The 71,186-nt window shown below is 40.6% G+C and overlaps 3 protein-coding genes across 7 annotated transcripts in view; 2 read left to right on the forward strand and 1 right to left on the reverse strand.

Moving 5' to 3' along the window:
- Window positions 1–11,751: 11,751 nt before the first annotated feature.
- SHISAL2A (shisa like 2A) lies at window positions 11,752–52,034 on the forward strand. 3 transcript variants are annotated; one of them, XR_005627707.1, is made up of 6 exons: window positions 11,752–12,188; window positions 19,859–19,998; window positions 26,156–26,233; window positions 30,445–30,538; window positions 37,559–37,664; window positions 51,905–52,034. XR_005627707.1 is itself a non-coding variant. In XM_039711763.1 (4 exons), the coding sequence occupies exons 1-3, from the start codon at window positions 12,007–12,009 to the stop codon at window positions 26,185–26,187; spliced, it is 354 nt and encodes a 117-aa protein (XP_039567697.1). In that variant the 5' UTR covers window positions 11,752–12,006; the 3' UTR covers window positions 26,188–26,233; window positions 30,445–30,939. The 3 variants fall into 3 exon arrangements, 1 of the variants encoding a protein (XP_039567697.1); XR_005627708.1 differs by lacking the exons at window positions 37,559–37,664; window positions 51,905–52,034 and adding an exon at window positions 31,158–31,814; XM_039711763.1 differs by lacking the exons at window positions 37,559–37,664; window positions 51,905–52,034 and having other exon boundaries at window positions 30,445–30,939.
- Window positions 52,035–59,066: 7,032 nt separating this feature from the next.
- On the reverse strand, window positions 59,067–60,876 carry LOC120503141 (cytochrome c oxidase assembly factor 7). The gene is made up of 3 exons (XM_039711318.1): window positions 60,672–60,876; window positions 60,459–60,599; window positions 59,067–59,657 (listed from the first exon to the last, which is right to left on the reverse strand). Exons 1-3 carry the CDS (start codon window positions 60,775–60,777, stop codon window positions 59,209–59,211), a joined length of 696 nt encoding a protein of 231 aa, XP_039567252.1. The 5' UTR covers window positions 60,778–60,876; the 3' UTR covers window positions 59,067–59,208.
- A 2,792-nt stretch (window positions 60,877–63,668) lies between these two features.
- LOC120503139 (protein zyg-11 homolog B) overlaps window positions 63,669–71,186 on the forward strand; it is a 19,962-nt gene continuing 12,444 nt past the window's right edge. For 2 of the 3 annotated variants that reach the window (XM_039711311.1, XM_039711312.1), the window contains exons 1-2: window positions 63,669–63,805; window positions 69,359–69,524. In XM_039711311.1, the coding sequence (XP_039567245.1) occupies window positions 63,803–63,805; window positions 69,359–69,524 (169 nt within the window). In that variant the 5' untranslated portion in view covers window positions 63,669–63,802. Of the gene's footprint in view, window positions 63,806–65,641; window positions 65,722–69,358; window positions 69,525–71,186 lie in introns of those variants that run through there. The other variant, XM_039711313.1, reaches the window with a different exon arrangement.

Consider the following 71,186-nt stretch of genomic DNA (forward strand, 5'->3'; position numbering starts at 1 on the left):
CTGGCAAGGAAAATATCCATAACCCACAGATTGTTTATCCATCCTTTGGAAAAGGGCATAATAGTCAAACTGTTCCTTGTAAGCAAAGAACTTGCTGAATTCCCTGTTCTAATTATAAATCAGCTTCTCTAACCCTTAGTTAGAGTCACATTACTCATTCTGATTTGTCATTACTTCTATATTCAAAATACTTCTTATTTTATTACTGATATTTTCCTGTCCTCTGGAGAGAAAACTAACCACTAGAGATAAGCAGGAAAATGTCTTTCTGGCATATAAGCATTTTAGATTTGAAATCTCTTTCAAATCTGGGCACAGTATTTTAAGTTTTCAAGCAAAAGTAACCCCTAAACTGTCAGTTTGCTTAAGCTGAAGCATTTAGCTGGATACAACTGATGAGAAACATTTCAAAGGTGATATTCATATTTTCAAACTTTATAAATAAAATATTAGCAATGAAAATAATTTCAAACCAAGAAATAGAATCTAAATGCAAATATAAAAAGCTTTTATAATTTTAAAACTTAAAAAATTTATTTTGTGAATGTTGTCAAAACATATTTTTCTACAAGTTTCAGCTTAGGGAACAGTTTGGTTTAAAAGAAATTGACAATTCTTGTTCTTTTGAAAATGTCTTGCTGTCTTCAGAGACTACCAATCTATTCTGCCTTTAGCTATACTGAAGTCAACAGGAATATATCATTGAGTAAAATTGCAATATCAAGTCTCTGTCTGATTATATGAATCACTTGGTTTTATTGAATACTGGGAATTGCAAGACACCATTTCTAGTTGTTTACTGCATGCTTAGTAAATGTGTTTGTCAAGCCATTAAGAAACTGGGAACAAAGAGTTCATCGAAACAGATGCAGAAAACCAAAACATTTCAAAGAACTGACTTAAAAATAATATCATGTGAATAATTCATGCAGTTAACATGTAATCAGCATAATTTTAATAATTTAAATTGAAAAAAGGATGTAAACCAGATTTCTTTTTCAGATTTTAAGAAGGTAAGAGAACACCAATAGACAGTCAGCTGATAAGGGATAAACTTTTCCCAAGTTTTAGGTGGGAAGCTATATGCAAGGAAAAGGTGTCATTGTATGTACAGATGGAAAGTTCAGGGTAAATTATTTCAATGCCAGAGGAAGATTTTAGAGCAGAGGCATACTTTTGTTATCAAGCTTTAGTAAAAACTGAATTACTGCAGCTATGACAAGTGGGAAATTTTTCTGCCCTGTGAATATTTAATCTGGTCTGATATAGTTCTCTGTCAATCTCACCTGTCAATTTAAAGTTCAATGCTTTCCTAGCCTTTTACCTCTGACCATTTCTTCTGGTTCTTTCCTTGATGTCTCCTTCTGACCCAATTACAGGTTGATAGCCCACTCCATAAAGTACCTATTGAAAAGTATTCTTAAAGCAGCTGTTAGTAGGTCAAAACACAATAGACAAAAGAAGGAAAAGGAGTCCACTGGAATGTGAAGCAATTTTATTTTGTCTCTCTGATCAGACATTATTTTCTCACTTTCTCACTCTCTCTATAATTATGGAGCAGGAATAGGATAAAGGATAAATAAACAACAAAGGACAAAGGAGACATTTAGGATGCTTATGCTGGCAGTGTGTTGAAAGGGGAGCCCAGGATGGAAGAGGATCATTCTAGTTTGGTACCAGGACTGGTAGTTTAGCTAATTAGATTTTAGAACAATGAACTCTGCTTACTTGGTGGAGTCATTCTGACTTGGGTCTCAAAGAAAGATCTGGCCATACTTTTGTGCTGCAAAACTCAATGTGAGCCTCAGCCTCCTGTGCTTCTGCTAGAAAAACTACTCCACTGCTCAGGATCAAGGCTGACTGAAACTCTGAAAATCTCACTGGAGAAAATCTCCCTGAAGAAAATTTCCCATGAGTCTGTCCCAAGATATGCTCTTCCTTACGCTCTGTACCAGGTACAGAAGCTCAGTAACTGCTACCAATGACAAGATCAATGAACAAAAATTACCTGAGCCTCCTGTGCCTCCCAATATTACAGCAAGTACTTGTCTATTTTATATCCTGCAAGAAATCATTTCTAAGCACTTCAATATTTATTGAAAATCCTCCTGAAGAATCCTCGTCCAAAATATTGTGCACTAGTCTGAAATGTGCCTGGTCCTTCCAAGTAAACAGTACTATGAACCTCTTGCTGGAGACATTTCTTTTTCAAGGACACACCTAATTATTTTCTTCCTTTCAAGAGCATTTTGTACACATTAAATCACTGCATGTAAAAAACCTGCTGCAGATTTCTGCATTGTGCAGTGTTCAGACTGGGTGCCCTCAGTGCTGGACTTGGTTTCTTCCATTGGAAATGTTTCCTTTCTGACATGAAGCATATGAATTAATCAGTCTGTCATCTTCTTTTCCTCTCATTTAGTAGAGTTGATAATACTAGGCAAAATATTTGTTAGTTAGTTAACAAGTGAATGAAATTACATCCTACATGGAGGCTGGTCTTAAAAGATGCAGTATAATATGAACACAAGTCCTAAATTAACAAACTAATAATGTTGTATACCTTCAAGAGCTACAGAGATGCGTTGGAAGGACCAAGTGCTTAGCATCTATAAATATTTGGCCTTTTTGTGTATTAAGTCTCTACCAGCCAGCTTATAAACTCACATTCTTGTGGCCCTCAGTTGGCTTGAAAGTCAGAAATGCAGGAAATCAGCTGTTCTCAGGAATCATCTTGAGTCACAGTAACTGGGGAATAATGAAGTTAAAAACACTTGAAAAAAGAATCACTTATGCTTCTAGCACATCACTATCAATGCTGCTTGGTTAGTGATCTTAGTTCATACACTTTGGTAGCTTCCAAAATAAGTTTAAAGCCCCCTCAATATATACAGCAACTCTGATAATTACAATTCCACTGGTCCCTTTCCTGTTTGCCATGATTACCTGTTGGGAAGAGCAGGATGACGTCTCTGGGACTCGATGGTGACTCACCAACGAGTGACCTCATGGCAGGGGACTGATTTTGTTACCACCATTCTAAATACATTTCAGCCCTCGATTTATGAGCTGAATGGATTATTTTCTAAAATAAATAGACAGTGAAGCATCTGTTATTTCCAGAGAAGTAATGCATGCCCAGCACCCTCCTGACTGTCAGGCCAGGTTTTCTTTTGTGTAGGCTTGCAGCAGTGAGCCAGCACACTTGTTATTTCCCTTCCTTGTGCATTCCTTTGTGGAGGATGACTTTTTTAAAAGTTATTACAATAATTGGAAAGTTATTATAATAATTGGTGCAAGACTTAAATCAGTGAGATGATGCTGCATTATTTCAAAAGAAAGCCCACAAAGTTTTTTACACTTAAAACCAAATATTTCCATATTGCTGATAGCACAGAACCATAGAATATCTCTGTTTGGAAGGGACCCATAAACTCATGGAGGCCAGCTCCTCACAGGATCACCTCATTCACATTCTGCTAAAAAACATGGGCAATTTCCAGATATAAGGGCTCTTTTTGTAGAACAGTTAGGATTTCAAAATTCCTACATCCAACAGATAATGTGGAAAGCTGTTATGTTAGGTGGATTCCTACTTATGTTTGGTCTTGTATAGGATGCTGACTTTATTTGTTTATATAATCACAATTATTGGTTGTTTTTTTTTAACAAGATTTGAGACTTTCTGAGAATAAATTGCAGTAATATAAAAACATTACAGATTTCCTATAGGCATTATTCTGAAACAGAAAAGATATTAGACTTTAGAGTGGGAGCTTCTAATGTAAAAATGTCTAGTGTAATAAAAAATCAGAATTTTAGGCCTATTACAAGATAAAAACCCCAAATTTCCATTGGAACAGGCAGTGCAGTGCTTGTGTCTCAGCCTGAACATTTTGAATGTAAAATTTAAAATACAATTTGACTACAAAATAGCAACCAGTGACGCAAAAAAACCCCAACCAACAAAACATTGAAATTCATCTTTTTTTCTTCTTATCTTTCTTTACACTGATACAAATGCTGATTTAAAGCCCAACAATAAAAAGAATCACGTGAAATCACAGTCATACCCGTGCACTCACAGCTAACAGTGACTGCACTGGCTCTGAAGCAAAAAGACTTCACACCATATTTATGTTTACACGGCTGTACATGTGCAAGATGGAAGCATTCCCCAATAACAGAACCAGCTGATTGGGAAAAACATCTGTGTGCTGCTTTGGAAAACTTCCTGGCATGAAGTGAATCAACACAGGCTGCTAGGAAACATCCATGACCAAAATTGATTTGGTGACTTCGGCCTTTCTTCAGCTCTTTTTCCACTGACTGTACAACTCAATTACCTACACACTGCTCTTCTCATTCCTCAAGCTCTTCAGGAATCCATCCAGAACATCCAAGACAAGCTCTTGCAGTTTTTTCTTCATCTGAGGATCCCTTGCTTTGTATAATTCAGATTATGTAATTATGGCTGAACACCAACCAGGCCTTGGCTGCCTTGCCTTCACAAATTTACACTATTTGGACAGTTATTCCATGAACAATTAAGACTTGGCTTTTCTCCACCAGGATGGAGTCTCAATTATACCAATGGAAAAGCAATTTTTCAGCAGATCTTTTGTTAACCTTTAAATTCAACTTTAGTTACAGAAAAAAAAACCATACCCCCCACACCAAAACCAACCTAAACAACTGTCATTTAAAAAATTGTAGAATACAGATTTTCCAATTTTTTTGAATAAATGTTAAATGCTTTATTCTAAATTTAATACATACTGAATGTAATGAGGTTCAAAACAAAATATGAATATTTTTAGCAAGATGAAAACCGAGAATGTTTGCTACTGATGGAAGAACTATAGTAATAATAAGGAATGGTAAAGTAGAAGATTTTTAGTCTAATATGGTAATAACTATATTCTGTTACTGAAATTTATAGTAACCTCAGAGCATTGTGAAAAAAAGGCTTGATATTGATCTTATGGATGAAGCCACCAAGCATGTGGGTAATATCATTTTCCCAAAAGCATGTAACAAGTGAAAGAAAAGTAAAGAATAGAACTTAATCTTCTGCTTCCAAGTTTGTACAGATGTCTCTACTACCTTTAGTAAATCCAACCAGAGAAAGCCAGCCATCATGTGAAAATTGATTATTTTGGCACCAGTAAAAGCGAGAAATAGACAGCAACAGACAAGTGAAGTAATTACATTTGTTTCCATAAGACAAACAACAATGCTACTCTAAATTAAGGTAGTTTAGCTTGATTCTGCTTTGACTTCTCTTCTTGAGATGTGCATCATGCCCACGACAATGAGCTGCACTGATGCATTCCACTTCAGTAGCAACAGAGAAACAGTTCCTGTCAAAATCCCTGGTGGAAATTCCAAGTATGGAAGAATGATGAGAAGATGGTTAGGGTGAACAGATACAATACATCTTATAGCTTCATCCAATTTCTAAGAGAACATCTGATTACTGAGACTAACACAGCTGAAGTGAATCCCTCATCTGAGATGTAGCTGGGGATCATTTCACCAAGGCAGGACTGAGGAGGTGAAGATCTGACCCATGGCTCACCTGGCCCAGCTTCAGAAGGTCTTGTCTGTCACCCAGAGCAATTCCATTAGCTACAGATTGTGTGGTAATCAGGTGCTCTGAGAATGAGGGATACGTAAAGATTACATAGGATTAAGAGATAACAGTTGCATTTTAATAATTATTGTGCAAATGCAGTTAAGTTGTAGCTGTCTCAAAGACATAAAAACCATTAAACCTCTAGTTATTATTAACAATCTGTATCCCTTTAATATTCAGAGCCATCTTACCAGATTATAAACTATGTTAGGTGTTCATAATAAGAATATATTTTTTATTTTTCCTTTGGATCATCTGTTTATTTTGGACAACTGCTGCTTGTATCCACTGCTGCAGTGAAAAGGAATTTGAAACTGAATAAGGCTTTCTAATTTCAGCCAAAGACAGAAGGGCTGTGGAAAATGGTTCTCTTTACAGCATCCCCAATCTAGTAGTGTTCAGAGATGGAAAACAAACTCACCTTCAGCACCAGAAATGAGAAACAAAACTGAGCTTTTGAAGCTAGAAAATAAAATTGAATATCTGTCAAGAAAACAATTGCTAAGAAAGGCTTGTGAGCAATGTAGCAATATTAGGAGTGAAACACCCTCACATCACAGAACACTGGGAAAATGAATCACTATCTGTGAGATGATCATAACTATTACCAAAAAACCATGGCTGAAGTAGTTCTGTAATCCCACTAGGTATGGTTAACATTCAAAAACAACTTTTTGACCATGCTCTAGAAAAGGGCAAGAAAATAAAGTAATTAAAGACTCGTGAAATGAGTTGAAATCTCACCAAAAGTTGTGTGGTTATTAGCTCTAAGTCTGGCATTTCTAAATTCTGAGTAACCCAATAATCCTTGAATGTAATTTTGTTCATGTAATTTCTTCTGTTTGAAAACAAATAGAGAAAACAAGAGCAGAATTTTATGTTGGCAACAACATGAGTCATCTGAAATATTTCAAACCACCATACAGAGTTTTGCCACGTGAATTAATGAAATAAGAAAGTCACTGTTTGTCATCATATGTGTGAAAGAGAACTAAATGAAGCAGACATTTTTCCAGAGGATTTAAACATATTTGCTGATGAAAAAAGAAACAAGCAGACAATTTATGTTCTGTTCCAAGCTTCATAGGTAGGGCACAGAGTTCCTGTGACTCCAAAGACTGGTCATCTTTGCCTTGTCCTTTCAGTTTTCCTCTTTCCTACTCCTGTTTCTTCACCTTATCCCTGTTCCCTTTAACTGCCAAACCCCAGCCTTCAATTCCTACATCTGTCATGCCACTTCCAGTTTCTTAACCCAAAATGGGTCAGAGCCCAACTCTTTGGCCTTAACACCTTCTTTCACACAGGACAGAAAACTTCAGTCCCAACAATAAAGCTTTTTTTAAATAAGAAGCAATTGTAAATAGGCTCCTGTAGGAAGTTTCTCTCCTGCTGCAGAATTTTAACAATAGATGATGTTACCCCCTACACATAAAGACATTTGTGTGGGAGGGTTAAAGAAGAAGAATTTTTGCTGCTATTGGTATCTGCATCTCTTTGAATTATAAATTAGAACAAAAGATCTCTGTGATGGCTAAGTGACAGAAAGGATTCTGAGCCAAGGCACACAAAAATATGCAAAAAAATGTATATAATTTTATAACAAAACAACTTCTGGTATTTGAAAAATATGCTTAATAGGACTAAATCTAAATTATTGGCCTAAGAATTTGAGGAAAATGAAGACAATGAAAATCTTCAGTTTGAGTTTACCATGAAAATGGTGGAAAGATATTTTATTGTATTATTTATTCACGGATATGTAGAAGTCAGCACTTCAAACCTGTTTACTTAGGTATTGCTCTTTAAGCTTCAATTTTAGACAAAGTAAATTCAAAGCATGATAGAAAGTGACAATTCATATAAGAATCTATAATTTTCTGGTTTGTCGCTTAGTGCAGAATAAATGCTGAAAAGATCAAGAAACTTACATGTTTTACAAGTGCTACCTCTGATGGAGATCTTGCTTAAATAGTCTGAAATAACAGGCCCATCATTTCTAACTGTCTTGTGATTGAGGAACTGCTTCAGAATTATCCCCATAATCATCCCCTACATACAGAAGCTACATCTTTCTAGAACCTTTTAAAGTTTGCATCCTTCTATTCAAGTAGAAAATGCATTACGACATATATTTGTGCCTCTAAAATTATAAATAATGACATTTTACAAGCAAGATAAATTAAAGCAAAGTTAAATGCTTGAGGCAGTGTCAGATTGACTTTTTTTTGTAAGTAACATGCCAGTTTTGTGCTTTCTACTCAGATAAGTAAAAACTATTTTTCTTTCTGAAAAGAAAAAAGAAATGAAAACCACTCCACAAAGACAAACTGCAGTGAAGATTATTTAGTTAGGTTCATTTTTGAAAACTATTTTATGCGTCTGACTGTTCTACTTCTAGATAAAAAGGTGAGATTTGCTTCACTGAGTCATTATTCTGAAATATTTACCAATAACAGCACACAAACACTGTAGAGAGTGAGGCCATTACACAAACACAAATTACTTATCAGAGCTCCATCCTCACTGCAGAATTACCAGTATCAACACTTCCTACTTCTCTGTTTCACTGATTTTCCCTCTTAAAATTTTGATTTAAACCTCCTTGGAGCGTCAACTTCCTGAGGCTCAATATTGCTTTCTGCTTCTTCATTATTTAGTTCTGTGAAGCAGAGACAGTTGAAAGTCAAAATCTATACCCTATATTGACTGGGGGAATCAATTAGAGGATAATGTGTGTGAAGTACAGTTAAAATGACTGGGAAGATTGGTAAGCTCCAGAGTGACATGAAAAACTCATATAATGATGCTTTATACATGTGTTCACTTGCACAGAGAGGATCTCAAACTGCAAACACTTTTGCATACAAGTGTCAGACAACTCCATCACTATCACAAATCTGCAGAGTTACAACTGGGAAAGCAACTTGCTCACAGGTGGCTGAATTGAGAGCAGAACCCAAGATGTATCACGTCCTCTTGATAGATTTCAGTCCCTCCCTAATACACACACGTTCTTTTTTAGTCCTCTGAGTGACAGCATCTCACTGTGCTGCAAGTACACACCACTTAAAACTTCTGTGCCCCTTTCTGTTTTGAGCCTTATGCTGTCATCTGCCTTCCTGAAGCACCTGCTGCTCATGTAACATGATAAAATATGTTATCTACATTAACTCTGATGTCAATTTAACTTTTTACTCCTAATCACAGCTTGTTACACCACCCTGGCATGACAGTTTTGTTTAATTGCGCAATTTGCCACCAGATTACTTTTGAAAGTAATTTATGCAGCTCTTTGCCAATTAATAATTAGGTTGTGCTCTTAAGGAAAACCTTGCATGGAAGTTTGAGGATTGATGCTGATCTAGACACCTATATCATAGTTCATCTTTAACTTTCTGTGGAAGTTTGGCTGGTAGAAATGTGTCCCACAGCAGTTAATATGAATGCTTGTTTTTAGCTTTTAAGTAGTGGTCAGTGCAGAAGCACAGTTCACTTTGAGTTGTCTCTAAATGGAATATCTAAATCAAGAAGTTTTAGCTTCTCTCTCAAGCCTCCTTTGCTCTAAACTGTATCAGCCAGAAAAACTCCTGTAATTTGCTGGAAAATTAAACCAGCCCAGTTCTGCTGGCCAATATCTTGTGGAGTCAGGATAAGTAAATAAGAGGCTTTTTACTTTTCACAGTAATTTTAGCTTAGGTGAAGATCACAAAAATGCTGTTCTAATTATTGCATAGACAATGTACATATGTTTACATTCATGAATTCATCTGCAAGGCTTGAAAGCAGTTATAAGAAAGAGAAAGCTGCAGTTTCATGGCCCCAAGTATTTTGAAGACAGGCTTTAAGTACAGCCATAGCAGTCTCTTGGAAACCAATGTGAGTAACAGCAAATCAGTTAAAGATTTGCAGAAGAGTCTGGGTTGCAAGCACCCAAGAAAGTTTGCATATTTTACCAAAATTAGAGCTAGAGCTTCACTGCACAAGGGACTCATATTCACAAGGATGACAATTCAGCACTCAGAGAACAGAAGTATCCTGCTTTGGATACAATTCTGAAAGCTGCTCCTGAATACCTGGATATATTGTCTCTTACTTCCAAGTGTCCTACAATGGTCTTGGATCCGTGTTTCTCTGAAGGATGGATGACCTCATTCTTAGGTTGAAACACACTCCTCACTCAGCAGAGAGAACTTGTCATCTGTGTAGTAACTTAAATTGATTTTGATAATAGTGAAGAGAGAAGAAAACATATTTTATGAAGTCTAAACAACTAACTCTTACTGGAAGAGGTCTGTGTTTTGTAACTGGAATGATAAAAATATATGATGTTTTCTTCTGATGGATGATGCACATGTTCCACTGGTCAATGAAGAGCCTCCCACTCCCACTTCAAATCCTGTTTCTGAGTGTCTCATCAAAAGAGAATGGTTTTATATTTCAATCCTCCAGCAATTACGTAGTTAATTCAGTCCCTGAGGTAGATAACTCAAACATAATTTCAAATGTTTCACATAAATCTTTCCAAATAATTGCAACAAGAAAGCACACTAATTATTGTCACCCAGTAATCACAGCAAATACAAATTGATTGCATGGTATAAATGAGTATACTGATTGATGAAACAAACAAACAAAAAAAGATGCTGTCACCCCAGAACATTTCATCTTTCTTTGAAACAAAATTTCTTTAAGTTTGGGCAAAGGATCCACCTTTACTCCAACTCTGACACAGGTCTACCTTATACTCTTTAAGTATGAGTCCAAGTTTTTGTAAGACTGAGCATAAAACTGGGATGGGTAATTTTATTTGTTCCACATTCACTGCAGTAATAGTTCTGAGAAGAACATAGTTATCTGAGTTCTGACTAATGAGAGAAAAATCTCCAAAAGTAAAACAACAGTGTGAAATACAAAATTAACCAAGAATGTTCTCTATTCCTGAAAGTCTCTTGACCACTGGATTTGGGAATGCTCACTTGAAAACATGAACTGAATGACTCCAGGGTTCACGACTCTCTGCCCTGGTTATTGAATTTGGGTATGAACAGAACCTCAGTGAAAACAGACCAAGGAATTATAAGACAAAGAAAAAACCAATCCCAGACAGATAAAGAGAATCAGAGAGAAACACAAGGCTAGCAATTCACATTTTGGAATAAAACAGTTATTAGCAACTGAACAAGGTACTTAAAGACATTTCAAGAGATTAATACTAATAAGACTGGTACTGGACATTTCTCCATCCTGGGAAGTTTTAAGACTTACTTAGGTCTCTGTTGTGAACATTGGATTGGCAGCTTCACAAAGTCTTGACAGAAGACTTTGTGAAGCTGCCAATCCATGTGAAGCTGTCATCCAAATCCATGACATTTACCCCTGCACTTAGTTTCAACCACACCACATATTGTTTAGCTGACTGATTGTACACATGATCTGGGCAACCAACTGATGGCTTTTGACTGAGATTCAGCTATCCTTCCCTCATTAGAGACCTTCCTCAAGCACAGAAAAACACCCCCCATGTCTTTGTGACTCAAATGACCAGGAGATTGGTCTCTTAATCTCAAATAACACAAGACACGCAATTAATTCCTAACATGTACTGACACTATTGACACAACTGAGGTGAAAAGGCTGACTTGTGGTCTTTGGTAGATAATTTTCCTGTATACATTTCAAATAAATCAATCCTCAATTTTATAATTAAAATAATTGATCTGATTCTATCTGATTTCATCAGAACAACTCAAGTGATGAAGTTACAACTCTGACAAAATCTCATTGTCATCTACCCTTTTTCTTTGTTGATATTCAACACTCGAAACCTCCTGATCTCCCCTTTTCCGGAGTCTTTGCACCAGCCACATCACTGTCATTCATCCTCTCACTTTGTGCAGTGCATCTTTAAGTGTTGAGCCTGGTTTTAAGCCGGAGCTTTCCCCCCTCATCAAGCCAAGGGGGCCAGACTTACAGAAGTGTGATCCCTCCCCATGCTCTCCCTGTTTTTCCTGTCCTGAGACCACACCCAGCCTATGAGTAAAGACATACTCTAAAAGCTCTGCTCCACATGGGACCCAGCGCTGAGGGGCAGCCGTACCGCAGCCTCTGAACGCAGCCGGGCCGGGCCGGCCCCTCAGGGCGCTCCCGCCCGGCCCTGCCTGCCCTGAGGGCGCGGGCGCCTCCCGCCGCCGCCCGCCCTGTGGCGGCCCCGGGGCCAGTGGGCGCGGCGGTCCCCGCCGCCAGCGCAGCCCCCTGCCCGCCCGGCTCCGCCCGCCACAGCCACCTCACCTCCCCTCGCTTCTCTTCGCCTCCCGCCCGGGTGCCACCGAGCCGAGGCGCCGGGCGGGCAGCGGGCGGGCGGCCGCGCCATGAGCGCCGAGTGCAGCAGTTACCTCAACGCCGACAAGGTGCTGGTGAGCGGGTTCAGCTGCCCGCGGGCGGGCGGCGACGCCCGCGCCGTCTTCTGCTGCGGCTTCCAGGACGTCAAGTACTGCTGCGATGACCCCCACAGCTTCTTCCCCTACGAGCACAGCTACATGTGGTGGCTCAGGTAGGGCAGCGGCGGTGCCCGCCGGGGTAGGGGCGCCGGGCGGGAGACCCGTGGTCGCCCGAGCTCGGCTCGGGTGTGTGTTTGTGAGGTACTTGTAGCCGGGCACTTTCAGGCTGCCTTTGTCCCGCCGAGAGTAGCGGTAGAGCTGCATCTTCAGCCCAGAGAGACTCTTGCTCGTGCCAGGGTAGTTTCGGAAGGAAATAACTCGTGGTCCTGGTAAGGAAGCGCTGGGAAACGCTCGGTGCCTCTGGCCGAGCATCCGGAGCGTCTCCCGTCCTTCGGGCGTGAGGGGAGCGGCTGTCTCGGGGCCTGAGCGCGTAAGATGCTGCCTGCCATAAAGTTCCCAGTGACTTGAGCGACTTTTCCATGTAAGATAAAGCACTACGTAACTTTCCACTTGGAAGGGGCAGATAGCGATCCTGGTGCTCTCCCGGGATAGTGCAGGGATCCGCCTGGCGCTGGCTGGATCCCCAGCAGCGGCAGGGAGGGCTGCGCTCAGCCAGCCCGGCTGCTTTCTGTGCCCGATTCCCCCCGGGCTCCACAGCAGCCAGGCTGGCCGTGTCAGGATGTTAGTACACCTCTGCATGGGGCTTCCACTCTGTTTCTTATGGACTTGTTATTATCCTTGATTTTGTCAAATCCCCTTCTGGGCTTGCTTATAACCGTCTGCTTCTGCAACCCTGGTGGCAGCAGTCACTACCTGCTGTTTGAATAGAGATCCTTTTATCTGTTTTATACTGCTCCCTACTACTTTTCCTGAGTGCCCTCTAGTATTCGGATTGTGAGATTTGGTGAACAGCAATTGCAAGTTCAGTTTATGCACAGTGTTTAAAATATTGTGAGCATTTGGGGCATCTGTTCTGAGCTTTCACCTTTCCAAAGTGAACAGCTTTTGCATTATCCTTGAGGCAGATGCTGTGGCACACTGATTGTTTTGGTTCCATCTCATCCATACTGTTTTTCACTCCACAGGGCTGATCTTGGAGGTGCATAATCTGGAGCTGCATGCCCAAGGTGTGGGTGTGGCAAGGTTCTGCAGAGTGGCCAAATGTTGCCTCCAGTCTCGCTCTCAATTCCATTCTGTTGGTGGCCAATGTGTTGATGACTTTGTGTACCAGTTCACATTGCCTCCATTATTTCAATGAGCTCTCACTGAAGACTGTCAAACTTTTCTGGAATTCAGAACTGCCTGTTCTGAGTTGATTGCTATCAAGGCTTGGTTTTGTTCTTTATACATTACATTATGTACACTGAAACTCATGTACATCAATTTTGTCTGCTCACTCAGTTATCTGTAAGTCTTGTAGCATTCCTTGCCCTCAGCATTTGATTGCTTGTAGGGGCTTAGGATCATCAGAAACTCAGATGGCTTTATTCACCAGGTCATAGATGAAGATGTGAATAAAAATAAGTCTCAGTGACATTTCTCTACACTGAAAAGAGACCACTAAAGCCTTGCACTTTGCTCCTTATGCTTTTTAGCACCCGTAAATTTGTAGCAAAACCTTTCCCTAATGCTATATAAGTTCAGTCTTTTTAACCCCACTTTCAGTGCAGGACTTTGTCCAAAGGCTTTTTGAGACATGGAACTCTGCTGGGTTCCTCTATCCATGTGCCTATTGACACTTCATAGACTCCAGCACGTTAACAAGAAGTGTTTTCCCCTCATCCTAATGCTGATCCTTTCCTTAAAGATCTTATGTCAGGAAGCTGAAAATGCCATCAGGTCCCTGGGGTCATGAGATGATTGGGGATAGAGGATTTACCATCAAAGGACCTGTCCCTCATTTTTGGGGAGGTGAACTCGGGTATCATAGCCATGCTCAGATTCAGCACTGACACCCTCAGCACCTTGGCCAGCAGCTCTGCAGTTCCACATGTGAACTCCCTCAGGGCTCCTGAGTTAATGCTGTCCAGTACTGTGGACTTACTATTTTAATTTATCTGGTCTAATATTTAATATATTATTGTTTAAAATCTACTTTGTCTGGTGCAAAGAGTGGGTTAATTATGGGGATCTCTCAGCCATCCACCTCTGTGACAGACACACAATTACTTGGCTTCTCTGATGTGAGAAGACATCTCCAAGACATCTCCATGTCCTTTTTTACACTTCTGCTATCAAATACTCTGCTTTAATGCTATATTTTTGCATAGTCTTTGTTTCAATCATAGTAAACCTTCTCAAGATGGCAGAAAAACTGAAGGAATAAGGAATAAGTTAATATTGCATCACAACATCTCATCTGGACATTGTAGTGAAGACTCTTAAAGCTTGATCTTTTCAAAAAGTACCTGCAGGAACTGAATCCCAGGAGGGGCTTTAATGAAATACCTCTCTGAAAGCTCTTCCTTAAAAGATTTTGTAGTGTCTGAGAAGTGACTTCATCCTTCATCCAAGTCAGAAATTTGGGCCCAAACTTTGAAAATTAAGGATTTTTTTTTCATTCTTTCTACAGTAGCCCTAAGCTGGTAAAAGGATTCATGGAAATCACCATTAGTGGAGTTTTAATTGTGCTTAACTTCTGCCATAAATCACTATATTCCTTGTAGGAAAAAGGTGAATAAGTACAATTTACCTCTCTAAGCAAAGTTACTGAGTGGTTAGATTTGAACCACTACCTATAAGTGTTTTCAGTAACAAATAGAATAATTTTTAGTTATTAACACACTGGAAACATTATAGTATTACAACATTTTGAAAAGTGTATACATTTTCACATGACAGTTCAATTAGTAGTTTAAAGAAAACATAAAAATAACATTTTCTGTCCTCTCAGAATGTTTTGGTGATCACCAGACTTACTGATATTGATTGGTAACAGCCATGTGATAAAATAATCATTAAAATGCTTCTTTCAGCCTTTGAGGACACACTTTTAAGACTTGAAACCCTTAAGATTTAAAACTAAACAAGAGTTAGGCAAACCAGTCTAGGTAAGTCTGGACATGGAAGGGAAAGAATTAGGAGGCCCTGATGGGGGAACTCTTTTAGGTTTTGCTGTACTCCAGAACTTGGGGGTTCTTTTCCTAAATCTTCATTTCCTTGACTCCTCCCAGACATTTGAAAGCAGTGACTGACTGCAGCACAAGTGGTTGGTGGTGTCTCAGGGATTACTTCAGTTTGGTGGCACACCAGGTAGAGTTTCAGGAGACTCTTGCACGTTTCACTTGTGTTTTTCCTGCTGTGGGAGGGACATGGCCAGACCCCTTGGCATCCAGCTGATGGAAGCAGTTCATGGAGAAGCAGCAGCCTTGGTAACCCAAAGCAATCGTTTCTTGCTGGCCCATGGTCTTCTCTTTCCTTCCCAAGTCTCTACTGCCTGTGCTATGTTTAGAACTAGACACGGCCCTATCCCTTAGCAACATGGAACCCTCTTTTCCCCTCCCACTTCTGCAAAAACTGCAATATTTGACAGCATCCTAACACCTGCTGTACTGGGAGCTGCTGGACTATCGTAGGTAATAGACTGTTGAGCAACTTTGACACATTTCACATTTTCTGCAGAATTCATTATATATAATTAATAATATTATTAATTTCTGTAAGTAATTAATAATATTATTAATTTCTGACTTATACTTTATTTTTGCTAAATAAAATAATATTAAAAAAAAATAGATCTTTAAAGACTTCATTCCTCAAAGAAGAGGGAAGGATGCATTTTACTGTCTCTTACAGTTGTCAGCAGCCCATGGAACAGGGAAGGCAACATTAGGAAAAGGCAGAATTCATCAGAAGGTTATTCAGCTTTTGAATCCACAAAACACAGATGCTATAAAACACCAGTCAGGCAAACACTGAACAGCTCAGCCTCCAGAGCAGTGTGCTGTGCATGCTCGTGCAGTTATCACATCTGCTTTACCTCCCAAGCTGAGTGGAAGGGGAGAAATGCTGAACTTGTGGTATTTGTATTGAATTGCAGCAGTTGTGTTCAGTCAGCCTTTTTGTTTCTCTTTGTTCTAAAATATTTTGTGCTTATTTTTGCCACTCTTCTATGAAGTGTTATTTTTATAATGGCCGCTTTCAGTATCAAATAGAATTCTAATATCCATTCCAAAGCTGTATCTTTTAAGTTGCATGTAATAATACATATTTGATCAGAATTCTGTCAAGCCACATATAGATTTTACTCAAAATGCCTTCTTAATTAATACCTATAGAGCCATGGTGGCCTAATACTGAGGCCAAGCTTTGCTTGGCTGTACCAACCTCCAGGCATCTGTTTTGGCTTTCCAAAATAGCAAGTGTTTTGTTTCTCTGTGCCCATTCTTCCAGTCTCTTGAGAATATTTGTCTGTGTGCTTTGCAAATACTATGAACGACACGTCACTGCAACGATGGCATTGGGAACATTTGATTTACTCGGATCCGGGTGACTCATGAGCTTCCTTTTAGTCTATCAGTGGGCAATACTGCCAATATTTAAATTTTCCCTGGCTTTTGATGGTGTGGATGGACTAATTTTATGAACTAAAAATAACTGTAGGTGTGTGATGCTGAGCATCCACTGGCAGACAAGTCGATGGACCCACTCAGCATCTCTCTGGACACAGCCTGGGGATCCCTGGGGAGGCTGCTGGCAGAGTGGAGCCTCTCTGCTGAGTGGAGCCTTTGCCTGTGCTGCAGGCCTGGATGTGGCACTCAGTGTAACAGCAGTGAAATGTGTGGTGTGGCTCTATCTTTATGTGGAAAATAACTTGAGAGGGTTCTGTCTGGATCTCCTACCAAACGTAACGTTGCTTGTGTCAGGGCTACCCCATGGTCTTTACTGCCATCTTTGTGCCACATCTTTGCTTTGGGGTTGAGTGGGTTATTAATGCAGGAGGTTTTGCTCACTAATGAGTCCATGGCTGTGGCCAAGAGGGACTTTTTAGTTTGCTTGCTTAGTGTCTCTGCTGTCAGAAGAATGATCTCAAAAACACACCCTGAGACCTATAGACTGTTACCATGTGACTGCTGGGTGGCCTTCAGACTGTGCTTAAGGTAGAGAATGGAAGGTGGCAAAATGCTTTTAGCAAGGACTTTTTAAAGCAGATATGCAGCACCATAGTAATTGCTGTAGAATTTAGAGGACATGCTGTAAGGTTGTCTTCATTTTCAGAGGAGTGTAATTATTAAAGTGGTCAGTGATCATAGTTATTTGGTATTTTGTTTCTAATAACAGCTTTAACATGTAAATAATGAAAGAAAATATTGTATTCTCATTAAGAAACGTCAGTATTCAGAGCTGTGGAAGACATATTAAATTTCTCTGAATTAGATAAATTAAGAAACAACCCTCCATTCCCCAAACTTTAACCAAAATTAATCTTACAGAACTTAATTATACCTTCTCTGTGGGTTGATGGCTTCAGCTGTTTGAGAACAATCTGGTACCAAAACATTGTGTGTTTAAAAAGAGTAAGTACACATTGTCCTGATTGCTGATTCATTCAGGAAGTGGAATCAGAGTATCTGTTTGGTTTTGTGATGCTGGTGAGATCTTCTCCTGTTGCTGCTGGAGCATGATAAACATTTCTTGTAGCACATAACCTGTGATGAGTCTTTGACCTGGAAAGTTCCTCAGGTCTTTCTTGCCTTTTCCTTTTGTAACTCCCAAAGCATCTTACACAAGTTGTGTAGTGATACTGAAGATGCATTGTGCTCTGCAATGCACAACTGTATTGTCCATGTCATCTTCTACAACTGCATGGAGGAGAGCTACAACCAAGAAGTAACAGATGTCTGAATAGAAAAATGTATAATCATTAATATGTATTTGATCTATTTGGCTTTAGGGCAGCTGACTCGGCTTAATGTTTGGATAATGGTGAGCAACCTCCTTAGTTCTGCACTGCAGGCTGGAATTTAAATGGAATCTTACAATAAAGCTTGTACTGTCATGACAAAAAAGCACAAATAACTATTTCTGAAGAGCCTTGGTTGTATCATATGGTTCTATGGCTCTTCAACCTTCTGTAATGTGCCTTTCTTCTATTTTGTCTATTTGGGTCAAGGTGCTCCAAGTGAAAATGCAAAATAAGGCCAGAACCCAGGTGAGGTCTGAGTGTAGGTCACATTCAGATTCCATACTAAGCAGAATATTGCTTGCCTGCAAGTTTTGTTTGAGTCAAAAAACAATAAGGAAAAATTTGCTTATATATGTACATATATGCACAAACATCTAAGGATATCCTATTTAATGCAGATGATAAATACCATGAAAAATCTTCAGAAGGGTAGAGCTGTTCTTTCCAGAACCAGTTTGCTGATAACAAATTGTTTCAGTTGTGCATGGAGCTAAATGTTGCCCAACCCTCATTACTGAATCTGACCAGTAACTAATGAAAGCCTCATGTGAAAGTCATAGCAATACCTGCTGCTCTCATCCTGCTGATTTTAAGAATTTCTCCTGTGGATATATCTGTGTGCTGATGCTGTGGGAGCTTGTAGAGAAACTTTGCAGTATCTTGAATGTAAAATTCATAAAAACATCCCAAGGCACAGTTCTTCTCATCTTCCTGCAAGGCCACAGTAGAGTTGACTTCTCCCTGATAGCAGTGATATATAAAGGCATTTTTATGACTAGAGGATGGAGTTTGTAAAATTCAATAAATTCATCTCTCTGCTGTCCTTTGGATGTCTGTCAAAACTGTAAATATACCAGAGCAGTAATATAAGGATTCTCAGTCCTCAGAATCCTCATCTGTGACCAAAAGGCTGCTGTTTAATTTCACCAGAAGTCAGGATCTTTGTCATGGACTGTAGAATAGAGGACTGGAGCATGGAAGGCATCAAATGGCCCAGGAAACTGTAGGAAATGATAGCTAGACTGTATTATATTGGGTTCTTTATTTCATCATGAGAATTTTATGTTAGGAAAAAATTTGAAAATAAGGGTTGGGAATCAGGAGAGATTTCTGTATATACATATACTGTCTCACTGTATGCCTATGGGAGATGTATAAAGTAGCTTTTATCCTGCAGGATAGCACCTTGATAAAATCTATGTATGGTACTGTATGTTTGGCCACCAGAGTAATTAATTCCTGTTTCTTTGATGCCTTTGATATTGTGAATAAACTAATTCAGCTTTAGTTTCCCTTTTACCGTGACAAAGATCATGGGAGAATTTCTCCAGTCTTGATTGGAGATTTATTTCATTAATGCAAAGGCACAACAGCGATCACAGTACTCCACCCTGCTCTGCAGAGCTGCTAACAGAACTGAATAACAAAGATTGCATGGTTTTTTATACTATACAAATGGCATTTCAGACTGAAAATACAGCTTTAATAGTCATGTTGTTTGAGCTGCCTGGAACCCTAGAATCCCTCTCAGTGTGGGCACTGAAGAACTTTTTAATCTCACTGGTATCAGTTACTGCATTAATTTATTTTTGATTTTCATAAATACACTTTAAGTCAGACTCAGGATTAATATGCATGAAATGTCACTGAGGGCCAGATGTTCAACTGCTGTGTAATGACATTGGCCCTTCTGAGGGCAGTGAGATAACTGCAGTTTATGCACTTGAAGTATTGAGCTCTAAACTTTGGTTTACAGTAAAATACAGTTACTCCCATACCTGAGTACAAGTAAACTCCAGTTATCATCTTGAACATTGTTTTAATGGGTCCTCCAGGCTGTTTGTACACTTAATTTTTTTTTTTGTTTTTCTCTCTTAGTGTTGGAGCACTCGTGGGCCTGTCAATAGCAGCAGTGGTCCTCTTTGCTTTTATCATCACTGTGTGTGTTCTCTGTTATTTGTTTATCAGCACCAAGCCACGCAGCAAACTTGATACTGGTTTGAGCTTACAGACAGCAGGTAAGACCAGTTGTTATTGATTTGCATTATCACCTGCAGAGGAAAAGCCTTATTCTGTCTTTAAATGGATGTGGGGGAATCCAACAGTGTGTGTTTTCTTTCTGATGGGAATGTCAAGATGTAATCAAGCTGTCCTGCTGCATGCCTGATCTGTGAAATCTGCACCAAACTCAAAACATTTAGCACGAGCTTAGTATATTTATTTAGTAGTAGGAAGAATGTAGAAGTTTGCAATACTGATTGGGGATAAATTAGCCCCTTTATCAGGAAGAGGCTTATTGATTTAGTTGCTCTGGATTTCCTGTCAAGAGTACATAAACATATAGTAGTGATTCATTCTAGGAATAAGAATCTCAGAAGAGATTTTAAGTGTATTTTCTTGTGACAGAGAGAGGTCATTCTTTTTTTTTTTTTTTCTCTGTTTGTTCCTGACATAGGATCCAGATTTTGAAGTCTAAAATTCTTTATTTCAGTAGCAGTAGTCCATGCCTTTGTGCCCAGACTGTGTTGGCAGATGCCTGCAGGAACAGTGCATGTAGTCAGCATTAACCCACTCACATGGGAAAATTGCTGCTGCTTCTGCTCCAGTTCACTACATTTGTAAAATCTCCTTGTCAAGATGGGGTGTGATAAGTTTCACCCTTTGTCTTGGACTTCCTAAATATTTAAATGAACTGCTTCAAAAGTTCAGCCAGTAAAGTTGTAGAAAATAAAATGAATATTGTACTTATGTAGGCATGGGAAATTCAACAAGTTGAAAAATGGGAATAATTCTAGGAAAAAAGTCCCCTCAGCTCAAGTTTTCTCTTTACTTGTTATTTAAAATGCTTCTATACCTGCATGGCAGTAAATGGCCAATGAGTTACTGTAATTACAGCTTATTATAGAGCAGTAAGCCCCCTCCTGAGTGTCTAGTTACCACAGTCCACTTCATATCAAGCTTCCTATTTTCTTCTCCAGAGAATGCAGGCTTTGGTTTAAAAGTGGTTCATTGGTTCATAGAGCTGTCAGATCTGCAAAGCCTCCCTTTGTAGCTGTGTGAGGTGAGCAAGCTGCCAAAGTCACACATTCAGCAAACTGCTACTAATCTGCAAATTGAAAACTTCACACTTGTCCTGGAGAGAGAGTGGAATTAAGACCTGCTAGCTAGAACAGGCTAAATAAACTCTTGGGTGGGATGAACAAAATGCTCTCGTGCTCTTCCACAAGATGGTTGTGTCTTAATTATAAACTGGCATTATGTTTTTGAATGTGTTGCTGTTTAATTTCTTCCCTCAGGTTTTCCTGCTATGGCACCAGCTCTTAATCCACTGCCAGGACAGGAGTTCTGTATTTCTCATGCCTTTTATTTTTGTGCCAGACCTGTTTGGCATGTGAGGAGCTGGGAAGGAGGCAGGTGCTACTGCACCACTGCTGCCAAGCAATTCCATCTTTCTGTACGGACTTGAACCCTGCTGCAAACCCACATCCTGCTTGGGTGGCAAAGGCTGTTCCTCTCTTTCTGAAATGAGGTGAACAGCATCCCACTGATGACCCAGCATTCATGTAGGCATTCCAAGCCACAATTCCAAACCTTACGAGGCTGGGAAGCCGAGGGATCTTTGCTTTTTCCCAGCTATCTTCTGTGTGGTTCAGAACTTTGTTAGGACAAATTCCTTTGAATTTAAATACATTTTTGACTGCTCTCATATTGTGTTTTCTGCTTTTGTTATTCTGCTTCTTTGGCTGCTTCAAATGAAAATGATTTCACATCCAAATTCTCACAGCTTTGGCTGTTGGTGAGGTGGGTTGCTGGAAATTGAAAGCCAGTTGCTTTGCCAAGGTTGAGAGATCTTTGGAAATGTTTTAGGATTTCACTGACAAGCCTGAGTGCTTGTCTTCATCATACTTGGGTTTCTTTTGCATGGAAGTCATGCAAGGGCTGAGTGTCTAACAAGATGGCTGGTTAGCTGCTTGCAGCCCTGGAGAAAATAAAAACAGCCTCTCTCCTCATCTTTCAGTTCTTGTGAGAGTCCAGGATAAGCAATAAAAACAAATTAAAAAATTAAAATAGTTTTTAGATGCTTCAGAAAGCTGCAGGCCTGAGGGCCCTGAGTTTTAGGTATGAACTCAGTTCAACACAGCTTTTTCTGAACTAGCATAATTTTGGCTTTAGATGAAGGCTGTGTCACACTTTAGTTGTTGTGTAGCATCTGGATCCCTGGAGCACTCAGAGAGCACTCATTTTTGAAAGCAGTATTTTTTATTATATTCAATTTCACCCATAATACATCAGCTCAGTTGGAGCTTCATATCTCATTAAACATACAATTGGTTATTTTATGCCTTTCCCTATCTCACATAATAGCAAAAGTTGGTCATTGTTCTTGGGCTCATCCAGGATCTCGTAAATACAGAAGTGGAGTGGTTGAATTTTTACAGAAATAATTTTCAGATCAATGATAAATCTAAAAATAAACTGAATATGAAGCTCTTTATTAAAGTTTCTGATTCTACAAAAGGCATATTAACTGGAATTTGCCTCTGTTTAGCCTTAAACAAATGGTCTTCCATTGCATCTGCACAGATCTTCCATTGCATCAGCACAGACCTTCCATAGCATCAGCACTGAGTATTAGAGATTGGGTTCTTAAGTTAAATAAGGATGTTTTAGCCCTAGCAAAAATTTACATTTTAATCTGAGCATTGAATTTCAGGAAAAATGAGCTCAGCCACTGGTATAGACAAGGAAGAATTACTTAGATGTTACTGGAGTTAGACATTTCTATTTGTAGAGTGCAGAGTTGATCCATAATATGCAAGACAGTATGTGCAGGCACACATATAAATGAAGATCCTGCATTTCAGTTGCTGGTTAAACTCTTTGCAAGAGAAAGTATTTTTCATTGAACTCATTGTAGATGTTTTTGTTTCTCCCATTTGAAAGCTGGGGACTTGTAACAGTGGTAAAAGAAGGCCTCAAAGAAATCCAAGCCCTGAATATGCAAACATTACATATTTATTCAAGGTGTGAGGGAATTTGGTCATGTGCTTTGTTCTTCTTTTAACAAAAACTTCTCTTTTTGCAAAGGATTTATCCCCTTCAAAATGTGAAAAGCTAGGAAATCACAGGATTTTAAGTGTTTTATAAGGCTGAATGAATAATGCTGGAACATCCCCACAATGCAAGATAAGGAGGACTGAGTAAATATTGCATAATTGTCAGGATGGGAGTGGTAAACAGGCAGAAAAGGGGAAATCCAGAGGCACACCTTGACTCTGGGAAAGGTGCACACACACTTGCCTTGACCAGGCAGCTGATGGGAGAGGGGTGATCATCTCTGCTGGCCCTCTCTCCAGCTTGGTGACCCAAACAGTTTTTGACCCAAACATTTTCTGAGTTGCCCTGGTATTTCTGCCAGGTCTGGAAAGACCTTTGAGATGAAGTGTTCCATGCCACTGCAAAGCATGAATAGCAAATTACATTTTATGATGATAACTAATACTTTTCCCTTAAAATTTAGCACAGGAAGACCTCTATAAATGTGTTCAGAGTCAGACAGGGACCTTTGGGTTGGAGTGTGAAAGACTTGTGGCCTTGTAAATTAATCATAAGTGCTAGAGAAGATGTGCTTTAATAAAAGTTATTAATTCCTTGCTCTTGCAAGGCAGTGACGTCATAATATGCAAAAGTTCATGGTTTCATTTCATAACAAGGAAAAACACAGCTTGAAAAATAGCCAGGTGACTTTTCTGTCCCTATTTCTCTCCTTAATTAAAGATTCCTCATGGGGAGTTATTCACATATAGTAAATATTCAGGTATTTTGATGAAAAAGCACGAAACCCTCATACTTTGTTTTTCTTAGCTGAGTACAATTATTTGACTATTGGTTGTGAAAGCAGATAGCTGCTGTCTGAACTCAGATGCACTGCTTGGCTTTTGAAGTGTACTCCCATAGTTTTGCCTTCTAGGTTTAGGAATAATTTCAACTGTATGGCGTCCTCGTAGCTGGCTTTAAATTTCCCCAGTCAGGCTACTTTTATCTGTGCCAGTCATCTACCTCAGATTTCTGTATGGGGAAACATCAGCCAAATGGGTTCAACTGTTTAAAAGCAAACACCTATTTTTTTTTTTTTCATTTTAAAGCTGAGAATTCAAATTTAATGGAAAGGTGCATCACTAGAAAAGACTGAATTTTGAAATGTCTTTATCAGACTCCTTAGCTTTTAAATTTCCCAGACTTTCTTGTAGCAGTGAGATTTTTGCAACTCATTAGGAATCAGGTTTTTTACTACAAATATACCCATAGCTGCTGTAGGCTTCAAAAATAAAGTGCCTTTGTCTGTAACTGATAAGAATTCTTTTTTCTTCTTTTTGGGTTTGTTTTTTTCCCAGTTGAAGTAACTCACTCAGTTATTTTCAACTAAGATCTTAGCTTAAATACTATTGTGCAGATTTTTTAAAATGCTAAACTATCAAATCCCATTTTTACATGTTTTAAACCAAATTGCAGTTTTTTCAATTCAGACAAAATAAAATAAAATGCAGCTTTCAAAACACCTCAATAACAAATAATTCCCCTTTCCCAATCTGGTTTGCTTCAGTTTGTTATTAAATGAAAATATTAGCATTCTCAATTTTTTATCCCTTTTTGGATATAGGGAATCTGTTTTTCAATCCCTTCCCCACACACTGGCTTGGAGAAAAGTACCTGCCCAGTTAAATTTATCTTTTCTGTCTCTTTGTGTTGGCCCACATTTGGGAAAATGGAAAATGAGGTCAAAGACAGCGTTGAACTAAAGGGTAATGGGAAATACAGGGAGGCCTGGGAGGAAGATTGATGAGCTCCACAAGGAGAATTAGATGACAGGATAAAGCAGAGAGAGGCTTTGGAGCTGGCAGATAAAGGAGAAAACTTCAAGGAGCTGAATGCTCCTGGGAGCTTTTGGAAGAGGGATGGGCCTGATGGAGCTGGGAGCAGCAGAGCAGGGAGGCAGCTGGAGGGGATGGAGAAGGTCCTGGGGGCCAGGAAGGGGTGGGCTGAGCAGCAGAAGCCTGGTGCTTGGGGAGAGAGCTGGAGAGGGAGCCTGGCAGAGGGGGAATCATGTACAGGGCTGAGATCTAGGGCAGAGAAAAGGGAGGAGAGACTCCAAATATGACTTTTTATTCATGGATATAGGGACTATCGTGGGAAGGATAGTAGCAGAAAATAAGGACTGGAAACAGAATGAGGAAAGTGAGAAGGGAATGAAAGAACCAGTATCAGGTAAGAAAGAAAATAAGTTGAAAGTGCATGTAGGAAAGTCTTTTCTTCTAGAGCTTTGTTTTCTCAGCTGGCAGCAGGGATCAGTGGAAAGTGGCAGAGTATCTCTCTCCTCCCTCCCTGCAGTGATCCACCGCAGGCTGCCTTTGCTTTAGTTACTCTGGTCAGATGGCAAACTCGAGTTATCTGCGCTGAATCAAAAGATTCCTGCCCTTCTGCTCCAAGCAAGTGTCTGTATCAGCTGGTGGAATTTTAACTATTGCTTACGTTGACCTATGAAGCTGTGCTCTGAAAAACAATGTTCAAATGCTACTAAGCTTCAAAACCAAACACTCAAAAGATGGGAGGTGCCAGAACTAAAGATTTTGTAGGAAATTGGTAAAGTGCTTAACTAAAAATAGTTTTATCTGCTCCTGTCATCATGTAAATCTTTCTATAAAACTTGGGTAACTCTTGGAAAGAAATATTGTGAGCCTCCCTCCACACACTCGGAGCTTTGGGGTCACTGGATGAAGGTGCATGGAAAGCAACAGTGACTGATTATGTTTGGAGAGGGATGAAAGTTTGAGATTTCTGGTTTGTTTTCGTGGATATGGGAAATTTGTAATGCAATTTTTTTCAGAAGACTTTTGATTTCCTGCTACAAGCTCAGCTTGTACCACTGTGCTGCTTCTTTAAACTGCTCTTCACTTTGATGTTTATTCCTTTTTAACACAAATAAGTTAATAATTGCAGCCTCCCCGAGGCCCAGGAATGCAAAGTGGAATGGATTCGATCTGTCTCATCTAAAAATTGTAGAAGATTCCAGGAACTGTGGTTTTTCTAGTGCAGTGGGCATATCTATGTATTACTACTTGCAACTGATGGAAGAATAATGCTCTTAATTCTTCTAAAAATGTCTTTGTTTTACAGACAGTGAGGCCAGAGGGAGTTCGATATGTTAAAGACAGAGGCACTGAATGGATTCTGCCAATGTTATGAAGAAAAGAGGTACCATTAGAACATTTCTTTTTATCTGATTCTGTTGTATTTGTATACTCTCTACTCTGTTTTACATGGATTTTATAAAATTATTCTTTATGTGGGTTTTTAACTTTTTGAAAAGCACTAGCAAACTGTCTCTGGCTGATTTATTTATACACTGCCCTGATGCTGTCCTTGCACAGGGATGTATCTGCAGAGACTTGGACAGAGTCCTTCCCCAGACAAATCTCTTCCAGATTTACTGGCACTGAATACTCCATCATGGTTATGTGCCAGACAAGATTATATTCCCTTATGCTGTTATTGTCCTTTCCCTGAGCTGTCCTGGGTGCACCAGAGCTGACTAAGGAGGCAGACACTGTAACTTATTCAAAAGAATTTCTTTAGTGATGAATTGTCAGAAAGGCTCCTGTGTGACAAAGGGTGAAAGCTGTGAAGTTTCTGGTGGGCAGTTTAGTCTTCCATTTCTTCCTGGGGATGCAGGAATCAGTGCCAGGTAAATTCTGCTACAGAACTGGAAAGAGTTATCTTGCAAGAAAGTTGATTTTTATGCTGAAATCATGTGTAAAGGTCAAACTGCCTGTGGCACAGACCATGCAGAATAGTGTTTAAAATGTACCCCATTACAGATGAGTTGTACTTCAGACTTAAGAGGGCTTTATGAATAATGCAAAGGACTTCAGATGGCATGAAACATGCATTTTACTTTCTGCAGGGGGTAAAAGCTCATGGCTTAACAGCCACAGAATGTGGGAATAGCTGCAGATCAGCAATGTCTATCACAAGAAAAATAAGTGGTCCTGTTTGCTCAGCAGTTGTTTTCAGATGAGCAGGAAAGTACATGAGTCAAGACTTCCTTCTTTCACTTTTTCACTTAAAAAACCACACTGTGCATCCCAAGTGCAAATGCATCTTTCTCAGAGCTCTTTATCAGAATAACACGTTGATTTTGGCTCCTTGTCCTTATAAAAATACTGAAGTGTAACAAAACTAATTTCAAAACTCCTAACCACCTCCACACATTTTTTTTTCTGCTGTTGCAAATGAAATGGCTTGTGGGAGAAAAATGCCATGGAAAGACTAAAATGGATCCTGCAGTCAGAAAGCCGTCTGTAGTGAGAAAATCCAAAAATATCTGAGGCAGGCACCAAGTACTGAGATGAGCTGAGCTCTGTGAATGTGGCATTGCTTTTTGAAGGCCAGGAGCCTCTCATTTCCTCATGCTTCTCTTTGCCTGCTTTTCTGTCGTGGTAGAGAGGCTGATGTTTATAGGTGCCTGCTAACCCACTGTTGCTTACAGGGAGAGAATTGAGAGAGATCTGGAAAGGACTTGGATAGGGGTTGAATGCATGCATTATATAAAGACCAAAAAATCTGGAAGCTTTTTTTGTGGATGAATTACCCTTTTTTTTTTTTTTTGCCAAAATGAGGCTGGCATTGTGAGGACTGAAAATACTTGAGACCTCATTTGGAGCTAAATCCAGAAAAACTATGTCTTTAGCCTGTGAGCCTTTTTGCTTCCTGATTCAGAATGGAAAAGGAGGCAAGGATCTTTTCTGAACTTCAACACATAATATGGCTAAGTATTGGTAGAAATTCCAGTCTCTTATTCTTTTTTGTCTCCTGCTTTTCACATGTGCTTGCTGCAGATTTCATACCCACACCTGTCATGGGGAGCCACTTCACAGTGCAGCATTAAGCCAGAGAGTCCATCAGTGGCTACAAATTCCTACTGCTGGGAGAAAGCTACAGGTTCCAATTAGATTTCCTTTAGCAGGCATATTTCTTCTGCCAAATTCACTGAGTTTTAATTAGGAACAGGACCCCTTGTGCCTGGTGTAGTTCAGCACACAATTCAAGCTTGTTTGCTTGCTCTTTTCCAGCAAAAGGGCAAACACAGCTCTTAGCTTTACAAAGGGAAAGGAGAGGAGCTAGGCAGATTAAGGCATTGCTTCTAACTTAGAGTGATAATACATTGAATTATTAAGTAGTTGAGCTATGCACAGGAAAAATCTGACACAGATTTTGTGAAGACAGATCATGACAAATCAATCTAATTTCTCTCTTTATCAAGATAATTTTCCCTATCAGGTAAGTGGGAACAAGTGGCTGTGATTACAGATAGTTATGAAAATGCAGTCAAAGGGAAATTTTCAGTGACTCATTCTCAAGCACATTTTTGGAGGGAAGAAGGATGTCTTGGGAAGTGTCTGGCACATTATCCCAGATAAGTAGTAAGAGCTTGGAGAAGAACTAAAGAGCACATGAATAAAATTTTTGAATTACACCACCCTGAGAAGGGTTGCAAGACTCTGGGGCTAAAAATACCTTTCAGAATTATCTCTGTGCCCTCAAAAAATGTTCTGAAATTTTAAAAAAAGTGAAATAGAATAAAAATCAAGGTACTGTAGTTAAAAAGGAGAAACCAATTCCTCAATTATAATTAAAGAAGCTGACTAAATAGTGAAGAAATGCTTCCTAATGTCCAGTCTAAAGTTCCCCTGGTGCAGCTTTGAACCATTCCCATGCATCCTTTCACTGGATACTGGGGAGAAGAGCTCAGAGAATCACAGCATGGTTTGGGCTGGAAGGGACCTTCAGGATCATCTGTTCCAATCCTGCTCTCATGGACAGGGACACCTTCCAGTAGACCAGAGCTCAGATCTCCATCCCACCTGGCCTTGAACACTTCCAGGAATGGGGCATCCACAGCTTCTCTGGGCAGCCTGGGCCAGGGCCACCATTCTCTCCACATTCCCCTTCTCAGGAATCTGGGCAGAGCAGTGAGGTCACCCCTCAGCCTCCTTGTCCCTGAACGAGACAAGCCCAGCAGGGACACCTTCCAGTTGACCAGGCTGCTCAGATCTCCATCCCACCTGGCCTTGAACACTTCCAGGAATGGGGCATCCACAGCTTCTCTGGGCAGCCTGGGCCAGGGCCACCATTCTCTCCACATTCTGCTCCTCAGGAATCTGGGCAGAGCAGTGAGGTCACCCCTCAGCCTCCTTGTCCCTGAACGAGACAAGCCCGAAGTCCTTAGGCACTGCTCATGGGACATTCCTTCCACCTGTCCTTCCAGCCCTTTCTCCAGCTTTGTTGATCTCTTCTGGATGCTTTCGAGTACCTTAACATTCCTTAGATTGTGGAACCCAGAACCACACTCTGTGTTCACAGTGAGACTGCAGCAAGGCTCAAGACAGCAGGAGAACCCCCTCTTCTGAGCAGCTGGGTATTTATGGGTGTCTGACACACCCCAGGGTGGGGTTTGCCTCCTCTGCTGTCAGCCAGATGGCAGTGCTGGGGAAGGGTACACATCTAACTTTACGTGTATGTCTCAGGTTTTCATTTAAGTTCATCAGGAATGTGTAACCATCCTCAGAGTCTTCATCAGAAAATAATCTAGAATCTACAAAAAGTATCACTGCTAATTCAGATGAGCATCAGTCCTCTCAGTGAACTAGTACTGATGTTCTTTGCTGGTGAGGATGCTCTTGCTGCTAGTTGCCATCTGCCTCGAGTCCAAGATTTCATGCTTCAGAACTTCTGTCAGAAGCTAAGTTAGCTGAAATTGTCCAGCCAGACTTCAGTGTATGTCCATTTTTTTGCATATTTAGAAGCATTTGCTTCTAAACCCATCTGTACCAACAGCTGTTGTGTTTTACCTCAGAATCAATCCTGCTTTAATGAGCAGTAGAGCAATTTATTTGTATAGTAATTCCTCAAGTGTAGTTTGGAATATGTTCTGGTGTCTTTTGGGGTTCAAGGCACACATTGCAAGTATGTCTATCATTAAAAAGAAATTAAATGCATGGTTTGATGTAGATATTAGTGGTGCATTTTCCAAGAGGCACTGCATAGAAATGTTAGGTGAATGACTGTCTTTATATACAAAACCTTTTCATTTTGTTTCAGCACAATTGTGTGGGCCTTTATCACATGCAAGGGGAAGTTCTCACTTGCCCAGCAGAGGAGCAGCAGCAGAGTTACCCATCCACAAACATCCCCAGAGGAGGCACTTAGTGTTTCATAGCTTTAGTAATGCCCTTTAGGGGTGCTGTTCTTCACCTGATAAAGGTTAGGAATATAATGAGATACTTGGAAAGAAGTATCTGTGCCAGTGAAATGGATTGAGTCGTGTGGTTTGTTCTGGATTTTTTTTGTAGGAAAAAATTTCTTCCCCTGTTCAGTCTAATTTGTAACTTACTGGTATTTTGCAGATACAGAGCTGCATCCTTAACAAAGCCCCCACCAAAACAAACAGAGCCAAGTGACTTCAAGACACTTCCTGAGCCACAAGGATGGACTGTGACTGTAAGCCACAAGAACCTGACTCATTCTTCCAGAGGTGTTTCCTGGCTCTCATGACCACTGTCGATAACCTGAGGCCAATCTGAAGCTGTGCCAGGCTGTGTTTGTGTGTGGTTGTTAGCTATACTGAGCAGTTGTGGTTTTTGATTTGCACATGTCAGCTACTGCTGTTCAGTCATTTTCATGCAGGTTGTCTCTACCCTCTGCAATTCCAGTGAGATAACACAGTTGTCAAGCAGAGCAGAATTTGGCACACCATGTTGACCAAGCTTTATTTTAAGCTTTCCCCATGTGCCATCTCAGTGTAGTGTCTTCATGTCATGAACATGGTTGTCTTTAGCCAAATGTGACTGTTCAGTGCACAAACCAATGTGAATGTAGTACCTCAATAAAATCTGGCATTTGTGTTGTATTTTTCTTAATTTATCATTTCCCTCCACCTTTTTTTCCTCAGAATATTTTTGTGAATCTTGAAAGTACTTTGATGGGAAAATTTTCTAACAAAAGGTGAAGTTTATAAAGAATGAATTTTTGTAGGGAAGTTAAGACTTTAACAGCTATTTTCACTGGCATTGGTATACACTGAAATGAATTGAAATCAACATCCATGATTGTTTTGCAGATTCTTCATCAAAACATGTTGGAATATTTCTTGGGAAGCAAACTAAAATTTTCCAGTAGTATTTCAGTTTGGAGCACTAATTTGTGAAATGTTGAACTTCCTTCAGGTAATCAAAGAGCTCTAATTGCCCATTTTATTTCCCCAGAAGTCTTAGGAACAACCAAGACAATCTTAACTGTCATATTTGAGTTGTCAGTTCTTTCAAGTTTCAGTCTTGAAATCATGAACATTAGTGATAATGATTTCTTTTCATCTTGTGAGGGTTCTTAAAGGTGAGTGATCAAAAGAATTTCAAAACTGTTTAACCATGCTGTTGATATTAAGGCAGTAGACATAACTTCCATTTGAAGATGAGGCCTAAAATATTTACCTACCATGACAATTTTGTCTGTAGTTATACTTCAACTTGTAAAGACAAAATCCTTGTCTACTTCTTGGGAGTGACTTCTTTTCGTGTTCTAGTGCTTGAAATTTAAACTCTGTAGCTGTCTGGTACTGTGCATCAAAACCCCAAAGTGCTTCTGATCTCATCTGCTCTTGTGTGAAATAATGAAATAATACACCAGTGCCTCCCACTGAAGCAGAGAATGTGGTGTATGTTCTTCCAATAGCTGTCTGTATATGATATCTCATTAAACTGCTCTTTGCCACTATGGACTGGGAGAAAATTGAAACTACATCGGATGCATAAAGAAAATGTTTTCTAACAACAGGATATAAACCTGATCTTCTGGCCTCATAACTTTCTTGATTGGGACTGTCAAAGAGCAGAAGGGAAAGGATTTATGAGTTTTGCCATCTGGTTTCCTTGGAGGATGCCAGCCACGAGACAAATGTTCTGGAAGCATATGCTTCCTTTTGAACCACCAATAAAGGATTTATGGAAGATGAAAAAAAAATATTTAAGTTATTTTAACTTCATAAAAATTTGAGTCAGCACTTCTTTAATTTTTAAATACTAAGGTTGCTTAAAAGAAACAAGATGTACTCGATATTTTGAATGTTGCAAGATCAAAATATCTTTGATTTCTGTCTCTTGGGCGATTTCAAAATCTTTGATTCCTCAAAAAACAAGGTTATTTCCCCCTCAGATACTGGACTATTTATTCATTTCGAGTCTCTTAAGACACCAAAGTAACAGAATTAAAAGTAAAAAACAGAATGCAAAAAGAATGATTCCAGTTCTTTGGTTATGTCCAATGTCAGTTTTTGTTTTCTGTCACTGTGCTTAGGAAAACCCATTCCTTTGCCCTTTTAGCTAGTTGTTTTGAAATTGAGGGTTTCTAAATGTCACCAAAAAGTGCCTCCCACACAGGTTTGATTAGGGAATCAGCACACTGCCCAGAACAGCTTTCAAATGTAATGTGCAGTCACAACAAGGGTGACTCCCTGTGCTTAATAGGCATAATAAGCCTTAATGTACTTGTTAGACATAGCCCTAATTTTTGCCCTGGGAACATTTTAAGCTTAAATGGCCTAAATTACCCCATAAAGCAAATTCAGGGCTGTTGTGCCATCAACCATACAGAAGATACTAAATCTCACAGGAGTTGCTGTGAGCATTTTTTATTGTTTTTTAAAGTTGAGGAGTTTTTCTAATCATAGAGCCAAAATAAAAGTTGTGTGAAATAGGCCTCTCAGTCTGTGGGATGGAGAAGGAGTGTTTGTGTCTGTGCACACACAGCAGAGCAGCACGAGCAGCAGCTCCTGATGGATTTCAGTGGGACCAGGATGGCTGATCCCCACTGGCACTTCTGGGCCTGGCTGCTGCTCCTTTGGAGTCACGCTGGCAGAAGTGGCAGCTCACTGCAGAGTGATCTACTTTTGTCATCCCTACCATTCTCTAGATATTACAATATTTGTAACTGCATGTTCACTTAATTCAGTGTTACTGAATCTGACTTTGGGTCTAAGTAGAAAATACCTAATCAATGCTGCCACACAATCAGTCAAATATATAATGATTTTAATAATTTATAACTTTTAAGTTTAATTTCTGAAGGCTTTATCCTTCACAAGTTTTAAATTAAGGAAGAAAGACCAAAGAAAAGTTACAGTTTTACTGAATTAAAATAATGCCTGTTTATATTTTTTCCTAACATGACAAATGTTAGAGATCCTCACAACTGTTAACAGCCTTCAAGTTTTGGAAAAATTGAGGCAGGAAAAGCATAAAGATTCAGATACTTCCTGGGAATAAAAATGAGAAGATTTAAAGTTCTATTCTGTTAGCCTGAAGCTCACAGGAATCCTGTCTTTTAAGGTGAAGTGAGTAATTTAAAAATTTGTCTAGATGGATTTTTTGATAGATTTTGAAGTGGTCTTGTTCTTTTCACAGTCATTTGTTTGGAATGGTAGGAATTTAAGAAAAAACTTACATATTTTAACAGATACTGTATAGTGGGGTGGAGATCCACTAAAACTGTATTAAAAGCAGAGGATGAGAGGATTCTACAATGCACTGGCTTTTGGAAAATCGGCTCTGAGCTATGTGAAGGATGTCTGGTTCAAAAAAAAAGAGATCTGTGCTGCAGAGAGAAATTGAAAAAGTTGAAAACCTCATCTGAACAACCACCATCAGGATTTCTCCAAGTTCTCAACACCATTTGTTTCTGGGTCTTTGGAGCAGGGGCTGGTTTCTAGTGCTCAGCAGGATTATTGCACTTAGCATCTCTTGCCTGTCATTCTGTAGTTCCTGAGTGTGGTACACAGGTAGAGATAAGTGATTCAGGTATGTGTGCAGAGTGTGTATAAGATACCTTTGTATGGGAAGAACCTACCCAGGCACCTCTGAAATCCCTGAGTCTGTGACCAATATACTGAAATTTAGATCTCACATGTATTATAAACCAGCTACTTCAAAACAACTTTTTAGTCCTGTCCATTACTCCTATGCATTTGCCAACCTCCATCCTTTAGAAAAACTGTTGAAGAGCCTTGCTTTATATACTGAGAGTACATTTTGATGGCAGCAGCAAAACAGAGTGCTGAAATTGATTAGTGGGAACAGTGTAAGTTCAAAAGAGGTGCATATAAGCAGCTTTTTGCATCTGATATTTTAGGATATTAAGGCTGAAGCTTATGAAACCACAGCTTCCCTTTCCCCCAGTTTAAAAAGAAGCTGGTGGCAAGAGGGTATTGAGGGCCATGATGATTTTCTTTCCTCCATCAGCAGTGCTGAATATTTTGCCAGCTGAGTCACACAGTGTGACCTAAAGGTTTTGAGGGAAAATGGGTTGTTCAGGCTTTGGTTGGCTGTGGATGAACTTCTGCAGAGGGGCATGGACTTGGTGGGGCAGCATCTTACACCTCCTGAGCCCTTGTCCAGGCAAAATCTGGATCTGTTCCAAAAGGGTGGGCAGGCTTTGTCCCCAGAATTAGAGGAGAGTGAGCAGCTGGCTTATGAACATTTTGTGCTGTCAATTCTCATGTTTACTATGATAATCTGGATTTCATGGATAGCACCTTGCATTGGCCTGGTCCTTTGCCTTTATTGCTGCGTCTCTTCTCCGACTTCTCTCACACAGCTTAGAGCAGGTGGAAACCTTTTAGGTGTTGATGCAGGGTCAAGAGAGTACTGAAGTGGCTCTGCAATGGCCTTTATGTGACTGTACTCCAAGACAGAAAAGCCTTGTGTAAACCAAGCCTCAGGTTGGATCCATGCCTGCCCAAAGTTGTGACCTACTCCAGGGAGAGTGAGATGTTCTTCTTGTTCCTGATGAATGGCTACTTACTTCTGCAAACAAATGTAAGGTTAAGTATGTTTCCCTTAATGAATGTGCTGAGAAATTGAATCAGTGTTTTTGAATCAACCACAGAAATTTCAGTAAATTGGATCTGCTTCTTTTACAGTGCTGAATCAAAATGTCAGACCAGCACAACTCAATTATAGGAGAGGAAATAAAACAACATGCTGAATATCAGCAAGTTATTTCAAATTGCCAGTGCCATAACTACCTGTGGGAAATGAGAACGAACAAGGCAAAGATTCAGCTGTGGGAAAATTGGCTCAGAGCAACTTGTTTGCAAAGTTTCAAAGTGCATTTTTTCACCCCATCTGAGCTTTATAGACTGGCTGCACCCTTCAGTTACTGGTTTTGCTAGAGATGTTTTAGGTGCAAAGAAGTGAGGCAAAGTAACAGGAGAATCAGTATTTGTGCATTTTGTTTTTTAAAAGGTAAAGGAAGTTATTGTCCTTTCAGTCCAATGTTGGTTCTCATTTTGTCCTTTTTAAAAAAGATCCCAAAATCCTTTATCCAGAGGAGAAAATAATGCAGCTGGGAAATTTTTCTTTGCATTTTTAAGCAGAGATGATTCCTTATTTTAATGAACTTGGGAGACATGGTGAAGTGACTTTTATATCACGTGACATTGTGTCTGAGTGTTTCCTACAGCATGAAAAGCCAGAAATTGCAAGTGAAATATATGGATTTATTCATGATGAAGACAACAAATTCAGAATCTCTCCACAATTAACAGTTAACCCAAGAAATAGATTACCTATCATGCAATACATGTGTTTTTAAAAAATAATAAGGAGAGTTTGAGTTGCAATTGGGAAAGCAAGTGCTGAAGTTGTTGGCTGTAATGACTAAATATACAGATCAGGTCTGAGTAATATGTTTCTTCTAAGGTACAAGTTATTAGATCCTGTAATTTGTGAATATTTTTTTTTTTTTTTCGCCATTACCATGGGAAGGCAGAAACTGGCAAAGCAAAGATCACAAAGACTGGTTAAATCTGTACTTTTTATTTTCTCCATTACCATGGGAAGGCAGAAGCTGGGAAAGCAAAGATCACAAAGACTGGTTAAATCTCTTGGATAAAAAGACTGTGAAGTGGTGACTTCACAACAGGTAACTTGTCCTGCAGGTCCTCACCTTTGCCCTGAGGATGAACGCTCTGAACCTGAGCATCAGCTGCTGGTACAGCTGGTAAACACAACACCACTGTGGTAAAACTGTGGTTTCCTTCAAGCTTTGGTGAGCTTTTGTGTTTGTGGTTTTGGCTCTGTCTCTTCCCCTCGGTGCTGATTAGCATGTTAATGGCTGGCAGTTGGCGTCAAGATCCCTCTAATACGTCACAACTGGAGAGCTCGTTCCACTTGAGGCAAATAATATTCCTTGCAGGTTATCAACAGGCAGTGTTTCATATTTATCAGCTTGACAACAGCAGGTAGTGTGAGGAGCCTGAAGAGTCCTCAGTGGTAGCATGTAATAAAGTCAAATAAAGTACTTTTCTAAGTTATTCAGAATATCGTAATATCTTAAATAATAATAATAAAAAAGAAGTTGTAAAGCACTGCACAGTCAGTCTGTAGTGTTAGACAAGGGATGTGGAATAATACTTTAACTCACCAGCTAACAGTTTATTATGAGCCAGCCAAAAATAAAACCATGACAAAACATGATGTCCTATGCAGCTGCTTTTGGGAATAGCATAAGGAAGCATAAGATATCCCAGGACAGAGAAAAATGAAAGTGCAGAATTCTGTTTCAGTGATATAACGGGACTAAATTAAATCTGTAAGTTAGTCCTGTGGAATTCAAACACCCACAGAAGGAATTCACTGGCAGATCACTGGGCTGTATCTAAGCAGTACTCAGCATGCATTGCTTATCCCACATGGTAACATTCAGGGAAAAGGAAATAGACAGGAGCAACAAGCATGAACAGTAGAAAAAGTTTACCCCAAAAGATGGACTTAGAAAGGACTCTGAGAACAGAAAGCCTGTAGAAGTCATTGTTCTGTCTGGTCATTTACACCACAGACAAAATGTTTGAAACTGTGTGGCGATGTCCTGTCAAGGACACTGGCCAACAGATAGCCATGTCTAGTTTAATCATAACCTGCAAAAAATTCTGTGTCTCAGACTTGTCTGGGCAAAACTGTGAGATGCAATGCCAGGGATAGACCATCTGTTTCCTTGAGCTGGTTGAAAAACACACAAAGAGAGAGGAAATTCTCCACCCAGGGCTTATTGCTCCGGAGGAATGCAGGTGTGCTGCTGTAGCAGAGAATGCAGTGAGGTTGTTTCATGTTTCCTTCTGCAGCTGCCAGGTCTCAGGCTGCCCTGCTCAGCAGCCACCCTGTGATTCTCTGGAGTGGCAGGTCACCCAGGAGCATGGCACTGTCAGCTGCTCACATCCAGGCCTTCACACACTCCTGAAGTTTTTCTAATGTCTAACATGGCAGCAGAGATGTGAGAGAAGGGTTTTTGGGAAAGTTATTTTTCAGCCTTCCAGATTTTAATTTCTTCCTGCCTCAGGAGGAAATGGTGTTTGTGTAGGTTTCAAGTCTCATGGAATAAGATGATTCAGGGAAAAATATTTGAAGTTTTGGATTCTGGGTCATACCACCCCTAACATTTACACTTTTCCAATTTGTTCTTCTCTTTCAGGTACACCATGTTCAGTTCAGTATCTAAAACTCTGGGGTTTGGCTGGAAAATATTAAACTAATTCCTGGTAACTTTCAGAATCTAAGATCATCTGGGTATTTATAAGGTATGTCTTGAAACATGTTTGGAATATGAATATTTTAGCAAATGTTTGTATAGCACATGGGCATTCCAGTCTAATGACTAGGAAGAGTAGGACCCCCCAGTATTAAAGGCACAAAACAGCCTTTTAAAGAGTAAATCTTTAGGAGGCAGGAATGGTGCACATGCTTAAGAAAGGAATGGAAGGAAACACCAAGAAGCCCACATTTCTCTGGAAGTTAAGGAGCAGACTTCACATGTCATTAAGCATAAACTAACCCTGGCAATTATATCTGTGGTTACCCATTATTTTGTGTTAATGAGAAGTGTAAGTTAAAAAAAAATAGTATTTCTTAAAGCAAAAATATCATCACAATTTTGTTGCTTCTTTTAGCATAAGGAAATACAGTAGTTTCATGGTGCACTTACATTATTAGAGACTATTTAAATGTCATTTTATTTCTCTATAGAACATAATTAACACTTATCTGATATACCAAGATTGTTGTTGGATCTTGTACTAATTCAGGTGAATGTAGACTTTTGTGACTTTTGTGACTTTAATATCACAAGTGCTGCTTTGGGGGTGGCAGTTGCTCTTCATCTGCCAAGGCCCCATAGCTGCAGGTTCCATTTTCCCCCTCCCTTTCTGCTGCATCCCTGCAGATGATGTCTGTAAAGCTGGATGTCCCAGCAATGATCAATAAGCAGATCACCAGTGCCAGAGATTAGGCAGGGTGGTGTGACAAGAGAGAGCTGCTCTTCCCTACACAGCAGCACCAATCTCCAGCCAGTCAAAGATTTGCTGTCAAGTGTGACAAGCAGAGAACTAAACCCTCAATAAATTTGTTCAGACATTTTTATTTTCTGTGTACTGGGGCTGAACAAAATACTTAAGGACTTCCAGGCAAGCATTGCATGCCCCAGCCAAAGTAATTTCCTCCATTTTCCATAGCATTTCAGCAGCAAAAAGTAATGAGAAATACTTGGCTACTGTGATTTTCAACTGCATCTATTCAGTCTTCCAGAACTGAATGGTTTAGCTGGATGCTGGAATATCAGAGTAAAATTCTCTTCATCCATCAGTATTTTGAGACCAGCCACACTGGGCTTCTGCTTCCATCAGGAGCTCCTGTAATATCCATCAAACATTTTTCAAGATTGTGTTTAAACTCCTAAAAGAGTACACACTTGTGTCACTCCTGGACAATGCTGTGTGAGTCAAGAGTGCTTTCATCAGGTCAGAGCTGAAAGCAGATTGTGCCTGTTGCTGCCATCATATGCACTGCTTAAATTGAGTCTTTGGGAGCCCATGGTGTGAATGGGTCCAACCAATAACAGAATTAGGCCTTGAATCTTAACTAGATATTGGGATCCTTCTAAAACAGAGTTATTTGGAGTATTTTTATAAAAAGGAATGATATTTTTGTCACCAATTGATTTGTCTAGAGCTGTTGAAGACCCAAGGTCCCATAATTTACAAGGAACGTAGAATTACAGTAATTTTTCATGATTTCATTGTGTCATTTTCATTCAAAACTTCCTATTCATCCAGGGACATTCTGAGTACCTACTTGAAACTCAAAAGCACCTAAGTGATCCAAGTGAACACACAGAAGGAGAGGTCTGCTGTGATATCCACTGTACAAAGGTGTTTCACTGCAGTTGACTTGGGTGGCATTAGCACTGAGATACCTTCAGACAGCCTTAGGTGCTCACTTGTGTCCTTCCTGTCTCAAGGACTTCTTCAAAAACTCTTCTCTCTAGGTGATGGAATGGTGGGAAATCAGGGGAGGACAAAGTTCCTCCAAGTAGCCTGAAAAATGGAATGCAAACCGTTCTTTAGAAAGGTGCTCTGGTTGTTTTTCTGTGCCCAGACTCCCTTATTTCAAACAGGAGTGGCTGTAGATGTGCTGCAGTGGTAACGTTTAGTAGTCAAGTACTGTCTGTTGCAAATTGCTTTGCTCCTGAACCCAGTTATGGTTGCTAAGTGACAAAAACCTAATTGTCTCTCATGACTTTGACTAAGCCAAGCATTTAAAAGCAAGAAAGTGAAGTGATAAGGATGATGCAGCTCTCCTGCTGTCCATATAACAAGGCAGGTTTGGTACTAATCTGTTTTCCAGAGCAGACAAAGGTGTTTGTTTGCTGTTCTCCACTAACTTTATTATTCCCAGTGGTATTATAGAGAATTACATTAATTGCTATGGTAATAGTAACAAGAAGCAATTACTTTCAGCAAACAGCAATTACTTCACCTTCCCAAATTTGTTTGTAGCCACATCTGCCCTTAATAACAAACATTTTTTTCCTAGAAATTAAAAAAGGTGGGGAGAGTGTACAAATCTGCATGTTAGGGATCTTACCCATGACCAAACCCCAAGGACAAAACTGAATATTTAAAATTCTCATTACTTTTGTAAGCATCTCATGTAAGCAGGGGTGGCATCTCATCTTGTCAGGGGTGGCTTAGGACTGCTTTTAGTTGTGATTGGTAAATGGTATAGGCACGAATAAAAAATACGTGGGAAAAAGAAGTAAAGTAAAAGCTGGGACCAGCTTGGTTTCACTTAAAATAATCCATAATGTTGTTCTTATTTCCTATCTAAGGACTTTAAAGAAGGCACCTATGTGAATATAGATTTAGAAGGTATTAGAATAAAAAACATTACAGGGCATGTGTTTTCTGTGTTGACATATGATTGTTACTGGGCAAACTGATGAAATACTGTGGCATTAACAGTACTAAAGTGGTATTGAGTGCCTCATAAAGGCATTAAATTAAATCTAAAGATCATATTCTATAAGTTGATAATGTGTATAATAGCTTTCCCTTTTGTTTCTTTTGTTTTTTAAGCAATGTCTCTTACCCGGCAGTACTTCACAAACGGTTTTGGCTTTTTTTAATCCTCTGTGTCTGTCTTAGATTGAAAACTTTTGTTGATAAACAGCTCCAATGGTGTTTGCTATTCAAAAGCAGCATTCTTTAACATCACTAAAATGCATTAAACCCTTCAGAATAAGAACACCCCAAACTACTAATTATCAGGGTAATGAGCTGTGCTGCTCATATGAGTAAACTGAGAAACATTTAGTCCTTGTTTTCACTTGGAAAGATGGCATTTTCTGCTCTGTGCTCTCCAGTGCAAGGCCAGGCCTGGAAAATACCCAGGGGCACATTAGCAGAGGATTTTGTCTAGCCAGGATGAAGGTGGTGATCAATAAGAATCAATGCTCTGTTTCCCACCTATCTGCCACATTTAGAAGTGTTCTCCAGACTCCAGAGCAGTACAATCCATAGCTGGGGCCTGGAATCAGCACATCAGGCTAAGGAAAATGAAAGGAAGCTGGCACTAAGTTGGCTCACTAAATTCTCTGTATACACATGGTCCCCCAGGTTTGGTTTGCCATGGCAAAAGTACACCCCAAATCCATAAGTTGTATTTCATCCTTGTTGCAACTCTTTGTTTCTCTGGAGAAAGAGCTCTACAGTGTTGAATAATGGTGATGTTTTCCAGTGTTTTTTATTTCTAGTGTAATGATTTATGGTCCTGGGTCTGATAGGCAGAATAAGTGGAATCCCTGGGGGGATTCTGGATGGGAACATTTGCCAAGCCCTGAGCAGCACAACTCATAACAGTGCATTAAGACCATATTTGCTTTTAATCTCTGCTTCACTCTCTATGCCAGCAGTTTTGAGGAATAATTGACATTACCTTGAATTCAGTGATGTGCCTACACTTTTTTTATGAGCAGACATGATCTCACTCTGCTTGCTAGGAAAATACCATCTCCAAACAATGGGTTAGCAAAGCCCTGAGTCTGGCCTGATACCTGCATTTGCTCAGCTTCAGGACTGTGCTGAATGGCTCATAGCCAGCCTGAAACACAGGCTGGGAGAGCTCAGGAGAGAGCAGGAAAAGAGAAAAGAAAGGTGGACTTGTCTTAAGGAAGTTGAAGTGAGGTTTATAAAACTGACTGTAGCCTGCTTTTCCATCAGACCATGTGAATTAAGCACTTTGCTGCATTTCCAGATACCTGAATATAATTAAAAAGCTTGCTTAGTATGAATTAATGTGATTAGAGTCAGAATTCTTCTTGCTAGATGCTTCCTTTAAATGAAATATAATCTAGTTATGTGTACCAGTTATCAAGGAAACTGTATCATAACTCCCTCAGCACAATTCCAGAATATAATCCCAATGTTTTAGTGTTTGGGATAGTGCAATGCTGCAAGTTTGAACACCATGTGATTTTTAAACAATGAGAAAAGTATGTGAACTGTACACACCTTGTACACATCTTGTCTTCCAATTCCTAGTTTTCAAATAGCAGTTCAGTTTTCCAGCTTGATTTATGTAGCTCAGAAGGTTAAAGGACTGAACTAAAACCGTTTTCTCCAGAAAAACCATTTCATTAAAACCTGACATTCAGCCACTAAAGAATTCTCCAGTGACCAAATGAAAACTGAAGAGTGTTAAGGGATATTAATGTTGTGCTAAGCCATATCTGCCTTTGCCTTCCAAATTAGAAACAATCAGAATTAGCTGAAAAAAAAATTGCTCCAGTCAAATAAAATTTTAAAAGATACAAAGTTATTAGAGTGAAGTAAATTCATGGCAAATGTGAAGTGCAGCTGGAAATATGAATTAATCAGTGATACGGATATGGAGATCATGAAAACAAAATTGTTCAACAAAATTGTAGCAATGTTGTTTTCTTCTTCTTCCCAGACAATTAACAAATTGGTTTGTCTCTGTATTTTACCACTGATTAAAAAGCTGAAAGCTCATTCTGATGTGCCAGAGGATTACAAGGGAAGGCATCCAAGTGTTCAGCCTGGGCACTGCCACTGCCTCAGGCACACTCACCACAGGCAGCTGCTCTCCTGTTGCCTCCCTCAATACACCAGGCCACTGGCTCTTGGTACCTAAATTCTCCATGTTTGGCTTGGAGTTTTGATGAGCATTGTAGTCTTCATCACCAGGATGAAATAAAGAACTTGAAGCACAAATAATGGGTAAGCTACTGTATCTGGCATTTCAGTGAGACACAGACTAGGCTTCTTTATTCCTGAGTTTACAAAAGCAGCTCTAATTAACAGGTTGTTAATGCATCTGCCAGATTATGTAGAGACTATGTGCAGTCCTCCTATGGAACTGGCCCAGCACCCTCCAAAGAAAAGAGCTGTTGCAAGCTATGCTAAAAATGGGACCATTTTTAATGTTGGGCATAAAATTCTTATCCAGAGGCACAAGAAAGCTTATGATAGTGGATGACTACATCCACTGGAGAAAACATCTTACTCTGATCCTTTCAGATAATCTAGAATCTTTCAGAAAGAAGAAAACAGATTGTTTCAGTAGCCAAACAGTATAAATTATAATAAATTATCCTTTGAACAAGCAACTGATCCTCAATGTGTATATGCACATTTTGGGAATATGGGTATTTTTAAAATGTTTCCTAAGTGTATATCAAGACTCCACCAAAATGCTTTCATCTTTACTTTATGCAATGCAAATTTAATTGTTTTTTGCTACTCATATTCTCAGTTTAAGCAAATCAAAAAACAACTTAGACTTTTAAAAATGATAGCATGAAGAACAATAGGCATCTTTCTTTTGGCACCATGGGAAAGCTGCAACAACAATTTCTTTACAGAAAAGCCAGAAATGCCATTAATCTAAATGACCAGGGAGCAGATGCAGAGGCCAGCAGACAAATCATTTGCTGTTATAAAAGAAAGCATCCTTTTATGCAAATGAGCATCAGTGATACTGGGATAGGTAAGGACACATTAAGAAGCTTAGGAGCCAAGTTCACTATTCCAGTTTCTTTAGCATGATTTCTGTGACTTTTATGAGTTTTAGTTATTTCATCCTGTCCATGCAGTAACTTCATTATACATTCCTGCTCCCAGACTCTTCCAGGTCCCCTTGTCTTGCCACCTTCTTTGGCATTAGGCTTGCACCAGCCATGGCACTTAAGCAGCATGTTCTCCCTCCCTCTCATCACAGCCCATGGGCTTCTAGCACCACTCACCTTCTGTGCCCCTATAAGGTGGATTATTCATGATTTAAAAAAAAAAATTAAATATTAACTAAGCTAGTTTTAAGTTTACATCAGCCATAACTCCCCACCCAATCCATTCCTCCCAACCCAAACCCTGCTGTACAAGCAAAATAGGTACAACACAGCAAATATGTGTTAGAGGCAGAGTCTCTCCCAGCATCAGGTGGGGGCTACAACACAAGGCTCTCCACTTTGGATTCCTCTGTGTCCTGCAAGGCAGCTGCAGTTAACACCTGCTGCTACAATTAGTGTCTCATTTTCAAAAGGCTTTTTCTCCTTCATTGCTATTTGGTAGCAATGGTGTTCATTGGTAGAGACCCCTTGCAGTCTGCAGTTCCAGTTAAGCATTGCTATGGATTGTCACAGAGCAGAGCTTTAAGGAGTGGTGAGGAAATGCAAAATGTGTAAAAAACAGTGTAATGGTCTGCTTGAACAAAAAATATTTCGTTTTCTGACAGGCATATTCTGCTCTGATTTTGCAAAGCTGTCCTGCTTCACTGAGTTTGTTTTGCTAGCTCTTATCCATGGCAAATGGACATTTTAATTTATAGCTGCATATTACACTTGTTCTTACACACCATTTGCAGTTTCCACTGCTTCTCATTGGTGATTATTCCTCTTGAAAGGCAACGATCAAGCAAATTAGTGGACAGCATTCATGATGAACTCTTCCTTCTTTTCCTTTAGGATATTCCTGAAGTGCAAATGCTGAGAACATGAAATGGTTCACTACTTTTTAAATAGCTGTCTGTGTCAAGGTTAATTAGATTCCATTAGATAGCAAGATATTCCTAGAGAGAAAATCTTTGAGGTTATCTCTGCAAAACCTTACTGCTCTGAAGGGCATGGCCACCTCAGCTCTGCAGGCCAGCATGGCCTGAGATGGCCATGAGGAGCTGAGATGGACAAATGAGAAATTCTGATCTAATCCAAATTCCTGCATCAAAAACCCGTGGAAATGGGGATTGGCTCCTATAGTAGTTGCAAAGGTGGAGCCAGTTCCATGTGAGTTGTGCTTTGGAAAACACACATACAGTAATAAACAAAAGAAATAAATGCCATCTGGAAAGAATCACTGAGGTTTCCAGGTTTTAGAATGCAAAACCTACTTGCTGCTTCAGTTGGATTCCTGTTTAAGATGCAGCTGCTGTGGGAGTACGTGCAGCATATTTAATTTGAAAATATTCCCAGAACTTCTTTGCAGCAGACAGAACTTACTCAAATGAGTAAAGAAACATATTTAATTCTTTAAATCTCAGAGGGTTGTTTTGTTTGCCACAGATGTGACCCACAGCAAACATTTTTAATTAATGGCTCTCTAGCAGTCATGTTACCTTTCTCACTTGCCTGACTTTGAGGGCAGCTAATTTCTGTGTTTATCTGTTCTACTTGGCATGTACATAATGTGCTAATGAAGAGAGAAAGAGAACAATAATGATGCTCAGCACTTATACAGCATTTATTCCATGTTACTGCATAAATATTAATTGTGAATCTTCACAAAAGCCCCAAGGAATAAATTAATACTATTATCTTTCTATTTAGGGAAATAGAAGCAAAGGTGAAAGACTGTGAAAAGGAAACAGAAGTGCACAGATGTACTTTGCAAAGCTTTTTATAGCTTATGAAAAAGGTCTGTAGATGTTTATAAATCTGATTACAGTTTATATTTAGGTGTTATGGGAATAGTAAATCTTGCCTTCCTCCCTCTTTCCTGGGAACCTGACAAACGAGGAGCAGAAACATCCTTAGAATTCAACCAAAAGATGAGAAAGTTACACCATCAGGGAGAACTTTTCTTCCAAAAGCTTTCTTTCAACAGGCATTAAAGATAGTAGAGACTTGAAAACAGAATGAATAAAACCCACTTTTCTCAGTTAGGCACTGCTTCCCTGCCAGGCTGTTTTCTCCAGTAGAAATCACCCTGCTCCTCCATGCCCTGCCCTGCTGCAGTGCTGTTTGGGCTGCTTTAGTGTCACTGCAGGTCCCCACACCATAATTCTTCCATCTGTCTCTTGAACCTAAAATGGGCAAGAGAAAGGACACCTTGTTTTGGACAGATGATAAGCACTGTCTGTGCTATCATCCAGTTTATGAAAAACTCTCCAGGACTTCTTTAGGATCATTGAATATATTTAGTTCCAAAGAGCAGAAATTAATCAGTTCAGCAATTAAGGCACTTGATTCTATGATAACATTACTATCCTTGAAGAAACACAATACTTAAATGCTTTTTATTGCTTGTATTCCTTGAAAGATGCATTTGCCTTTTCAAAACAGAGACATTATGTTCTCAAAATCCATTTCCAATTGAAAAGCCTCCCACTGCCTACATGCAGGTGTGGATGTTTTCTGATTACTCCTAATCAAAGTTCAGGGTTGCTGCATTTCCCATGCAAGGGAGAGCAGGATAAACGCAAGTTAATAAAAGAGAGGAAGCAATGTTAGTCCCAGAGATGAAAACAGATGGGTTTACTCTGACTTCCATTGAATTTGCAGAAAGGGAGCAAACATTTATTTTAGATAGAGGATGTTCAATTAGATGCAATGTTTTCATGTACAGAGTATATAATAAAAAATGTGTTTATATCCTTTGGGATGACTCTTCTGCAAGTTGAGGTGTGAATGTCCCCAGGTTTATCTCCTCATTGTGTCAAGGGAGGCACTGCAGCATTTTGTGGCTTAGCTTGTGTATAGCACTTGGGGCCAAACCTGCAGCACAGAATGGCCAGGACAGGAGGCAGGAGAAATGTGGTGAGTCCTGGCTTTGCACAAGAAGGCATCACCCAGTTCACAGCTCTCCAGATGCTTTGTCAGCCCACCATGTAGGGGTGAGCCTGGCATGCACAGGCTTAAACATTTCAGTGGTTTATCAGAACCAGAGCTAAAGGCACACTAAAGAAAACAAAGCACATACTTTTTAGTTATTTATGCCTGGTTTTAACAAGTTTTTCAGGATTTTCTTCCAAAGTACTGCAAGCTATAAGGTAACTTAGAATTTCCAAAGCTGAAAGGGATGCTGAGGACCCTGCCCTCTACTTTGAACCTCACTCCTTGCTTGTACTACAGGTTCATTGGAGTAACCTCCTGAGTACAGAAGATTTTCCTCCCCAGAGTGTTTTCTCTGAGATACCAGCAAATATAAAAGTAGTACTTTGACATTATAGTTAGAGATGACTTCTTCAAATCTTCCTTATGTTCCTTAGTTAACACATTTCTACTTTTCTCCTCAGGACTGCCACAGGTACTTTATAGACCGTGTATTGTGAGAAGCAGTGGTTGTGCTGAGACCTTTGTAGAGTTGTGGCTTCCAGCTCATTGTGAGCTTGGCAGTGAGTCTCTGCTGGTGGTTTTGCTGCCTGTATTAGGTAATTTTTCTGCCTTTTCTCAGTTCATGTTCCTCACTCCACCTACTGTCTGGTACTCCTGCTGCCACAGACATTTAATGTGCATAATGCAATCTGTGACCAGAGCCACTTGGAAAGTTCCTTGTTTTCAGTAACAAAATGTACCAGTGTCTCATAGCTGCTGCAGCAAATGTTGCAGTCAATTTATTTGAGAGGATTTTGCCACTCTATGATGAGCAGCTGTTTGGGGCAGATTGCAGCTATGAAAATGTGCACTGGCCTAGTAGAGCCAGGGTAGTCGTGACTCCTGCAATGTCTGCTGCCTCCTTTGACAGAATTTTTGCTCTGCCGAGCTTAATTCTTTCTACCTTTTGCTTCCTGAAGGAAAGCAGTAAAATTACTTTAAGTGGCATCCCAATAAATTTTCATTTCAGAAATAAATTTCAGTAAATTAGACCACAAGTGATTACAAGACAGACAGGCTGCTAGTGACTCAGACTGTTTCTTTTGATTTCTTTTTAATTATTATTTTATTTTAACAAAGACACCTGCACAAAGCACTGCACTTAAAATCATTCATTTGACCCAAACAACCCCCATTCAATCTCCTGGCAATTAAGGAAGCACAAACCCCCTCAATGCAATTTTGTTTTCTTAAGAGAGCAAATGCAAAGTGTACTGTGTCAGTATGGGTAAATTGAACCTCACTGCATCTTCTGGTTACTCTGAACCATTCACAGGCAAAAACCTTTCTCTTCTTTGCAGACCTCCTCATACTTTTGGGAAAGTGCCTTCCCAGCAGGGCCAGGTAGTTAATTGGCTGTAAGTTTCCAGAAGTCAGTAAAAGCAGGTGGATTGGGCTGATCGAACCCATGAGTTTTTGACAGAAAGGCTTAAATGTTAAAAAACTGTGGGATCCTAGCAAGTATGAAGAACATTGTTGTCTCATCCCTTTGCTTTTCAATGGAGATTGCTCCCTCTAATATATATGAACGTATTGATTTATCTTTTGATTAAATGATCAAATGTGTTTCTGCAGCTTTGCTTTTCATTGGGCTGCATTTGTAACTGGTGCCAATAGATCATGATCTTGAGCTGAATGGGAGCAGTGGTCTGTTACCCCTGGTGTTCCCACTGGGGCTGTTGGTCTCTACATCCACAGGGATCAGCCCATGGCCAGAGATGCTCCCTAAAAGCACTGCTGTGCTTGGGAGGCCTGTGCCAAGGGGTTTAGGAGCTACAGAGATCCTGGCAATCCTTCCTAGTGTTTGCTGGAGCTACCAAGCCAGCACTTGGAATTTTAAATTGTGAACTCCAAGACTTGAGGGATGCAATGAATATTAATTCTGTTATATATAGGACTGAAGCCTTTCTGGGGAAGGTGATAAGGCAGCCCTGAGCTGATAAGGGCAGCTCAGAGTTTTAATGCAAAAAGGAAATGGCAGACTGTGCAAATGGGATCTGGTGTTTTATTCCATGGAAATCTAAGAGAATTGTCCAGTGAAAGTGGTTTGAAGCCTTCTGCAAAATGAGTTGCTTGAAAGAAAATGAGCTGACTCATTGGGTCACACCAGGAGCCTTTTTACTGGGCTGGCTGGGTGGCTGAGTTCTGTTTTCACATGGTCTTCACTGGGTTTCCTCTGATTTCTTTTGAAATGGAAATTTTTGGCTGAAATGAGGACCTGTGGACCAACCTTTGCAAAGGACTATGTATCTTTCTATATTGCATCTCATCAAGCAAACCTTCAGAAGCACAATTACCAGATTAGGACTGGAAAATCACGTCAGGCTGTTTATTCAGATCAACAAGTTTGGTTTTTAGCTTTGCTTCTCAGGGAGGTGACAGAGCAGGGCTGTCTGTGCCAGCAATGGAAAGGCTGCCTTGGATCCTCTTTTCTGGGGAATTGGACCACAGCCATTGGAGAGCTTTCATTTTTCTGTAAAAGTGTTTAAATAAAATCAGGATTTAGGGCACATTGTAGCATCTCTACTAGGACAGAAGCTGGGAGCAGCAGGTTTCCACTATTTGCTTTCCTCTAATTCCAGGTACTATTCAGCTGGCTGGGTCTTCTGTTATAATCTTGGTACTGGTGTGAAAATAGCAGCATATCACATGGCGGGTAAATCTCTTTTCTTATCAGTAAATAAAGCATTTCGTTTCTAGCATATTATTGCAATGACAGCACTAACAATAAAATCTGAAGAGCAGTTACACTTTGACACAGTTGAAAGATAAATCTGAAATGATCCTTATCACTAGTACCAGAAGCTACTCTCATTTTTCTGCCTATCTCCCTCATTGCAATGAACTGCATTTTTACACCAACCCCCTGCTAGTTATCTTCTCTGATGCTGAAGAATCATAACTTCACCTCCCATAGTGCTGGAAGGGCTCTTGTTCTTCACCTGGTTTTAAACAACACCCTACTGCAGTCAACTTGAACTAAATAAGCACTTGAGGGCCTAAGGAGGCCCTAGACTGCTGGGGCTCCTGCTTCTGTGCTGCTGGGCTGTTCTTGCTTGCTTCCATATTATTCTTTTACAACATTGTATTTGTGGTGGTTGAGGAAATAATGAGTTCTCTGCTGGAAAGTTTAGTAAACACAGGAAAAAATTGCATGCAGTGACTGAAGACTCTGGTAGAGGTTAAGCACACAGCTCTCAGGTATAATAAATACAGACAGTTCTGGCTTGAGACAGAGAACCAGACTGTAGAACTGCAAGGCCCCTTGTAGCTCAGTTTCAATTCAGGTCACACAGGCTCAGCAAACCAACCTGCTAATAACCTTCACTCTGTTCCTGAGCTGGGCAGGAGCACTGCAAATTCCTGTACACACCTAAACCCTGAGTGCACCTCCTGCACCAATGCTTCCCATGTTCCTCCTCCACTAGTTGCCTTCTCTGTCCTCTGAGCCTTTCTGGTGGGCAAAGCCAGCAGTCCTGCTTACAAAGATGGGATTGATCTACCTGTGCACCAGGCATGTCCCTGAATTCTCAGGTTTGGTCATATCTGTATCTGGTATGGCCACCACAGAAAACATGGGGGGAAAATAATAAAAGCAGTAGAGCCTTTCTGTATTTGCAACTTCTCTTTTTCTCCCAATCCCAAATTAGTGGTGTCCTTATTACTTTTGTGTTATAAGTCACCTCAAGTCCTTACCAGGCTCCCAGCTACCTAGTAAATAAATTCTATATTGCATCTCATCAAGCAAACCTTCAGAGGCACAATTACCAGATTAGAACTGGAAAACCATGTCAGGCTGCTTATTCAGACTCTTAACTCTTCATCCACTCACATTTATTGCCTCATTTTCTCAACTTCTATGTGAGGTACAATAATTTCTGTTCATCTGGTGGACCTGCATTCTTGCTTCCCTCTTCTGCCACTTTTATCACATTGGTCTCCAGTTTCCACAGAAACTGCAAGCTTCACCTTGCCCTTGGAATTATGGTCCCTTTGTTGCATTTCATGACTGCAGAAGAACATTAGTTTGCTCCAGGCATTTAAGTAGAAAAAAAGATGTATTTGATTCACTCCACAGAAGCATAATTTAAATGAGAACAACCTCAGACCACGGAGGGACTAGAGAGAGCAGGTTATTGTGCAAAGGTCACTGTGTGGAAGCTTTAATGAAACCGAGTTTCACAGAGCACATTATAGCAAATGAAGGCAGGACCTTGAGATCTCAAGAGGAGGCAAGACTATTCTAATTCCTCTAATGCAGAAGCAACAATGCCCTTAATATAGAAAGCCAGCAAGATTAACAGGTGCTGCTTACAGCTCCCAGGCATTAGCTGTGCTGCAGTGACCTGCCCTCCTGTTGGCTTGAGTCTGGCTGTGCACATTGTGCACATGAGGCACTGCTGCTGCGTGTGGCTGAAAGGAAATACCTGTGGCTGGAGCAGCTGAAGCTGGCCTGTCTGCTGTGCAAGAGGGCAGAGGAACAAGCCCCAAGTCCTGTTAGCATTTCTCTGACAAGGCAGTGACCAGCAGGAATACGGAGATCACCTGGAGCAGTGCCTGGGAGGGAGGGGTGCAGCAAGGCACAACCACCTGGCTTGGTTCAGTGGTGCCATCTGGAGCTGTTGCCTACCAGAAACCTGTCCAGTTGTGTTCCCACTGCTCCTGCAGGAATGAGAGAAAAATAGAGCAATGTTTTCATCCTGTGCCCAAATGCCAACTATTAGGGGCCAGCACTGGTAGCCAAGGGAACAGTCCTCCCACAGGAAAATAAGCAAAGCACAGCTGAGCAGAATGTAGAGAGGACAGAGCACAAAAGGCTCGTTTGATCCTGAGAACATTTGGATTTTGTTGTGGGGTTACAGTTGTTTCTTTTTTTTTAATAGAGATGTCTAGTCTTTTATCCATTCAGAGCACTCCGACTGCCTGCAATCCAAAGTGCTGGGGTACTCTTCAGCCTTTAATGGGTTCTCAAAAATCTTCAAACAGCTATTGCAATCCCATCAAGTAAATGCACAGCTGGGTCTGAGCTCAAAAACTCCCTCAGTCTCCAAAACCCAGACGTGTCTCTGTGTGTGTGCACCTGCCCACTGGCTCAGATGGAAAGTGAAGAAGCCAATGAGAAAAGGCTATATTTTTGTTTCCAGCCTTCACCTCTTCTGCCCCACAGGGGGTTTAAGCCTGGACCTTATTTAATAAATGCTCATCAACACCTACTCTATGCTACAGAGTCATATTCCTGCATGGAGTTTCACTCCATAGGGACTGCAGGGTTAATTAACGGGGGAGATCTTGGATTGTGAAAGATTTCTGTTCCAGGTTGTCCAGACACCTTGCAGATACCTGACGACTAATTTGATCTGATTTGGGATTCTATTTCAGAAAATACGTGATCTGAATATGCCATGATCTGGATCTGGCTCCTTCATTGAATTAGGATTGAGATGATTTCCTTTAGGAACAGGCATAGCTGGAAAAAAGGATCATCTGTTTATCTCCAGAACTAAACAAGGTAATCCAGCATCTCTAAGGAGTCCTCCCAGGCTCTCTGTTGTACACAGCGTAACTGTAGCTCTTGCTGCACTCTGGAGACATCAGGAAAAAGCAGTTTGATATGACCCTTCCCTGGCATCAAAAGATGCTTCAATGGCCAAATTAAATTACTTGTCCTTTTGGTTTACTGCCTGAGCAATGAGAAAAAATAGAATTCGCTTCAAATTAATTAATCACGTGCTCTCATTTTGTATAAGGACAAGTAGGTTCTGGCTAGAAATAATTCCTCTCCTATGCAATTTATTCCAGATCATTTCTGTTGTGAAGCCACCCTTCTTTTCAGACCCTACTATTTTAAAAGATCTGTTTATCTTCACCAGCTCTGCTATGAGCTGTCCTCTTGGAATGATTGGGCCAAGCTGAGTTACACTCCAGCAAGCCCCCTAAAGCAATCACAGGTCCCAGGTGGGGGAAGCTGTGCTTGATGTGCTGCAGGAAGTGTGCAGAGTGCCTTTGGTTTCAGCTGTATTCATAGGCTGAGCAGGGTTGCACATAGCAGGTTCTAACAAGAAACAGCGTTTATGTTTGTCACTTATTAGTTCAAGCCTCCAAGCACAGACAGTACTCAATCAATTCCCCTCCACACATTCATCTGATCCATTTGCAGAGGCAGGACAAAAGCAGAGAAATAGCCCCAAATCCCCAATTGCACAAGGGCTGTCCTGAAAGAAAATTTTCAAGCATTAAGCTTCAGCATAATTAGTTTTCAAGGGTACATCTGTTTCCAAGCCTCACAATATCTCTTGTTCAGCCAAGTGAACAGGAACTGAATCAAAAAGCTTTGTTCTTTCATACTTTACACATCAAAAGATGTTACCTTTCTTTTTGTCACCCTCTGTTTGTCCCCAGCAACATGAATGCATTTTGAGAACACCAAGCAAGGTGTGAGCAGCCTGGATTTGCAGCCCCTCAGCAGTGCGAGCATCAGGCTCCTGAGCACAGGTCCTGCCTTGCCTCTGGATGCCATTTCCCAGGTTGTGTGCATGATGCTGGAATTGCACCCTGCCAAATGACCTTGCCTTTGGCTCTCCAGAGGGCAACATTTTGACTGGAGCTTCAAAGATATAAAACTTTTCCAGAATTTGGCTCAAAGCTCAAAGTCATTGATTGTTGTAATGTATCTGCACGTGGGATGACAGCAGTTCTTCTGGGTCAGTACTGAAAAATGCAGGGGGAAAATAGTCACTGAAATCAAGTGGAGGTTACTTATTTATTCAAATCATAGAACAAAACCCTTTATTGAAATTGTTCCCCAAAGATTATAATGGGGAAAATAGCATATATATATATATAAAAATATATATAATGGCCTTAGGTTGCAACTTGTAACTGTAACTGCCTGTGTTCATAGAACAAAACCCTTTCTTGAAATTGTTCCCCAAAGATTATTATGGGGGAAATAGCATATATATATATATATATATATAATGGCCTTAGGTTGCAACTTGTAACTGTAACTGTACAATAGCTAAAGCAAAATCATCCTTCATTTAAAAGGACTGAAAGCTTTAAATTCTTACCTAAAGTGCACAGGTACTGCATAAGAAAATATTCTCTGACCATAGGCTTTAGTTTGACACACATATCAGGATGGCATTAGATTAGAAAAGAAAGGTCATAGAGAATTAGGACCAGTCACTAGAGATCACATATCTCCTGTCATTTGTAGAACTATATTAACTAGCTGTTGATTTGTGTTGCAGTTTAAACCATCAGTGGATCAGCATTGTCATTACAGTGTGATAGTGTGATCTGGAAATGTCCGTACCCTGCTGTGGGAGCAATGAACAGAAGAGTCAACAAACATCACACTTGGGCATTGCATGCTGCAGTACACAGAAAACAGAAATTAGCAAGCCAGGTACACTGCAGAGATGTTTTGGTTAAGTGTTAAAGGGTGTGGAAAGTTTACTGTAACAAAACCATTGTGCTGCTCCTGCAGAAACCTTCACTTGTATTGAATTTGTTCACATATTCTGTGGCTTTTGTGACCGTGTCAGTCCCTGGCATCTTCTGATATCAACCCCTGAGTTCTGAGGAACATACAAAACTCACAAAACCCAGCAGAAAAGAATTTAGAGTAGGGTCATGACTTCAAAAATGTCTAGATTTTTTACTTCAAATTATACATAATCTCTCTGAGGACCACTGTCTGTTCATGAACACCACAGCATGTGAGCTGCCAGTCTGAGGCAAGTTTGGGTCCCTGTGACAGCTGATGTCATTCTATCTCAGCCTCCCTGACAAGTAAGATATTTTGTATTGCCTTTGTGTCAGCTGCAGAACAAATAAGTAAAACAATGCTGTGGAGAAAACATTTCACTTAAAAAGACAGAAAATAACTTCTCTGAAGGGCTGATTGCAGTGTTGACAATGTCACAGCTTCTTATTTTCTCTTCAGCCGTTATTGATAACACTTGTGCTGACGTGGCTATCACATGTGTCTGCAATAATACTCCATAAATATTATCAGGATAGCATTCAAAGGCCAGTTTCCCATCTCAGTGTTTCTTGGCTTGTAAAGAATTGATAAGTCCTTGCCTTGCTAAATATCATTTGGAGAATAATCAGTTTGGGCCCCTACTGACATTGTGTGTCCTGCAATGAGTCAGTAGCTGCTCAGTGGCTTGTCCTCCTACCCTGAACTAAAGACATAATCCAGGTTTCCTTCTCAGGAGTTTGCAGAAAAGGTTGTTGCAAAGCAACAAGAGTTTCCTGGGCAGGAAGCTCTATAGGAACATGGCGTGCTTCCAGTGGCAGGAGAGCTGGAAGGAAACCAGCCTGCTTCTTTTCAGTGTTCTTGGTGAAAATGAAATGTGCACACCAGGCACACCATTATGTGTCAGAAGAGGACTGTCAGAATAGGGACATGTTGTGTCTAACATAAATTCAGGTTAGCTTCATCTTCAAGGTATGAAATTACATCACAGCCAAACAATTAACATTTTTCTTTGGTGGCTTTATTGCCCCAGCTCTGTATGGAATGGCTCTCTGTGAGCTGGAAAGGACTTGCTGAAGTGCATAGAATCCTGTGGGTGACAACTGCTGTATAAACATGTGGGTTTTTCTCATCTTCTTTCTTGCTTCTTTTTTATCAGTTGCTAAGAAAAACTCTCCAGGATATGTTTAAAGCACTGTTCTTCAGTTTTGCATAGACAGAATGAGAACTTACAGAGAACTCCCACCACACTCGTGAATTCAAGCACATGAATGCATTGCAATTATGCTGTTCACAAATCTCCATCTGAAATCACCACTCCAAAGTGGCCTAAATTTTATAATTCCATAGCACACAAATGTCTGACTAGTTGATTAGGATAAAAAGATTATAAAAAAATGTTTAAACTTTACAAAACCATATTATGGTATTACAAACAAGACTGCAAAAAAATAAGTGTCTGTAAGAAGTAAAAAACACATTTGGAACAAATATAGCAATGGTAATTTGTAACTAATATTAAGAGTAGAAGACAATAACAACAAATAAGAAATATGTGATATAGTCTAAAATTAGTGTAATTACTGGTTATTGTGCTTGCTTCAAGTATGGATACAGAAAAATGAAAGAACTGAGAGGCTACAGATCTGGCAAATGAAATCAGACATCCAAAATTTTGCACAGAATTGATCCTTATAGTCTAAAGATCCTTGGGGAAATCTGTTTTTTGCAGATTCTGGGCTGTATTGTTGATACAGTGTCTGGAAAATGAGAGCAGGGTACCAGTGTTTAGTACTGAAATATGTGCTAGGGACTTTGGACCATCCTGAATCTTAGACTGTGGATCTCTAGATCAGGGGTGTCATTATGAGTGCACACAAATGGCATAATGTCAGGATCTGAATTGAACCCCTGGGTGTTACCCCAGCACAAATTACTGCAATAATGGTACAACAATAAGATTTATTGCTTATTTCCTGATCTGTTTCTTGCTGTGCCATGGCTCCTTTTCCTTCCTCTCTCTTCTTGCTTCACCCCCCACAAAAAAGCCAACCCTGAGCAGAACTGTGTTGCTCTGAGGTTTAGTGGAGGAGATGCTGGGAAGCATAAGGGAAGGAGGAATTCTTCTCTCTCTACCTACCAAAGGAGAAGAAGAGCTACTTGAGAGGGTTTTTTTTTTTTTTGTTTCTTGGTGTGATGATGAAAAGGTTGCAGAAAAGGTTGTTGCAAAGCAAACAAAATCTCCCAGACCATCCCTCTGGGTAGGTGTGTACAGCCACAAGAACTTTTCTTTTTTTTGTTTCTTGGTGTGATGATGACACAAAATCTCCCAGACCATCCCTCTGGGTAGGTGTGTACAGCCACAAGAACTCCCTTCACACATACACTGCAGAGAAGAGTTGTTACCAATGGCTGAACAAAAGGTCAGCAAGCTGCAAAACTGCTTTTATTACAGTATAGCACATAAACAGAACCACTAGAACGATTCTCTTTATCTACAAAATCATGTGGCTTCTTTACCCAACAGCATCTTTTGTCCAGGATTAATCCAAATGACACTTAATGACACATGATGTGGTGCCAGTGTTTAATCTTCGTTCAAAACCAGCCTTCCACTGGTGATCTTTTCACAGCTGCAGGAACCATCCTGCAGAGAATGCTTTCATCATTTACAGCCAGGTATTCACATGCCTATTTAATTAATTAGGGTTGGCTCCTTCTGAAGTAGATTGCTGCTTTATTAATGCTTGTATGCTTAGATCAATGCAAACAAATGAAAGGGAAAGCAGACAGTGGTTTAGGAGCTGTGAAGCTGAGATAAACTCCTTTATTTCTTAGAAAACCCACTGATCCTGGAGAGATCAACAGGTTCTTCCATATTTCCAAGTATTCTGCTATGATCACATATCTATCACTCTTTCTTTATGACCTCAGAGGCTTTGAAGAAAGTTTTCCTCCAGGAGAACATAAAATATAGCCTTTGTAACATCAGGCAAAAAGAAAGAGCAGGAAGATACTGGCCTTTTGGTAATACTCCCATAATATCAGAGCAAGATGGTTATAAGCCAAGATTTGCAGGAAAATTTTCACCTCTAAAGGTTTTGATTATGTCTCCTGAACAGAATCTTGAGGCTGAGAATAGGCTGCTATTCATAGAGTGTACACTGTGCTACAAACTGCATTAACCACTTATAATTTGTAATACTCTGCAATGAGACTGGCTGACATTTTTTTGGATGCTTTGCCACTTTGGAGGGAAAAGAGTCATATAGGCGAGGGCCTTAGCTATCTAAATGCATCTGTCATCAATATTTGTGTAAAAAATATATAGGAGTGCCCAGAGCAGGCAGCAAACTGTTCAGACAGCCTGAAAACACAAGAACCTTCCTTAATTTGGCTTTGCCTTTTCAACCAGTGGTGCAAAATTGGATGACACTTCATAAACTTACCTTACACACTTCACAGCTTTCATGAAAATGGTTTCCTTTATAGTATTTAAGCTCTGCAAGTCTGTGAGTTCTCGAGTGCTATGAAAAAACCTCCCCACAACATGCACTTCATATGTGGTTTTAATTCTCCACAGTGTGTCACTGTACTGGGGATGTTCTCTGGTGCCTGTTTGCTGTGTTGATTGGAAGTTTCTGGGAGGATCACTGACAGTCATTAGTCCTGCTGGGAGAAAACTGTTCTAGTGCTTGGGCTGAGGATCTGAACAAGGCACTCTGTGCCAGTGAGCATTACAGGGTTTAAAATACCACCCAATTCTCCAGTGCCTTGACCCACCTGTAATTGCCTACTCCAGAACACACGGATTCCAAGCTGTTTTATTACTAGTGTTAACACTCCACAGAGGTAGCATTTACTTACCTTTCCCATGTGAAACAAATGCTCAGAATATTACCTAGCAAAAAATCAGGCAAAGAGTGTTCCTCTAAGAGCTTCACCTTTTTGAACTGCCAAAAAGTAATACCTGTTAGCAGAAAAATTACTCTGATTATGCCACTGCTGTTTTGTTTTTTTTCCAGGCTGCACCAGAGCCACACCAGTGTGCAGTTTTCATACACTGCCATCTGTTGTTACAGGGTGCCTGTGTCACTGCTGTGCTGTGCAGCTTGGGTTTCTGTTCCAGCAGCAAACATCCTTCCCAAAAGCTCTGTTAAATTGGAATAACTGCTTTAATTCATACATGCAGTGAGATTCCAACAACTCTGCTTTCACTTGTGGCCACAGCCAAAGTAATGTTGCTTTTAATCCCACTTCACTTATTTCAACAGTGAAATTTGTATCTTTGTTTAGTCCAGAGCCAGAGGATTTAGGTTCTGAGCAGTAAATTTACATCAAAATATATACACCACAAACATCACATATATTTTACACACACCAAAATTACAAAGGATCCTGTCAGTGCACGAATACATTTACAAACATTGCCCTGCTTATTTAAACAGCTGTTTAGCTACAGTTTGCATATATATAGGTTATGGATTTGAGTCCAGGATCTGATGAGTTAGCACCTTGTTCCCTAAATCTGAACTAGAGAAAATAAGACATAATGTTCCAGAAACTAGCAGGAAGGTGAAAAGATTTGTGTGTGATCAAATAAGGGGCAGTCACGTGTTGGGAGAGCAGCCTGCAGCACTCAGGCACATATAACAGGCAGATACACAGTCACAAACCAGCTGGCAACTGGAGGAATTAAGGGAGCTAGGAATTGGCCTAGACCTATGGAATTACAGATGAATATCCATGCCTTAGAGTAGCTCACACAAGGGTGCAGCTATCAAAGTCCTGATAATGCTTGTGAGAGATGGAACAGTTCACACTGCCCAAGCTAGGATTACCTGCAGTTGTGATTTTTGTGTGTGTTAGAGCACAAGCCTGGATACTGATGAACTGGAAACAAAGGAGATCCTCTGTGCTTGAAACCATGGGGAAAAACTCCCACAAGACCACAAGTTTTTGGCTTCCTTAAAAAGAAGGGAAGGATCTAAGCAAAACACAGTCAAGAACTTGTGTGTTCAAAAACACAGAAATGCACAGGAGAGATAGTAATGTGTTGTATCCACAAAAATATAATTTTATTTGCACATCCAAATACAGGATATTTATTTAAATGACAACTGTATTCTCACAATTTAAATAACAAGTTCACTTGCCATTTAAAAACCAGTCTTAATATCTGCAACTGCCAGTTTTACTCCCCAAACGTTAGAGAACTTGCAGCTTCTTTCTGTTCTTTATGCAACTGTTTTGCCCTGTTTTTCAGATCCTCTGCCTTGGCATCATTCTTCTCAACTCCATCTCCCAGTTTGTACATGCGGCTGGCGTTGGCACAAGCCCACACGTGCCCCAGCTCACAGCCTTTCAGTGAGTACTTCAAGGCATGGCTCATGTCCTTGGGGACCCCAGGTGCTCCCTGCAGGTATATCACACTCAGGTTGAAGCAGCTGGGAGCAAAATTGCTATCACAGGCTTTTGTGTAGTAGTCTCTAGCAGCAACAGGGTCAGGCTGATCATTGTTGGCTCTCCCGTCCTGGGCCAGCAGCCCAGCGCTGTGACATGCATTTGGTGACTTCTTCCCACCTTTCTCACATGACTTGATGAAAGATTTGTAGGCAGCTTTCAAATCTGGGTTGAGTCCACCTGTCAGTCAAGACATTACTGTGAGGACATGTTAAAACAGTTGGGAGCCTTCTGCTTTGCAGGATGCTTCCCACCGTAAATATAGCATCCATCACTTTAGATATTGCAGTCAACATTTAGGACTTCAGAGACATCACTGTTGTCTCAGTGACAAACATCTCTGACTTAGAAAACTCTTCCACTCACTAGTAATCACAACAGCACTAGTAACCAAAAAATAACCCAGACGCTCAAAACACTCTTTCCACTACTACATCCACAGATTTAATATCTTAACACTAGCAAGTATTATTTTGCCAGTATACCAAGATTGCTACTAGTTTTGAACTACAGTAATAATATTGTTCCTTACTAGTACTTTCATTTGGAAGATCTCTGACTAATTTATTTCCCATTACTGTGCCAGCAAATACATTTTGAACAGACTTGGGGACTACTGAGGTATGCATGTTACTAGTCTGTGAGTTTTCTTCTTTGTTACTTTCTTTCTTCTGTCTGACAAGAAGAAATGTCGTGAAATGACTGTGCAGCAACACTGAGCACTGGCTGTATGTGCCTGTTAAGCAGTTGTAACTATAAAAAAATAATACATAGTTAACATACAGCTAATTTTTCAGAATGAAGCAATTTTAGGTTTTCCATCCTCCCCCAACTTTTATGAGGTGACCATGAAAGGGGCGGGACAGGCTCCTTCAAGGTCAGGAGGACAGGCAGGTGTGAGGGTGGCCAGCAATGGGAACAGGTTGCCCGGGGAGGCGGCGGAGTCAGCCGCGGCCCGAGCGCCACAACGCCGCTGCCCACCTTTGCCGAGGGCCTGGTAGGCGCCCAGTTTGTAGCAGCTCTCGCTGTGCCCGTGCGCCTCGCAGTTGTCGCGCAGCACCCGCGCCGCCGCCACGAAGTCCTTCCTCACGGCGTCCAGGTAATCGGCGAAGCGCTGGCAGCCTGCAAGGCACGGGGCACGGGCTGAGCACCCGCCGGCCCCGCGGCGGCGGGCGGGGGGCGGCGGGGCCTTACCGTCCGGGTCCTTCTCCTTGAAGCACTGGTAGCTGTACTCCACGTGCAGGTTCTCCAGGTACGCGCGCACCTCCTCCTCGTCCGCGAAGTTGATGAAGCCGGCCATGGCCGCGCTGGGGCACGGCGCGATCGCGGCGGCGCCTCCCGGGAGCGCCGAGCGCTCGATCCGGCACCGAGCGCTCGATCCGGCACCGCCCCCGAGGCCGCCCCTTCCCGGCCCGGTCCCGCCTCCGCCCGCTCGCACCCGGCCCCTCCGGCCGCTTCTCCCGCCCCTTTGCCGGCCGCTCCTCCGGTCACTCCCCCCGTCTCTCCCCCAGCCTCTCTTCGCTCACCTCCCCTCAGCTCCTCTCGTTACGGTTCCTCCCGCGGTCATTGGTTTAGCAGTTTTAAGAGATAACACACTGTTAGAATTTACTTTCAGAGTTTTACGCCAGCGGATGTGTATTCCCAAGGTCTGATTCAGCACAACCCATAGGCTGAGACATGGCAGTACATTAATTGCGCTCTGCATGGCCTAGAAGCCTGGCTGCTTTCCTATCCCTCAGCCTGCCTCCTGGATGCTTTTGTCTGGAGTAACAGCACAATAATTTCCAAATCCGTTTTAGAACAGGGGTGCTGCCGTGAGAGACCGCTCCCAGCCACCACTCATTTCCGTGGTACCATAAAAGCTCTCACAGGTGCTTTTTGAAGTACTGGAACCTGCACTGAGCAGGCAGTGCTGGGCCACTGGGAACACCCAGAAGCGGGTAAGGACTTAGCACACAATGAACCCTGCTTCTCCTGGATCTGGGAATCACAGAAGTGTTTGGGTGGGAAGGGACCTTAAATATCATCTCGTTCCATGCCCCTGCCATGGACAGGGGCACCTTCCACTATCCCAGGCTGCTCAAAGCCCCATCCAGCCTGGCCTCAAACACTTCCAGGGATGGGCACCCACAACATTATGGATTCATTTAACCCAAATGTGATAATAGAATACTTACAGAAAACATGGCACACTATCCAATTCCAGCAGTTCTGAGCACAAACTGAATCTTTTGTGAGTAAAGTAGCACATTAGAAATCTGTGTGATGAATTGCTTAAAGTCAATCTGAGTTCAAGTTAAAATAAATTTCAAAGAATATTTTCAATATTTGCAAATGCTTTGTTCCAAATTATTTAAGTAGAATAACACCAGCTTGTCGAGTTTCTGGGATAAATAAAACTCAGTTAAATCCTCTGCAGAGTCTCCCATAGGAAGAATTATCCTTTATTAAATTATCCTTTATTAAGGGTTAGAGTTAATTTTGACCAACTATCACCATCACCAGCTGGACTGGCAGCAAACCCTGCCAGGTGCGTAGTTGAAACACCAGTTACACTTTCTAAAGTATTTCCTTAAAACTTTTCAGACTTAAAAATTTGGTTTGACGTTAAAACACATTTTCCATGTGCAGCTAAAGTCTTATTTTCAATACGTATTGACCAAAACCCACTGCCATATGTGTGTGAGACTGCAGGAAGAAGACACACATTGCTTGGCCAGGGCTGGCTGCAATCTGAGAATGTTTGGGTGAATCTCCATTCTGGACGGGGCCTTTAGAGATGAGCTGCTTTTGTGCCAGCAATACTGTTTCTCTGGCAATCCAGCTTTGAAAACATTTCACTGTGCATAGGCTCAGTAGAAATTCCTTGAGTTTATTAGTTTAAGTCCTTGACGAGTCTGCCCTTGCTGGGATTTTGTCTTTGCAGTCTCTGATGCCGATGTTGAGCCTGTGCCAACTCAACCATATGGCTGCTCCAACCAGGAGTGGATTCCTGAGTACGGGGAGGCAGGCTAAGAACAGGCACTGGGAGCAGGGGGTCAGGCTGTCACTGAAAGTTTCACTGCCTGAGCCCAGTTCCTATCACAAATTCAGAAAACAAGACATCTGGTGATAGGTCAGAGTGAATCAGTGAATTTAAGAGCCATTGACTGAACAGTCTGGAATCTTGCAAAGACATTATGAAGTGGAAGAAACACGTAATGGACTAAGAATAATAGTATGAGCTGCTTCCTTATCTAAGCTCTGTGTCCATAATTATATAAGTTGTTTCTTCTAAGCAGATTAGGTTTTTAAGTGGTTAAATTCAGAACATGAATTCTTAACTCTGTGCTGTCAGATCGTGAGCATGTAATTTATTTTCTCTACATCAGCAGTCTAATCTAAAGAATTGGAACTATAACTGACCTTTACTATGCAGTCCTTAAACTGGTAAAACTGTGTTTCATAGTATTTATAGACTCTTTTGCCATCTTGTAAAGACAGAAACATAAATAATTTTAGCAATTGTTCCTTAATATTTATTTATGTGTCTTGCTGGTTTGCAAACAACAGTTATCCAAAGCTTCTGCATGTAGAATCAGCAATTCTTTTACATAAATTCTGTATTCTAATTCACTTTATTTGGATAGGGTATTTGTATCACTCTTTACTGAAACAAGAAATAACTGTATTCTCTTGACCAACAGTACATTGTATGTATTGGTTGTAAGACAGGTTTTCTTCACTACTATTGTTATCTGAAACCTGAAATTACTTTGTACGGGATGCTTTATGCTTACAGCAAAGCTCCCCTCCAAAGCAGGTGGCAGAAGCTATTGTACGGGTGCAGGTTGTTATTCATATTACCAGAATAAACCAGTTTGTACAGGAAACACTTAAACTGCAGAGGCTTGAGAGCACGAAGCGTGAAGCTGACGCCAGTTCACGGCTGAGGGAGGGCCGCAGAGCTGCGGCTCACCTGCACGGGCGCCTCAGAGTTCTCGGGTCCCGGCTCCACTACCGGAGCAACCACGCCGAAAAACAGGTCCCACACACTCGTAGCAAGAGCGGCCGATGCTCTTTGCTGCGCAATGGCCCCTTCTCCGCACACTTCGAGCCTTAAACGCGAGTGTTGAGGCTGCGCTCCCCGGGCACGGCACGAACCTGTGCTGGCGCAGCCCCTTTAAGGGAGGCGGGTTCTCCGGCCGGCTGAGTCAACATTCACTTCCAGGTCGGAGGGGTAAACACGGGGGAAGGGAGGGAGGGAAAGAAAAAAAACGAAAAGAGAAGGAGCCCAGCGACGGGACCGGCTGGCTGGGCGCTCGCCGGCGGCACCCAGCGCCGCGATGGTGAGGGGATGGCGGTGGCGGGCAGGGACGGGGGGAAGGAGGGAGGCGGGAAGGGAAGGGGAGCTGTTCTCCTGCAGTCCCGGGGTGCCGGACCCGGCGCAGGTAGCGGAGGTGACCCCGGGGAAGGGGCCGCCATGGCGGCGGCGCAGACCCGGCTGAGGGGCTCAGGCCGAGCCCCCTCCCCTCCCTCCCTCCCGCCGGTACCGCGGCCGGGCCGGGGCAGCCCCGCCGTTCGTTGTGTAACCGCGGCGCTGCCGCCCGTTATGTAAAAGGGCGCTCGGGACCCGGCGGACGGCAGGGAGGGAGGCTCGATCCCGGCTCGGTGTGCCCGGGTGTCCCCAGGGCGCCGGGAGGGCGATGACGGCCGGGGCAGACCCGCCGCCCTGAGCGGCCCCTCACAGCTCCGTGCGCGGCCGAGCACCAGAGCCGGGCAGAGCCCCTCGGCCGGCCGGCGTGAGGCACAGCCCGGCTCTGCACCGCCTGTGCCTCTCCGGCTCCTGCCTCCACCAGCCCCACAGCAGCACCTTCCACTGGGAATTGCTTTGTCCGGGGTCTGTCCGGAGGAAGCCGTGCCAGGGCAGGTGCGTGGGCCTCCCTGAGCTGTTCCAGCACGGAGCTGCCAAAGGAGCAGCCTTTCCCTGCTCCACACAGGCCGGAGCAGAACATATGGGAGCTGTTTGGATTGCTGCTCTGCTCCAGACATGAGTGTGCATATTTGCTTTTCAAGGACTAGCAGGAGCTTCCTGGGCAATCTAGTCTCATCCCTTGTCATTAAAAGCCTAATTTCGGTCAATCTCCTAATAAAGTTATGTGTTATGTGTCATTGTTATTGAAGTAGGTACATTTTGTGCCTGCTCTTGTAATAGAATTTAATTGCTTAACTATGTACCGATGTCTAAATTTATGGCAAAACTTCCAGTTCATGGCATTTCTACATACCTTTGTTGCTGTGCTGGCAGTGTGCTTCTCTTTAATGGCTTTTTTTCCCCTGTCTATAGTTTATATATATTGTGCTGTATTTATTTATAGGTAGCATTTGTATCTCTCACCTTTTGATCTTCTAGGCTAAGAAAAGCTGGGTTTATGTCCTATTCCCAATGTGCTTTTCATCCCCAGAGTATTCTTGTAGCTGTTACCTTTAAACTGAAATGGTGCAGGTATATCTTAACATAAATAGCCCTGTGAGATCTCCTGAGTGTCCTGAAAGTTACTTAATCCTTCCTTTTTTTTTTTTTTTTTTGTGCTTCTCCTGGCACCTTCTTTGGCTGCTTCACCCTGGTTTTTTGTGGCTCAGCACACCACTCTGTAACTTCTAATTGATGAACTCGTATCTGAAGTTCTTGATATTAATCTTGAAATACGTGGCCTTACTATGTGGTTCTAATGGGGCACTATTTAATTTTAGACCTCTCGTGATCGCTGCTGACTTTGTATCAGTAGCAGCTTTAATCTCTCTGTTCCCACTACTTGTGCCAGAATAGTTAACATTAAATTGGAGGTTTTGAGCATAATCCTTCCTTGAGTCTGGCTAATAAATCACCTACTTCTGTTTAATTCCATTTAACTTAATTTAAATAGGATAATTATAAAGCTTTCTTAGTAGCATAAATCATGAAACTGTTTATTTTCCACTGCCTTTCCTCTGTTAGCGCTCAGAAGAATTTTGATGGCTGTTGCTTGAGTTGCTATTTCTTAATTGTTTTAAGAACGTTCATTTTAAGAAAGTAAGTAAAGCTTTGGGGCTGTGGGGAGGTGGAAAACAGCTGGAAAACATGGTAGATCCAACACCATAACTGAGGCTCTAAATTACCTCTTATTTTCCTGTTAATGTTTCGAGAGAAATGATCACCACAAATTGGAAAGTCCTTAACCCTGTACCCATCTCATCCTTTGAGACGTGAGAGAGGGAAAAGCAGGTGGGCCTGCCTTACAGAGGCTTTGCATGTCTGGGGTTTGTCATGCTGGGTCTGCAGTTGGGTGTAAAACTTGGGGAGCACATCACATCTAACAGATGTGGCTCTGTTAGAGATGAAATTGGTATTTGTCTTCCAGTGTTACATACTGATTTATTGAGGGGGAACAAGAACCAGCCAAAACAAAACACTACTGATGGCAAAAAAATTGGATTTTTAATGAGTCTGGGAGACAGAGCCTGAGTGAGAAAGACCCACACAGCAGTGGATTTTTTTCTTTTTTTTTTTTTTTTTTTTAGTATAAGCCTGTTGTAATGACTGACAGAAAACAGCAGTTATACCTGTTTCTTATTTTTCTTTAGGTATTGTTATATAAGCAGGTACTTGCCTGGTGATGCTTCCCCAAAGGAACAGGATTTTATTTTGATACCCACACTCAGCCACTATAAACTGAATTTATAATGTTTGCCTTAAGATTCTTTAACTTATTCCCAGTGCTTTAATGTACCCTCTTAAGTTCTTTTTGCTTTTTAACTGCACTTCTAAATATGTGTTGAGTATGTTCTAGTGGTATTTAAAACTGATTAATGGAATTCTCAACAGAAAATGTGGAGGATAATGTTCTTTGGGAGAACCTTTCCAACTGGCGTGAGCTCGAAGCTGAGCTGGTAGCACCAAGTTGAAGCTGGTTTTGCATTTCAGTTCACCTCTGGGTTGGATTACTGTTAGAGGCCAGTAGCCAGGCAGTTTGCCCCATCCCCCTGCACACTTTTGGTTTGCCTTGATTATATTGAGCACTTTAAAAGTTTTTTTTTAATAATTAATTTAAATAAGCTTTTAAAAGCCCATCTAAATGCTTTTATTCAACTTTTTTTTGCTATTCCACAAGCTAGCCAGGTTTTAGATGTGTCACATTACTCTCATAATATATGTTTTAGTTAATGAAGGCACCCCAGCTTGCATCATGTAATTCATAATTCTGTGGTTTGGGGAATTCATTTTTATATTTGTTTCCTGGCTACTCAATTAATTTGATATAATGAAAGAAACTGTGAGGTTAATTGAAGTATCAGATAATTAAGATGACTATGAAAAAGTAAAATAGCATAATGGAAGTTCTATTCAAAAACTGCTGGTGATGTTTATTAAATAATTTTAAAAAATTAAAGTGCTGTGCTATGGTTGACATACATTTATAGTGTCTCATTAGACAGAAAGTGATCAGAAAACAAGTGGCAGGTTTGTCTTCAACCTGACATTCAAAAGCAGAGCTAGAGAAATGAACTACTTAAATTCTGACCTTGTAAGAGCTTAAATACAACTTTAACTGGGCAATATTGTCTTGAAGTATAGAGGAGTGAGAAAAGGGATGCCTCCAGCTCACATGAAAGGCTTCCAGACTGCATTTGAGTTTTCTATTTCAGTAGCAGCCAGTCTAGGAAATTGTTTTTAGGATGCTTGTCAGAGGACTTTATTAGATACAGATAAAAACATTTTGCCTGTCTGCCCAGGTTACCTCAGGAGCCTTTGTCAGGGGTGTTTCCTCAGCCTTTTGGCAGCAAGCTGAAGAAATATTACAAATGTCTCCTGTAATGGGAATGAGTGGAGTTAATAAAACCAGAACTGTGTTGTTTGCAAGTAATTGATCCCTGCTTGTGCTTTTTGTTCCTTGATTGTATGGAGATGCCCTGAATGAACTTCCAGAGGGATTATGTAAAAATTAAACTTGCATTTCCAAAGGACAGATTGGCCACTCAGAGGTACTGGTTGAAAAAATAGTTTTCTGAGTCATATGCCAGTGGCCTATCTACAGGGCTAAAAATTCTCATTGGAGTTTGTTCACTGATACATCAAAGTGTTTCAGCTTTTCTGGCAGACAGGAAGGAACAGTTCCAGGAGGAATGAAGAGACACAGTACTCAGATTTTGTCATCTTTGAGCGTCAAATTAGAAACACAAGATCTAATGGAGATGTGGATGTCTTTGCTTCAATGGGAATGACTTTCATACACCTTTGAGTAAAGATTCTGATTTTTGTTTGATTCATCAGCTGTCATAGAAACCTTGGGTGTATGTATTGATTTCAAGTTTAAAAGGAAATTTTCCCATCTCATATAAAAACATGTACTATTTTAAAATAGTCAAGCATGATTGCACACTACAAAGAAACAAAAAGAAACAAAACACATTCACAATTCTGAATTCTGTCCTTCATTTTCTTACAATTTTAAGATTGGAGGCAGCCAAAATCACCGTTTCCTGGTATGGGAGCAAGTTACATCACAAAGTAACTCCTGTTTTTGTAACAATACAATGTAATAATAAAGCTTAAAAAAAAATGAAACTTAAGCACTTAGCAAAACTGAGTTAGAGGAATAAAAGTTGCATGTCAGAAGCTGCAGAAAGAACTTGCATTTGAATAATTTGGCGATTTTATTTCCCAAGCCTGTACTTAAGTCTTCAGGAGCTATTAAACTGCAGTCTCTAATTGTTGTTAATACATGATTCATTAAAGGTAGACTCCATTCCATCTTTGCTCTAATGTGGTACCTCCCAGTCCTCAAATATGTGCACCTTATTTTAGAAGACTTATCGCTGTGACCTTATTTATATTTCTTCTCCATACCCTTTAACATATTTCAGTACTCCTGTGATCTGCATGTTAGGCAAGCGAAGTAACAGAAGTTAAATGAGCTGAGAAAGAAAGGTGAAATTATCCAGAACTTTCTGTATGAAAGGAAAGCTACTATTTTTCCTACAGATGAGATCTGACAACAGTTGATGCTGTTATTTTCAATATTGTCTGGGGGAGTATGTACCAGTCACTCGGCCTTCTTTTGTGTGGTGCTGGGGATGATTCACAGTGCTCAGAGTCATTCTTTATGTTGATTAATCTGTGTGGCTGAAAACAGTAGGTTATTATTAGACATGGAATAAAAAAACCCTTTGAGATTTTCATGTTTCAGTGTACAACCTCAAACTCTGAGGCAAAAGATCAAGTTTATATTCTGCCTTGTCCTTTGTACCCAGACTTCTGCTCTAGATGATTTCCAGGTGCAGAGTGCCTGGAAAGAGGAAAAGGATTACTGTAATAGATGTTAGTTTATTGCTGCACAAGATTTGGAATTAAACCAGTTCCTTTTTGGTTTCATTTTTTGATGTGAAGCTCTAGCTGCCCTTTTCAGTATCAAAAATTGCTCTTATATATGCAATTTATCTGTAGTATCTGCATTTCTTATGTTGGTTGGTAGTAGACTTCTAATATCTTAAATGAAAGATGAAAAGAAATATTTAAAATCCAGAAGTATAATTTGATTTTTAAATCTTCTTTCAGTCTCTCTTGATTGATTAATTCCCAATAGACTTCATAAATTAAAATTATTTTTCAGCAATTGCATTTATTCCTCTGGGAACACAAGCAGGGTTGAAAGAAAGCACAGCAGACATGACTGGGGAGGGAGGCTGCCATTGGTTTGGCCAGTTCTTCATTGTGTGACCTGACTTTGTGTGGCTCTGAGGGAGATATTTCCTCTTGTAATATTTGCCAGACTAACAAAAAAGACATTATAGAGTAATGGAAGGTTCACAGAAAGAATGACGTGACTAATCTCCTTTGTTTCATTGTGTTTTGCATATGACAGGAGGAAGCTTCTCCATATTCTTTACTTGATATCTGTTTGAATTTCCTGACTGCCAACCTAGAGAAGTTCTGCACAGAAAGGCAAGATGGAACCTTTTGCTTGCAGGAGCCAGGAATGTTCCCTCAAGAGGTGGCTGATCGACTGCTGCAGACGATGGCATTTCATGGTAAAAACAATCATTTGTGGGTCAGTGGTGAACTTATGTCACTGGAATGTGACATTGCAGTTCTGCTATATTTTCTAGTAGAATCTGCTGCTGCAGCTGTTAAAACTGTGTTCTGTAATCCCTTAATAGAGAATTTTTGTTATTTTTGCTTTACACAGCTTCAGCTGAGCTTTGTATTGCCACATAGATCTAAATAGAAAGTTCTTAGTCTTTGTTTATGATTTTACTGTTCATTTATTTGAGCATTCTTCAATCTTCTTTCAGTCATTTGAGAAAAAAAAAGATTCTACTGCTTCTAGCAACAATACCTCTTGAAGAGCATTTAATTGATTTTTTTTACTGTGTGCTCCTGTGATTAAGTTAGAAAATAACCTTTTGATTAGTTAAAACAGTTTCTCATCTCTGTTAACACTTTTATTGATATGGAATTATTTGTTTCAAAGCCCTCAGTTTTATAGTGGTATAAACAGCTTATGGTAGTCTTACATTTTGTGTTCTGGCTTTCTGGTTCTGTGTCAGCATTTCTCTGAGGATAGGGCTGCCATCTTGGTTGCTTGTTTTAAGCATGATAAAATTTGTATAATAAAATTTCTTATCATGAAAAAGTAAAGGTATAAATTGTGCTAGAGTAGAGATAAGAGACCCGTTCCTTGAGATGCCAGAGACTTTTGTTAAAAAATGAGACATGACACTAGAAAAAGTACTGTAAACAGAGCAAACACCCTATCCTATAGGTGCAGATTTTATTTGGATCTTACTGGGTAAGTGATGGTTTTCTGAAGTTGTTCTGGTCAGAAATAACAGAAGGAATGGTCCTAAAATAGACAAGCTCTTAAAAAAAGGGTAATCTTTAATATAGACTACTTTCTGATAAGGAGTTATTTAGGGTAGTCCTAAGAAGTCAGATTCAAAGAAACTGAATTACCAGCAACTTACTGCCAGTGCTGGAAGTGGTGAAGACACTTCCAGACACCAAAATACCACAAACACAGAGAATGCAGGGTAGAATAAAGTGTGTGGCAGGCAAATACAGTGTGGCTAAGATAGGCTAATCTCTTAAATGAAGAGATCAGCAAAAATTAAGAAGTAATTTAGTGATACTTTAACCAAACTGTAATTGTATTAATTGCTTTTACTTTTTCTGCTCCATTCCAGTTGTTTCATCCCATATTTTTTTGCTTTCCCTGCAAAAGAGGAAAGTATTCCTCTGACTGCTTGGTCAGAAGTGCCTGAAGCATTTGCTCCTTAGAAAGGTATCTTTATATTTGCCTTTGTCACAGAGGCAATTACTAGCCCACGACTTAAATCCAAACTGTAGTGGCAATGATGTTATTATTCAAATATATTGAATTTTTATTTCATTTTCTTTGTTAAGTATGTGTGAAGATAGGAGATTAAAAGCTAGGAATGTTGACATTTATAACCCTGTAGGAGCAAAACTAGGACATGTTCTTCCTACTCCTTTTGTGTGGATGCCTGTGCAGCTGTACCCTTCACATGGCTTTTCGTAATCCTTTTGTTGATAAGACACCAAGATTTCATATTTGTATATTCAATGCATTTTTGATAATTCAGGGAACTCAATGTATTGTTTCAGTTAGGATGTTGCCAGTGTCTTGCAAGAAAAAGCTACTTCTGCATTCTTTCTACAGAGTAAAAAGA

Source organism: Passer montanus, unplaced genomic scaffold, assembly GCF_014805655.1.
Source record: "Passer montanus isolate IOZ18808 unplaced genomic scaffold, ASM1480565v1 scaffold25, whole genome shotgun sequence".
NCBI classification, from domain to species: domain Eukaryota; kingdom Metazoa; phylum Chordata; class Aves; order Passeriformes; family Passeridae; genus Passer; species Passer montanus.

What these genes read in the sequence shown, in the direction of transcription:
- SHISAL2A (XM_039711763.1), top strand. Translation starts at nt 12,007, where the DNA reads ATGAGCGCCGAGTGCAGCAGTTACCTCAACGCCGACAAGGTGCTGGTG. An exon ending in AGCTACATGTGGTGGCTCAG is followed by an intron (nt 12,189 to 19,858) that starts GTAGGGCAGCGG and finishes TTTCTCTCTTAG; the next exon opens with TGTTGGAGCACTCGTGGGCC. An exon ending in TTTGAGCTTACAGACAGCAG is followed by an intron (nt 19,999 to 26,155) that starts GTAAGACCAGTT and finishes TTTGTTTTACAG; the next exon opens with ACAGTGAGGCCAGAGGGAGT.
- LOC120503141 (XM_039711318.1), bottom strand. Translation starts at nt 60,777, where the DNA reads ATGGCCGGCTTCATCAACTTCGCGGACGAGGAGGAGGTGCGCGCGTAC. An exon ending in CAAGGAGAAGGACCCGGACG is followed by an intron (nt 60,600 to 60,671) that starts GTAAGGCCCCGC and finishes CGTGCCTTGCAG; the next exon opens with GCTGCCAGCGCTTCGCCGAT. An exon ending in CTACCAGGCCCTCGGCAAAG is followed by an intron (nt 59,658 to 60,458) that starts GTGGGCAGCGGC and finishes CTTGACTGACAG; the next exon opens with GTGGACTCAACCCAGATTTG.